Here is a 72089-nt window from a genome sequence, read left to right as displayed (position 1 = left end):
TGGCAGTACTATTTACAATAGCCAAACTATGAAATCAACCTACATGTCCTACAACTAATGGATACATAAAGAATATGTGACACATACATATATATACACACATACATACACACACGGTACATGAACATACATATACACATCATAGAGTATTATTCAGCTGTGAAGAATAGTCTCATTTGCAGGAAAATGAATGAAACTGGGAACTGTCATGTTAAGTGAAAGAAGCACAAGTAAAAAAGACAAATAATTGCATAAATGCACTCATATGCAGAATCCACATCTAAAATAAAAAGAGCAAAGAATGACATGAGTGTAAAACAGGGGACTCTTTGGAAGGGGAAACTATTGGGAAAGGAGAAGCACAATGTGGGGTAAATATGATCAAAGTACTTCATATACATGTATGAAAACAGAATAATGAAAGATGAGCATGCTGGCCCATGCCCATAATTCCAGCTCTTCAAGAGATAGAGACTGGAAGGATCACAGTTTTAGAATAGCCCAAGGGAAAAAGTTAGCAAGACTCTATCTCAATCAAAAAGCTGAGTGTGATGGTATGCCTCCATGGTCCCAAATGTGCAGGAAGTAAGTGTCAATAGGAAGATCAAAGTCCAACATGGTACTCAGCAAACACATAAGACAGTATTAATAAAGCCACTAAAACAAAATGTGCTGCAGATATCGCTCAAGTATTAGAATACCTGTCTAGCAAGTGCTATACCTTGAGTTGAACTTCAGTAGTGTTCAAAAAAATGAAACCCACAACAGTGGTTTCAAAAAGTAGGAAGTGAATAATAAAATAATAAAGGGTGTGAACTTTTTCACAGAGACCAAGACATAAAGCCTGGTCTCAATCCTACCACTTTCTAGCTAAATGATATTGGATAAGTTTCTTATCCTACCATGTTTAAACTAATGATTAATAAAATTAATTCAATATTTGAAAATTTTTTTAAATGTCTATGAAAACTTTAGCATATTATCTGGCACATAATATGTATTTAATAAAATTTATGTTCTAGTAGCTTTATCATTCTCTTAGCTATAAAATCCAAATCTACATTATGCTTTCAATCCTTTCTTTCATCTTCTTTCCAAATTCCTCCTCTGAAATGCTGCTACTCTTTCTCTAAACCACAGAAGTGTTTTCTAATTGCCTCTTCTATCTTTTGTCCAGTCTATTGTCTGCAATAGCTCTGGACATATTTTCTTTCCTCCCCTTGGTTCTTTTGGTTGTGGAACTTGAACTCAGAGCATGGGTGCTGTCCCTGAGCTCAAGGCTAGTGCTCTACCACTTTGAGCCACAGCTCCACTTCTATTCCTCCTTTAGAAAGACCCAGAATTAGCACTCATGAAAAAGACCTGAACTTAACCTACAGCCTGGAGACAAGGTATCTAAAGCTGTGTTCTTTCAGTTACCCAGCCAAGCGCAGTCTATATCAACTGAACCTCAGCTGCACTATATACCTATTAGCATGACAACGAATCCTTGCAACAAACATTTGCATTAAGTTGATTTTAATATATCATCGATATGCTGATATCCTATTAATACAGATTATCACCTTTTCCAGATTTACCCTGGTATGTTATAGCTCAACTAATTATATGATACATTGATCTTAGCTTTTCTACTGTGTTATCCTGGTCAGTCCTTCTCTTTGCCTTTCTATGAAGATGAATATTCTAGTAATTTTCAGCATTGAGCTAAGAGATTATAGGTCATTTCCCTGCAATCTTCTTGAATCTCATGGAAAACTGCCACACCACTTATGGCTTCTAGTTTGTTCATTTAGGGCTTTTTTTTTGTCAGCCATAGGCCTGGGCACGGTCCCTGTGCTCTTAAGCTCAAGGCGAGCACTCTACCACTTGAGCCACAGCACCACTTTCGTTTTTCTGGTGGTTTTTTGGAGATAATAGCCTCACAGACTTTCCTGCTCGGGCTGGCTTTGAACCGTGATCCTCAGATCTCCGCCTCCTGAGTAGCTAGGATACAGGTGTGAGCCACTGGCGCCCGGCAGCTTTCTTCTTTTAATGAGTATAATTTCATTCCATAACTAAAGAAGTTTTGCTTTATTTGTTTTTCCAGTACTGAGGTTTGAACTCAGGGTCTCATACTTTCTAGTCTTGCTTACTTGACTGCCGTAATACCGCTTGAGCTCCACACCACACATTTAGCCTTGCCTTTTGCTACTTATTTTAGAGAGAAAGAGAGGTGAAATTTCAAGGAGTTTTCCTGCTTCAGTGATTCTCTGGATCAGTCTCTTGACTAGCTCGGATTACAGGTGTCAGCAAGACTTTGCCTTTTGATAAGGGATTAGTATTTATTGAAGACCCCTATGCTTCATATTTCTTCTTCACATTTTTATAAGCAATGTCTTATCCATGAGATAGAAATAACTTTCCTCAACATACAGTGGATCTTTTAAAAATGTAAGTGGTAGGCTGAGACTGAGTTCCTCTTTTATTTCTCACTTCCATGCTTTTGATGTCCCATCAAAACTTCCGTAACTATAACTGCAACAAAATTTATAAGTGATTGTTATTTGATGTAATATAAGCAATAGTTGTGTTTTAATAATTAGCAATCTAAACTATAAAGTACTACATAGTAATGATTTTCTAAAACAAGTCTTTCAAAGTTTAGATGCTAAACCTTTAAAAGCTCATTCCTCCATCTCTGTGTGTATATGACCAGTGTTTGTTTCTTCTAGTTCTATAGAATTCTGAAAAAAAATCATAGCAAAAGCACCTTAGAATAACAGAGTCTGACCTGGGCCCATAAAAGCCAAAAGAAGCAGGATTGGAGTTCAAAGTTTGGTTTGACAATGTCTTCACTTCACACCCTTGCACCTCTAGTCTGTGTCTTTTTTTAACAGCAGAGTGCCAGCCTCGAATTTTTAAATCTTAACTCTGCATTTCTTGACTCCATGTGTTTAAGATAGACTTTGCATGTTACTATTTTGAAGCAGCTGTTTGCCTGATCCAGGGGGGAAAAAAATGGGGGAGGGCATCAAAGAAGATTAATGGGAGGTGCTTGTCTTAGAAGTGCAGCTGCTGAGCTACCAAATTAAGGAAAGTTCCTCTTGATTTTGTTAGTTGGTCATAGGGCTTGAACTCAGCAGTCCCTGAACTCTTCAGCTCAAGGTGAGCACTCTATCACGTGAGCCACAGTGCTACTTCCAAAGTTTCTCTTGATTTTGACAAGTTTTACTTTGTACCAGGGCTTCTTGGCCTCAGCACAACTAGCATGTAGTTAGTGAGTCTTTGTTAGGGGAGCTGTTCTGACACTGAATATTAGCAGTTTACTGGCTTCTACCCATTGAATGTTAGTAGTACTATTACATATATCACTACCTGTTTCCAAAACAAAAATAAAAACAAAAAAGGCAGGGACATGGCTCAAGTAGTAGACGCCTCACCAGCAAGTATGTGAACATGGGTTGAATCTTTAGTACAACAATAAAATCTCTTTCTCCTTCTCTTCCTCTCTATTCTCTCTCTCCCATCATTCTATTTATCTAGTATCTTACCTATCTATTCTACTATTCTGTTTATCTATTGTCTATCTATACATGCACTGAACATTTCATGTGTTTGTGTATATGCATGCACACAAATTACACACGCATGCCCCCTTTCATATATTCATCCATGTTGCTTGCTTAGATTGGTTCCATATCGATTATGAACTATGTTGCCATGAATATGGGAATGCAAGTATCTCTTTGGTATACTTCTTTCATTTCCTTTGGATGTATAACACAGTGGGAATTTCTGTATCCTGTAATGTAATGGGATTTCTGAATCCCATAGAACTGGGAGTTCTATTTTTAGGTTTGTGAGGAACTCTGTGCTTGTATCAAAAATTTACATTTTCACCAACACTAAGGGTTCCCTTTCTCTCCATCCTCTCTAACAATGTTTTGGTAACAACGTTGAACTTTTTTTTTCATAGAGCCGTTGACCATGTATATATCTTCTTTGTGAGAATTGTCTTCTCAGGTCCATTGTCCATTTTAAAAATTGAGTTAATAGCTGAGTACCAGTGGATAATACCTGTAATCTACTCAGGTGGCTGAGATCTGAGGATCAAGGTTCAAAGATATCTAGGGCAGGAAATTACATTAGGAACCCCCCACCCCACCCCAAAGACAGAAGTGGAATTGTGCCTCAGGTGGCAAAAATACTCAGAGACAGCACCGGGCTCTGAGTTCAAGCTCCAGGACCAGCAAGAAAACATAAAAATGGAGGGTTTTTTCTGGTTAGTTGTTTTCTTTAGTTGGGTTCTTTATATGTCTTAATTGGTAAACCTTTATCAGATGTATGGTTTGAAAATATTTCCTTCCATCCCATAGATTGTCCTTCATTCAGCTTTAAGTGTAAGCTTTTTAGTTTGATTCATTCTCACTGTCTAGGTTTACTTTGTAGTCTGAGCATTTGTGCAATATCCAAAATATCATTATTAATTTAAATATCAAGATTTTCTGTCTCTCCTGCTAGTTGATTTATAGGTCAGGGAATTTTGTTCAAGTATTTAATTCATTTTTGATAGAATTTTGTATGAATTTTGAGTCTGGTGTTAAACAAAGGTCCAACTTCATTCTTCAGTATGTGGATATCCAATTTCTCCAGCACAATTTTTTCACAACTCTCTCTCCCCATTGTATGCCCTTGGCACGTATGTCAAAGATCAGTTGACTATACATATACCTGTGTATTTCTGGACATTTTATACTATTCCACTGTTCTTTGTTTTTAAATGCCAGGATTGTGCTATTTTTATCAACATAGCTTTGATTACCAGAGCCTTCCATTCACCTAACTGTAGTATATTTTTAAATCAAGTTGTGTGATATGTCCAACTTCCTTCTTTTTGTTTAAGATTACTTTTGATTATTTAGAGCCTTTTATGTCATCACATAAATTTTCATGCTATTTTTCTGTTTCTGTTAAAAATGCCAGATTGTGTGTGTATCTGTGTGTATGGGTGTGTGTGTGTGAGAGAGAGAGAGAGAGAGAGACAGACAGACAGACAGACAGACAGAGAGACGAAAGGACAGACTGATAGACTCAGGGCCATATACTCTCCCTTGACTTTTCACCCAAAGTTGGTGCTCACCACTTTTGATCCATAATTCCACTTCCAAAATGTCAAGTATTTTTAATCTATAGATTGCTTTGGGAGACATTAATTTTACTTTATCAATATTAATTCCAATCTATGAGTACATTATATATTTCCATTTGTTTGAAACTTTAGTTTCATCAATATTTTATAATTTTATTGTACCATAGTTACTTTTGTTCTAGGTATGTTTTGTACTCATTTATCTGAAGCTATTATAAATGAAATGTTTTCTTTCTTTATTTTCCTAGTAGTCTGTTAATATCATTGATTTTTTATTTTTGTATGTTGATTTTATGATTTTATGCAAATGTTATCGAATTTTTTCTAAGAGTTTTTTAGTGGTACCTATAGGGTTGTGTGTGTATGTGTGTGTGTGTGTGTGTGTGTGTGTGTGTGTGTATGTGTGTGTGTGTTACTAGGATTGTAATTCAGGGCAAGCCCTCTACCACTTGAGCCATGACACCAGAGCTACCATTTTCTTATGTATACAATCATATTAGATACACACAGAAACAATTTTACTTCTCACTTTCTTATTTGCAAGGCATTTATTTCTTTATTTTAATGCCTAATTGGTCTACATGACATTTCTACTACTAAATTGAATACAGCGGGAGCATACAATCATCTTCCTGTCCTGATCAAAGAAGCTAAGGTTTCATATTTTTACAATTGAGTTGGATGTCAGCTATTTAATTATTATATACAGTCTTGGAGAATGATGGCTATAGCATAGAAGTTGATCACCAGATGGGCTGGGAAGGTGGCTCAGTGGTAGAGCGCTTGCCTTGCATGCATGAGGCCCTGGGTTCGATTCCTTAGCACCACATAAGCAAAAAAAGAAAAAAAGCTGGAAGTGGCGCTGTGGCTCAAGTGGTAGAGTGCTAGCCTTGAGCTGAAGAGCTGAGGGACAGCGCCCAGGCCCAGAGTTCAGGCCCCATGACCGGACCCCCCCTCCTCCAAAAATAATAATAAAGAGAGGTTAAGAGTGCATTAAAAAAAAAGAAAAAAAAAAAAAAGAAGTTGATCACCAGAAAGAATAGGCATTATTAGTGAAACATCCAATTCCATTCTGCTTTCTTTAAATTCTAGGTAAGGAATGTGGTTGGAGACTGAGTTAGTCATCAGCCAACAATGATTTACTCAACCATGCCTATGTATTAGAATCTCAATAGAACTCCCAAGTAATGGAATTTTGAAACTTCTAAAACTGTGGTACACTGAGGCATATATAGCGTGCCAAACTTAGAAAATCCAAGTTCTATGCTTCTTTCCTTCCCCTCATACCTTTTCCTACTTCATCTATTCCATTTGGCTATTGGTGAGTTGTGTTTTTTATAGTAAACCTTTATATCCTGCATTAAAATTTTCCTAAATGTTATAAAGCATTATAGCAAATTAATGAACCTGAGACGAGGAAGCCCTCAGTTTATTGCTGGTCAGGCAGAAGCATGCGACACATCCTAGATTTGTAAATTATTTATAAACTGGGGGAAATTGTGAAACTGAATTTTAACCCATAGGATCTGATGCTTTACATAAGAGCTTCAGAATTAAATTGACTCATTGAATACCCAGTTGCTTACTAGAGAGTTGGAAAAGTGCCTGTTAATATGGAAAAGCCCAGATGTTTGTTATCTTGGGTATCTTGTAGATGACTTTGAATTGTAGCAGTACCTCCAGATGGTATCCAGCTGGGAATATTTAGTTTAAAACAAGGAGAGAAAAGCTGCTATTATGAAAGGCAAATAGATACAGGCAATCAACAATAAGCAAACACAAATGTCATCATAAGGACAGTTCTCATACTGGGATGTAGTTCTAGGCACGTTGTTTCTTAATCTTCCCTTTGGAAAGACACTCCCTTCCTTTCCCCATCCAACCTCTATATCACTTTCAGGCACTATAATCCTTCAGGCACTGAGTCTCAGTTTGAAAGAAATTGTATATATGAGAAAGGTCACGATCTTAAATTGGATACCTAAGTCTGAGTGCTTTAGGACTTAGTTACTAGGCACAACGATGGAAAGAGATAGGTGTGAAGGAGTGACTGGGTGGATAGAAGATGGCTATACATTAAATAAAGTGAGAAAAGTGAAGACAGACAAGTGAATGTTAGAAATTAAGGGAGATTCAGAAAGCAATGATGAAGGCCCAGTATTCAATACTACGCTCTCGTAACTTCAGCCATTCTGACTTTGGGTGGTTTTTAAACAAAACCTGAATCATGCATAAATAAAAGACTGCTGAGATTTTCTTTGGGAAAGTACTCTCCTTACTATACTGATTTCATAAGCAAACAAGATGTGTTCAGTTGATCAAGCAAGTTAACCAATGTCCTTATTGTTTTGTTGCCAATGAGTTTTATACCTGGAATGGATATTAAAATTATTCAAGGATCTTGGTAACATTCTAATGCTTAAGAATTGATCTGGGTCTGAACCCATTATTTTTAAAACTACTCAATTAATTTAGGTAGATTCCCCTGAGTTGAGAATTGGGTGTGATGTGGGGTGTTTGTGTGTGTGTGTCTGTGTGTGTGTGTGTGTGTGTGTATCTGTCTGTCTGTCTGTCAATCAGTCTGTCTGTGTCTGTGTGTGTCTGTCTGTCTGTGTCTGTGTCTGTGTGTGCCCAGAACAAGAGTTTAAACTCAGGGCCTTGAGCTCTTGCTTGGCTTTTTCTGCTCTAGACTGAAGCTTTACCATGAGAGACACTCCTGCACTTCTGGCTTTTTCAATGTTAATTGGACATAAGAGTCTATTGGATTTGTCTTTACCAGCGTCTTCTAATCACAAACTTCAAATCTCAATGTCCTAAGTGTAAGATCTGCTCTTTGATGGCAAGCAAACTCTCGCTCTCTTCCAAGCAAAGTCTCCTCCCAGTACCTGCATTACTTAGGCAACTGACATACCTAGAAGTCTGACATGGATGCGATGTGGCCACACCTTTCCCTGCTCCTACCCTAGATAAGGCCTACCCCAGGGGTCTCTTTCCCAGGTCTTTTGGAGTGCCAACATGGCTAGATGCCAGCTGGAATGATGAATAAACCTACCCCTTACCTAAATATCACGTGTGTGGTGTGGTTCTTACGCAGCTACATCTTTTTAAAAACCTAACACCAAGCAGCTAGGATTACAGGCATGAGCCATAAACTCCTGTCATTTGATGTGATTTTGTGTATGTGTGTATGTGTGCATGTGTGCATGTGGGTGGTTTGAACTCAGGATTTGGGCTCTGTCCAGAGTTTTACTCAAGGCTAATGCTCTACCACTTGAGTCCCAATGCCACTTCCTTTTTTTTTTTCTGAGTAGTTTATTGGAGATGAGAGTCTTACAGACTTTCCTGCCCTGCCCAGCTTCAAACTGTGATTTCAGCCTTCCGAGTAGATAGAATTACAGGCTTGAGCCACCAGTGCCCAGCTTTCTTGATGCATTTTTTAAAAAGAGAGATTTGGTAAGTATCTTTTGACACCATCAGTGTGGAATACCACAACTTGGTAGAACTACCTTATCCAAAACAGAGCACATTAATTTTTAGTAGGCTCCCTAAGATGAAAATAGATAGATAAAAGTAGATAGGTATCTGTGTGGCTGGTCCTGGGCTTCCCAGCTTTAGTCACTACAGTTGTACTTGGTTGCTTCTAGTATCAAATCAATATTCAGCACAAGGCCCAAGCATGAGAAAAGCACATGGCCGCATGCTCTGCATTCATGGTGTTGGTCTGTCTTAATCTACCAAACTGACTGGGTAAAATAGCAAAGATTTAAGTTAGCTCTTTACATTCTGAATCTCCTGAGTCAGAGTCCACCCCACTGTCTGCTTCAACCTTTTTTAGGTGTTAAGTCAAGCTGCACTCCCCTCTAGTTCACAATTCTAAAGATTCCATCCTGCTTGAGGCTCAGTAGGAGCAATCTTCTTCCAACTCTTGCCTAAACATGATGCAGAGCTCTGAAGGACCTCAGCTCTCTCCAAACAAAACTCAAGTCAGTGTCTTATTTAAAATATTCCGTGGAAGGCTCCTTTAGTGGACTTGAACTAAGAGGTAGGTCTAGGTTCAGCACCTACTTTCCACATGGGCCTGACTAGGAGGGACACATGAAACTCAGGGCAGAAGTCTGTCCAGCGGTAAACACTTCTCCCAATTCTTCCTTTCTCCTCCCCTTTCTAGTCCTTTGGTCCTGTGCTTGAACCATTAGCCTGAGGGTTTCAAATGTCCTGGAATGGGTTTTACAACTTTCTTCCTAGTTAAATTTGCATGTGGAAATCTCTCCTACCTGTGCTGATAAATTCTATTGTGGGAAAGGGAGCAAATCTTCCCTAGATAAGGCTGAAGCTTACGGGAAGGGCAGACAGATAGTGCTCAGAGATAACCTGTAACCTGTTTAACCACAGCTACACTCTCTAGGGTTTCTGGCAGCTTTATGAATGAATATCTCTCAAGGATTTATTTCTAGTATGAACTGCCATTTTAATCTCTCAGTGGGCTCAGAGCGCATGCATTTGCCCAAATAAGTTCAAATAAGATATTTGCTTGCTTGTTGTATTGCATTCTTTCTCTCTTTCCTTCCCACCTTTCCTACCCTCTCTCCTTCCCTCCCTTCCTTCTTCCTTCCTTCCTTCCTTCCTTTTCTTCTTTCCTTCTTTCTTCCATTTTGAGCTGTAGTGCCACTTCAGGTTTTCTGGTGGTTAATTGGAAATAAGAGTCTCATGGACTTTCTTGCCTGAGCTGCCTTGGAACCACCATCCTCGGATCTCAGTCTCCTGAGTAGCTAGGATTACAGGCATGAGCCACCAGCACCTATCTATGTTTTATATTCTATATATTTCCTTCTCTCCCCCATCTCTAAACTCCTGATTTTGCTTCTATTCTTTGACTTTTTTCTAGCATTTCACATGCTATTTGCATGTATAATAATGAACGGCAGATCATAGGATGCAATTAAGCCATAAAAAGTTCTTTAATGCCTCAGTCAAAACAAGGCAAGAGTCCTTTCACATCATGTTTCAGGAGGCAATTGTTACAGTTGTTTCTGAATATCCACTTTTCTCTCTATATATTTTAAAAGGTCTGCTTTTTTCAGTGGTATATAACCTTGTGAAGAAAGACTTTCCTTGTACTATCTGAAGATTTGATAACAGATTAATGGACAATAGATTAACAAGAGAAATGGGACAGAGAATGCCTCGTTGGGTACTGGTGGCTCATGCCTGTAATCCTATTCAGGAGGCTGAGATCTGAGGATCTTGGTTCCAAGGCAGCCCAGGCAGGAAAGCTGGTGAGACTCCAATGAATCACAGGAAAAGCCGGAAGTGGCCCTGTGGCTCAAGTGTAGAACGCTCACCTTGAGCAAAATGGAGCTCAGGGACCGCGTGGAGCAAAATGGAGCTCAGGGACCATGCCCAGGCCCAGAGTTCAAGCCACACACACAGGCTCGGTCACCCCGCCCCCAAAAATGCCTAAGGAAAGTAGTGAAATTAAGATGATAATATACCTTCTTTATAGGACATTGAATAGGTGAGATGTCAGCAGCTTAGAGGAGAGTAAGTGATGTGGGTGAAAGGTGAAAAAGGATAGCCCTTAGAATAGGTGACAGCCAGTGACAAGGCCTGTCTGGGTGTGGTACTGACATCAAGTTTTCCTCTCAGTTAACCTTTTGAGGAGATGAAACTCCTGAAGAGAGAACCCATGAAGACTGATTCCTTTTGAAGTTTCTGTCTTTAGATGGGGAAAAGAGAATTTACAGAAAATCACTGAGTGCATTTGCTGTTTATCATCCTGTAGTCATCGTCATATGAAAGCAGCATATTTTAGGGTGTTATTTCCCGAACAACTTTCATTGCTCTGTAAGCATCATTTTTAAAAATCACAGGAAGGACTCTAACTCCCTTAGCCTTGGTTACATAGTTACCTCTGAATCAATTAACAAGTCTGGATGATAAGATGGTTAAGACCAGTAGAATCTATTAGAGCTCCATGGCTGACCAAAACTCAAGAGCAATTCTTCAAGAATTGCGCACACACACACACACACACACACACACACACAGAGCAACAGAAAGACATAGTGACAGAATCAGAGACAGAGACAGAGAGAGGCGGCCCAGGGCAAATAAAATAGTTTAAGTTTACATGAGGAGTTTTTAGGTAAATATTCTAGGTAGATACTTTCTAGTCAGATGGTATGGCTTTTCTGTTGTCATTGTGTAAGATAAAGTAGGCTAATTGCCAATTTGTATCTTTAGATGTAAAGAAGCCTCAGTGCTTTTTTTTGGTTTTGTGCTTTTATTTCTCACATAAGCTGCCCTGGTAAATATACTTATTATCACTTTCCCTATTTTGCCCTATATCATGCATGGTCTCTGATATGTTTTAGTTGAAAAGCTTACTCACGTATTCATGTCTTTTTCTTTGTAGTTATTATAGCAATTTTATTTTTACTGCTTCTCTATTTTTTGCTTTACTTCAAACTCATTATTCAATCATCAAGTCACAGTATAAATTTTGCAACTTGTTGGGAGTGAGGGAAGGAGGAGGTGTGGAGGTGGGAGGGAAGGGATGGTAGGGGAAAAACAAAGGAGGAGGTTACAATGCTCAGTAGGAAATGTACTCATTACCTCAGTCATGTAACTGTAACCCCTCTGTACACTGTTTTTACAACAAAAAATATTTCAAACAAACAAACAAAAAGTCAAAGTAAAAAATTAAGGCAAAAACCAAAAACCCAAACCCAAGCCAACAAACAAAAATAACCATATTCCAGGATAAGCAGACATAGCCAAAGAGTATGGGGGATGTGTTTTGGGGAGTGGTGATAAAGATCCTTTAAAGATCCTTTAAATGTGTCTTAAACTTTCACAATAAGTGTGAATTGCCCAAAATCAAAAATTCATATAGAATTGCAAGTACTCTTCTCTCCAATAAGCCACTAAAAAAAACGAAAAGTGTAGCTGAGGATAAAGCTAAGAGACAGCACCTAGGCCCTGAGTTCAAATCCCAGTACACACCATGGCTGAAAGGTTGGATAACTTCTCTAATAAATCTCCTTGTTGAACTCTGCATGAAAACCCTGATAAAGGTGAAAATAAAAGGAGTGATCATCCAGGGTTTGGGGTTGCTGTCTAGCTGAGTTGCATAGTTGTTTACTTCTTTCATGAGCTGAACAATCTTAAATTTCTAATTTATGCATATTTTTTCTCTCTCTTAGAATTTTTGCTTTACTTTGAGAGAAATTTCCTCAAAATTATCTTCCAGCACTTCTATTGAGATGTTAATTTCTGTGTGTGTGTGTGTGTGTGTGTGTGTGTGTGTGTGTGTGTGTGCTGTTTCTAGAGTTTGAACTCAGGGCCTGGATGCTGTCCTTGAGCTTTTTTGGTTAAGGCTAGTGCTTTAAACCTTTGAGGCACAGCTCTCCAAAGGCTTTTTTTTTTTTTTTTTGGTGATTAATTGGAGATAAGTGTTTCACAGACTTTCCTGTTAGAGATGGCTCAGAACTTTGCTCCTAGATCTCATCAGATCTTAGCCTCCTGAGTGGTTAGGATTATAGGTGTTAGCCGTTAGTGCCTGGCTCATTTCTAGTTTTTATTTTCCAAAGCTTTTTTTCTATCGTCTGCATGTTTGTTAGATGGCTTTTCTTTTCTTTTAATATTTTATTTTTCTTTTATTTTTAAAGTACATTTTACTATCTTTAGTTGTACAAAAGAGTTACCATTTAACAAATCAGCTTATGAATACAATGTAGGCCATTGACTCTTATACTCCTGTACACTCAGGTGGTGGTGCTCCCTGGCTGGGTTACTCCATCACAGCTAGCCTTGGTTTGCTAAATCAGTCAACATGTGTCCTCTGCTTTTCAGCCTCCCATTTTTGATACTTCATGAAAGGAGCTATACCTTCAACAAGAGAAGTTTGTGAGGAAAGAGTGAGGGAAAATAAGGAAAGAGATGCTGTTCCATTCTTCCTCTCCTGGTTGCTGTTTGGAGCAGAGGACCAGAGACTCTGTCTCTCCCTAAGTAAGTCATAAAAACCAGAATTCTTCTTCCCCAAGGCAAGCTATCGAAACTAGAACTTCTCTTCCTCAAAGCAAGCTATTAAACTTAGAACGGTAATCTTTCTCTTGTGCATTAAGAGCCCTCATTCCACAGGCACCCTAACCCACACCTGGAGGGAAGGAATGCTACAAAGATAAGCCAAGAGGAATCTGAACAGACAAGCTATGAGGAGTTTTCCTCTCAATTTAAAGCTATGAGATCATACCCTTTGTCCAATCTCATTTCAACATAGCTCTCCATTCTTCATTGAACCTATGTATAAAAGTAGACCACTTTCCCAGAGTCTTTAGGTCTTCATTCTCAAAGCTCTTAAGTCATATTAAAATTTGATTAAGCGACATGAGTTTCCTCTTGTTAACTTGTTCGTTGTAATAGTTTCACCATAATCTTTATGATGGATGAGGAAGGATCACATTTTTCTGTCACTTAAAACCCCCTCCCCCAGCACAAGGGTAAGCTTGTGCCCAAACTTTCTAGGCTTTACTAAAACGCAGCTTGAGCCCTATTTCTAGCCCTATCACTTCTGCTCATCTTCCTTCCCAACCCTAAGCAATGTGGCAAAGCAACCCTCCCATTCACATAGAAACTTTTCTCTAAAAAGAGTTTGAGGAAATAATATTCCCGCCATTACATTTCTTTTCCAGTGGTTTTAAGGCTATTTTTTGTTGTTTTGTTTTTGGTGGCATTACTAGGGCTTGAACTCAGGGCCTAAGAGTTGTCCCTTATGTCCCCAACCCCCTCAGAAGCTATTGGTTTACCACTTGAGACACAGCTCTACTTTCAGCTTTTTGTTGGTTAGTTGGAGATAAGAGTCTCACAGACTTTCCTGCTCAGATGGTTTCGAACTGTGATCCTCAGATCTCAGCCTCCTGAGTAGCTAGGATGACAGGCATGAGCCACTGGCTCCTGGCTTTAAGACCTTTTAAATGTCAGATCTCTCCCTCTTGGTCTCTGTCTCTGTCTCTCTCTCTCTTACCTCTGCTCCTTGGCACCTAACCTATCCCCAGCCTCCTTTGAAAGGGAGGTAATACTACCTCAGTGAGGATAAAGTGCAAAAAGGTAAACTGCAAAGCTAATGGCCAAACCTGCCATGGCAGCTTGGTCTTTGGCCTCTCTGAGACCTACCTACCGTAGAGACTGTTTGTCCCAGACACTTATGAGGGTTTGTAAATTTCTCTTCTAAGGCTTTAGTATTTGCAAAAATGAAAGTAACTTTAAACCTCCTGAGATCAAAACACAAGGTGAAAATAAGTAAGTAAGTAAATTCTCACCTTAATAACTCAAATAAGAGAGAAGATGCTAACCTCCCTAGACTTGCTCACAGGAAGGCAGCAGGCTAACAGCAACAATTCTCCATGCAAACCAGGGAAGGTGTGAGACACTGTGAAATTGGCTGTTGCCTTTAGATTCAAGGAATGTCTCCTTGATACCTCTTTTTCTGCCCCTCTGTACCCCATTTCCTTCTATTTTTGTAGTTTAGAGAGGAACAGCAAGAGGCCTATTATGTGTGTGTGTATGAGTGTATACACATGTTTATATATACATAATGTTTATGTATGTATAGATATACACATAAAATGTTTAAAGGACTAAGGATCTGTCAGTATTGTAGAAGTTGATGAGGCTATGAACTTGCCAAAGAAAATGACTAATCCAGAGCAGGATTTTAGTATCTCCAATTTGTAAAAGGGGGAACTGTCCCTCACCAGGCCTACTTCAAGCTGGTTTGAGGGAGGCTCCTAGTTCACACTGCATATGATATTCAAATACAAGGGTCAAAAAAGGACTCCAAGGTTCCTTATCTTAATCCCTGAAAGAGAAGTTTGCTGCAGAACTCTGATTTGAAAAGGTGGCCTTCTAGACCACCAGACGGCTGCTTGTGTTTCCCTGCAGGGGCCAGTAAAACCCATGGAGATGCACTCATTAGACAGACAGTAACAAATTTACTGAGACTGATGAGACCTACCAAGGCCATGTGGTTTGAAAATATGCACAATTAAAACAGAATACTACATGCAAACAGGAAACTGGAAAAAATATGCATGCAGCTACCAAATCAAATACGGTACTGGTTGTGTTTATTGTCTTATTTTTCTTGTTCTTTTCTAGCAACTACGTCCAACCTATTCTCTATTTCTTATTTTCCCATTTAGCTTCTTATTTTTTTCTTTTCTTCAGGAGGTTAATTTTTCTCCAAGTTTGCTATACTTAGAAAATAAAAACAAATAATTTAGATTTCAGATATACAATATTTTTGGATAAATATGCCCCATTTTTATAGCAATAAAATTATCTGAGATTCAATGGGGCAAATATACTAAATAATTTTTTGTTGCTTCTCTGAAATCTAGATTTAACTGGGAGTCTTCATTTTGTCCGATAATGATTAGCTCCTCCCCTCCTCCCCATGCCCCCATCCCTTCTTCTTAGATTTTTTGAACATTTCACAGAGAAAGGCTTTCTTTAAATCAAGGGTAGAAATAAAGGCTTACAGATGAGTTAGTTTTGACCTACTATGGTGGATTCATAGTTGGTGCAAGAAGCAGAGATGATACCTGTAGAATGAATATTGGTTTGTTTTAAAATGCACTTCTTTTCATAGAGAGTAGCAAATTGGAATAGATTTCATGAACACTTACAGCTTCCTATACAGATATGTTCTACTGGAAAGGTAGATACCTGAATCTACAGATCACATTTGTAGCATGTGAATTAGTGATAAGAAGGTTAATTTTTTTGAGGTTGTTCTTTTAAACTTGGAGAACTTCAATTCAGTGATGAGTATTTCATGCATAAATATGTATAGGGTAAAGCAGATGGTTCTAGAATCACAAAGCTTCAAGTATATGTACGGATGTGAACATGTAGAGAATTCACATGAAGAGACAAAAGTGTTTACAGTAATCTGGTTTTACATAGAACTGTAAATTTATCATTCTGTATTCTAGAGAAACATCATTCCCTATTTTTTTGTGACCTATTTTTTCTTTGGAAAAGTTTTTAAAACCTCAGACTTATTTAAGCAAAATCCATGTATCCTAACTGCTTCACAAGTGAGCCTATCTTAATCTTTTGCATTTTGCTTTATATGGATAGATTACACACATTTATTTTCACATCCTAATGCCTACAAATTAAGTGCATCTAAAAATTAATGGCATTTTGTGCTAACTTTCTTCCTGGGTGCGATATGAAATAATAATAGGTTTTTTAATTGATAAATTTGATAAAACTAAACAATGTTAACATTAATATAATATTTCAGATATAATTAAAGGGCTTTTCATCCCTTCTATCTCTCATTTCCACTTTTACTGGTCTCTCTTTATACCCAGGAGACAATGACTGTCATAAATTTGTTGTTCCTTTTTAAATATGATCACATATTTGTATGTATTTTTTCTGTAGACTATTGTTGCATATTATTATTGTTCTATGTAATTTTTCAGTTATCCTTTTTTAGTTGCAAATATATATAGGCAGTCATGGGTCTTGAACTCTGGGCCTGGGTGCTGTCCCTGAGATCTTTAGTTCAAGACTAGCACTCTACCACTTGAACCACAGCACCACTTCCAGTTTTCTTTTGGTAAATGGAGATGAGTCTCATGGTCTTTCCTGCCTAGGCTGCCTTTGAACTGTGATCCTCAGTTCTCAGCCTTCTGAGTAGCTAGGATTACAGGTGTGAGCCATCAGCATCTAGCTTGCAAGTATATTTTAAAAAATTATTCATAGTGACTCATCCCTACAATCCCTGTTACTTGGGATATAGAGATTGATAGGATTGGAGCTCGAGGCTAGGCTAGGGCACAGACAATGAAACTTTACTACGCCCAAAAAGGCTGACCACAAGCCAGGTGCTGGTGGCTCATGCCTATAATCCTAGCTACACAAAAGCCTGAAATTGAGAATCATGTTGAAAGCCAGCCTGGACAGGAAAGTCTGTGGGACTTTTATCTCCAATTAGTCACCAGGAAACTGGAAGTGGAGATAGTTTGAACACAAAAGCTCAAAGACAGTGCCCAAGTCTTGAGTTCAAGGCCCAGAACCAACAGAGAAAAAAAAAAATCAACAAAAACTGACCGTGGTAGCAAAAACTTCTAATTCCAGCTATGTAGAGGTATAAGTAGGAGGACTATGGTTTGAGATTGACCTTGGGCAAAACCATGAGATTTAAAAAAAAAAATTCATGTTGATTTACATAGAAATTTTTATTGGATCTCCTGTGTTATATTCTATGAATATACTATCATTTATCCATTCCTCTATTAATGGCCATTTAAGCTGTTTTCAATTTGGTTTTCCAATTTTATACTATTATTGTATTAGCAACAATTCCCTAGTATGTATATAGAAATAGAATTTCCAAAAATAAATGTGTATGTGTGTGTGTGTGTGTGTGTGTGTGTGTGTGTAGATACTTGTTATCCCAACATTTGGAAGGCTGAAGGAATAGGATTGTGAGTTTAAAGCCAGCCTGGGCTAATAAAACTCTGTAATAATAATAATAATAATAAAAAGGGGTATAAAATTCAGTTGTAAGATTAAGATTAAGACCCTTAATTAAGATTAAGATTAAAGCCCTTTATCTAGTTAAGCATTTAGTGGAGTGTTTAGCTTTATTGAAGGAAACCTGGATTTGTTATTGTGCATGCACAGTTTAGTTTTATGATCTTCAAAGAAAAGTCTTTTCTATTTTTCCTTTACCCACTTTTAAAAATCAGAAATCATAAGAGTACAGTAATAAAAATCTATAAATGTGGGGCTGGGAAGGTGGCTCAGTGGTAGAGCTTTTGCCTTGCATACATGAGGCCCTGGGTTCGATTTCTCAGCACCACATAAGCAAAAAGAAAAAAGCCGGAAGTGCCGCTATGGCTCAAGGTAGAGCACTAGCCTTGAGCTGAAGAGCAGAGGGACAGCGCCCAGGCCCAGAGTTCAGGCCCCACGACCGGACCCCTCCCCCCCAAAAAATCTATAATAAAATATAAACTCAGCAATAAAATCTATAAAATGATAAAATGTAAACAGTAATAAAATCTATAAAAGTAAACTCTGAAATTTCATTTGTGGGCTAATAATCGACCAAACCACCAAACTTCTTCTTACTTTTTTTTTTTTTGGTTGTTGTTGGTGGTGGTGGTTGGTTGTGGGGCTTGAACTCAGGATCTGGGCACTGGCCTTAGCTCTTTCACTCACACTTTGAGCTACAGTTCAACTTCTGGTTTGAGTGGTTATTTAGAGGCAAGGGTTACGGACTTTCCTGTCAGGGCTGGCTTTAAACCACAATCGTCAGATCTCCGCCTCCTGAATAGCTAGGATTATAGGTGTAAACCACCAAATCATCATTATGTTTTCAAAGACTGTACTTAAAAGGACATAAAAGTCACTCTCAGGCTCACCCATCAATTGCCTGGGGTGGAGAAATGAAATAACATTAATATGAACTTTAAAGAACTGCCATTAACTGGAAATTGTTGACTCATACCTATAATCCTAGCAATTCAGGAGGATTATGATTTGAAGTCAGCCTAGGCAGGAAAGTCCATGAAACGCTCATCTCCAATTAATAACCAAAAAGACTGGAAGTGGAGCTGTAGCTCAAGTGGTAGCAAAAAAACTTGAGCAAAAAACTCAGGGATAGTATTCAGGTCCTGAGTTCAAGCCCCAGGACTGCACTTGAGCCTTGAGTTCAAGTCCTAGGACTAGAACACACACACACACACACACACTTGCTATTAATGTGTGCCAGGGACTGAAAGTAGATATCCCCATTTGGTCCCTTTGATTGCAACGTGGTTACTTTTGAGAATAGGAGATTGGTAGGACGGTTAAGAAAATTTCAATTGGGAAATTAGTAAAACATAAGTTTGGATTTCTCTTGTAAAATTTGTTGTTCTTGCTCTCCAGATATTTTTTTTTTTAGCTTTTTATTTTTAATGTTTATTTTAATTGTGAAAATACTGTACAGAGGAATTACAGTTACATAAGCAAGATAATGAGTGCATTTCTTATCAAGCATTGTTGCCTCCTCCTTTGTTTTTCCCCTACCATCCCTTCCTTCCCACCTCCACAACTACACTCCCCTGCCCACTGCCTAAATCGTAAAGTTCGTTTTTCAACATAATGCCTTGTACATCTCATTGTTAAAATGGGTCAACCTGTATCCCTATTTAAGCATTTTGTTTTTTCCCTTCCACTCCCCCAATTATACCGACATCAAATACAGTGAAAACAGGGGTTTTACCATGGGAGAGGAATATACAAAGCAACAAAAAAAAAATCACATGGTACCTTATAAATATGTTAGAAGCCTATGCAAGGAAGAAATAAAAAACTTGTGTCCCTATCCTGGGGTTCATTTTGCTTAACTTCATCTTACCTGGCCATATGTACATGGCTTTTGACCTTTTCTGATTGTCCCAGACATATACTAGTTATTGCAAATAAGGGAAACCATGGGACCTATGTTTCTTTGGGCCTGGCTTATTTCACTTAATATATTTTTTTCCAAGTCTTTCCATTCCCTGACAAATGAGACAATGTCATTCTTTCTGATGGAGGCATAGAACTCATATATATATATCACATTTTCTTGACCCATTCATCTACTGAGGGGCATCTGGGTTGGTTCCATATCTTAGCTATGGTAAATAATGCTGCAATAAACATAGTTGTCCTGGTAGCTTTAGTATGGTCTTGATTGTGATCATTTGGGTAAATGCCCAAAAGTGGGATTGCTGGGTCATAGGGGAGTTCTACATGGAGTCTTTTGAGGAACCTTCATACTACTTTCCAAAGTGGTTGAACAAGTTTACATTCCCACCAACAATGCAGTAGGGTTCCCTTCTGGCCACATCCCCTCCAGCATCTGTTGTTATTAGAGTTCTTGATTCTAGCCATTCTAACTGGGGTGAGTTGGAATCTCAATGTTGTTTTGATTTGCATTTCTTTTATGGCTAGGGAGGTAGAGCATTTCTTCATGTGTCTATTGGCCATTCTTATTTCCTCTTCAGAGAAGTTTCTCTTTTTTTGTTTTTTTGTTTTTTGGGGTCTGGTCGTGGGGCCTGAACTTGGCCTGGGTGCTGTCCCTCAGCTCTTCAGCTCAAGGCTAGCGCTCTACCACTTGAGCCACAGCGCCACTTCTGGCCTTTTTTCTTTATTCTTATGTGGTGGTGAGGAATCAAACCCAGGGCCTCAGGCATGCAAGTCAAGCACTCTACCACTGAACCACCTTCCCAGCCCCAGAGAAGTTTCTCTTTAAGTCTTTAGCCCACTTCTTTATCCAGCAATTGTTTCTTTGAGGATTTGTTGTTGGGGGATTTAATTTTTTGAGTTCCAAGTATATTTTAGATATGAGACCCTTGTCCGTTGTATGGCTAGTGAAGATCTTCTCCCAATCCGTGGGCTGTCTATTGATCTTGCTAGCTATGTCCTTTGCCATGCAGAAGCTCTGCAGTTTCATGCAATCCCATTTGTGCAACCTTTCTTTGATTTGTTGTATTTCTGGGTCTCTATTAAGAAAATTTCAGCCTGTGCTAAGGAGACCTAGGGTTTCTCCTATTCCATCCTGTAATGTTTTCAGGGTGTATGCTTTGACTCCGAGGTCTTTGATCCACTTGGAGTTAATTCTGGTGCAGGGGGATATATAAGGATCTAGCTTTAGTTTTCTACAAATAGTAAACCAATTTTGCCAGCACCATTTACTGAAGAGGCTGTCTTTCTTCCATTCTATTTTTTTTTTTAAGCTCCCTTGTCAAAGATTAGGTGGCTATAGACCTGTGGGTTCATTTCTGGGTTTTCAATTCTATTCCACTGGTCCTCAGGTCTCTTATTTTATTTATTTATTTATTTATTTATTTATTTATTTATTTTTGTCAGGTGTGTGGCTTGAACTCATGACCTGTAGTGGGTGCTGTCTCCTGAGTCTCTGTGCTCCAGGCTAGCCCTCTACCAATTGAGCCATAGTGCCACTTCCCATTATTGAGTGGTTAATTAGAGATAAGAGACTCACAGGGACTTTTCTGCCTAGACTGGCTTTGAACTGTGATCCTCAGATCTCAGCTTCCTGAGTACCTAGGATTAGAGGTGTGAGCCGCAAGTCACCGGATATTTTAAAAGATGTGAGGCACAAAGTCCAGAAATGACTCATATTTTGTAACATAGAATTTAAGAGTTTTTGTTTATTTTTGTTCAGTTTTGGTTTGTTTTGGCAGTATTCAGAGCATGGTGCTTTCACGTATTCTAAGCATTGTCAGTTAAGTTACCTTTCCAACCTCTTTTGCTTTGTTATTTTTTTCAGATAGGATCTCACACTTTTTCCCTGAGTCTAGAATTTGTGGCAATGCTACCTATACCTCTGACACAGCTGGGACTACAGACCTATTCTACCATGCTTGGTTTGTTCTTTGAGAGACAGTGTGCTATAATTTTTGTCCAAGCTGGCCTCAAATCACAATATTGCTAATCACCACCTGCCAAGTAGCTAGAATTGCAAGGTTGGCCACAAATCTGGAACCAACTATCCACTTTTTCTTTTTTAAAAATTATCAGTATGTATTCCTTTAATATAGGGACAGAATTCAACCCAGTAAAGATCTGTAGGAAAATAATAACCTTCTTTGGTAAGGCTTTTAAGAAACATATTGAATGTATTCTATTTTCCTTTTTCGTTTTGTCCTGGTACTGAAGGCTTGCACTCAGGGACTAAGTATTATCCTTAACTTTTTTTGCTCAACTGGCACCATTCTACTTTAGCTACAACTACTGGCTTTTTGTTCAATGGCTTTGAACTGGAATCCTCAGTTCTCAGCTTCCTGAGTAGCTATGATGATAGGCGTCAGCCACTGGTGCCCTGCTGTTGGTTTTGTTTTATTTTGCTTTTTAAATTAGTTAGGAGGAGACAAAAATCTCCTGAATAATGTTCTGGAAAATATTCTGGGAATAATATCCCTTTCTTGAATTGTAATAAATGAGCCAATAAATATCATTGGTTAAGGAAAGAGCTCAGATCAGCTTCAAAGTGTGGAAGTTACCAAAAGAGAAAATGGTTGCCTATAGATAGGCTGTTTAGTGGTTGGACGTATTTATATTAAAATAAGTTGAAATTGGATTATAACAGCCTAACCTAAACTATTAAAAACTATCCACTCTGGGCTGGGAAGGTGGCTCAGTGGTAGAGCGCATGCCTTGCATGCCAGAGGCCCTGGGTTCGATTCTTCAGCACCACATAAGCAAAAAGAAAAAAGCCAGAAGTGGCGCTGTGGCTCAAGTGGTAGAGTGCTAGCCTTGAGCTGAAGAGCTGAGGGACAGTGCCCAGGCCCAGAGTTCAGGACCCAAGACTGGACCCAAAAAGAAAAAAAAAAAGTATCCACTCTATAGGTCAGATGTCAGTGGCTCAAGCCTGTTATCCTAGCTACTCAGGAAGCAGAGATTTGAGAATCATGGTTTTAGGCCAACCCAGGCAGAAAAGTCTCAAATAAGTAAAAAACAGGATTGTAAGTATGGCTCAAGTTACAGTCCTAGTCAAACAACTCTGAGGCTCTGAGCTCAAGCTCCAACAGCCAGTAAATAAATAAACAAAATAAAATACTAAAATAGCATCTGATATATTGGATATGGAAAATATAGCATATTCAGGAATTGATGGGAGCACTTAAAAGTAACATATTTATGGAATAATTATTGAAAAGGACTTTTATCTGCCCCCTCACCAAGGTTATTTGTGCAAGTATATGTCTCATAAAGACCATTTGTTTACTACCTTTTCATGATGTAAATGTAGAGAAATTGCAAGAGAAAATAGGGTTACAGGTCTTTCCCAAGTCTGAGTTACTGGTTCCTGGAGGGAGAAAAGGCAGGAAACTTTAACTGATGACCTTAAGGGTCAAGAAGATTTCTCCAAGATTTCTCCTCAACTAATAACTAAAGATGCTAGGTTTCCATTAGTGGCTTTGAAATTATGAGATTCGTCCATGCTCAGTCCATGCAACAGCTAAGGAAGGATGCTCAGGACTAGAAGCCAGTTGTTAGTCAAGTCAAAGCAGTTGTTGGTTGAAGCTGTTTGCCTTGTGTCTCTGTTGTACCCTCTGCATTCCCGACAGACAATAGCTCTGGAAGTGGTGTGAATTACACCCCACCCCCACAATTAACCTCAAAGAGGTGTTAATTTCACAGTCAAACTGAGGACCATTTAAATTCAAGCAGTGTCAGAAAACAAGCATTTATTTGGAACCAACAGAACAATTTGTCTCTTTTCTGTTGCATTGTCTGCCCATTAATTTTCCCAGAATAAAATATTGTCAAACAGACCTTCCCTGATCCTAGAAGGCCCCACATCCCAGGCCAAGCAAATAAGATGTTTAGACGGGAAAAGAGTACCTCCTTTTGGTGAAGAATGGACAAGTTGCCCTTAGAGAGGGCCATGGGGGTTTCGGGGGTGGAGAGCCAAGACAGAACACATTTGTTCTTCGGAGATAGTTTTAGGAGTGATAATGTCTTTCCAGGACATTAATTGGAATGTGGACACTTTTCCTCTCAAACTACTCATATGTTTGTGGTGTGGTATGACAACTTTACCTTCTATTCATCTTATGGTTTCTCAACTTCAAGCTCTATTGATCGTGTGATATTAAGCAACAGCCCTGGTTTTTTCCCTATAGATTCCAGATGCACACTCCTCCTTTCTGTCCTCCATTTCTGACAATCAAAAATAGCTCTAGAAATTGCTGGATGGCTTTTGTTGGAGTCTAACCCCAAAACTATATTCTTCTAGCCTTTAAAGACACCCAAAGCTCTTTCTCAGAATTGAGTCCAATACTCGTGGCTCTAACTTCCTGACTGAAAGGATCCTTCACGTCCATCCCAGGGGACCACCCAGAGGCTGGCAGGCACACGAGAAAGATTATTATAAGGTTCATTAGAGGGGCCATATTTCCCCAAAGAGGGAGCACATGGCATCCATTCCTATCCAGGTAGCAGGAGGCTCTCTGGGGGCAGGAAGTGAGGTGGGTGGGTGTTCAGGTGGGTCTGGGCAGAGAGAGGGAGTGGCCTACAGGGCAGGAATTCCAGGGCAGAGAGGAGCTCAGGTATGGGTAGAGATAAGGACCAAAGGTAGGCATAATGCTAGCACTGACCATCTACCACATTAAAATGCAAATAAAACCAGTATTGAATTACTTGAGAAATCATGAGGTTATGAATGAACATAATTCTGTAGACTGAGAGCATTGCACTCACTTGGCTGGAGCTCTTACCACTTGAGTGATGTCTCTAGCACTACTTTTTCCAGATTATTTTGTAGATGTCTTACCAACTTTTCTGCCCAGGCTAGCTTTAAACTATGATCATCTGGATCGCCTGAGTAGATAAGAGTGTGTGTAAACCACCAGTGCCCAGCTCACAAACTTAATTCTTCATTGCACTCCATCTAGATTACTCCCTTTAAATTTTATTAACACTAAACTATATTCTGTATACCAAAATACATTACCATTTTTGCTAAGTATCATGTATAATAGCAATACTATCATGAACTTAAACCCACTATATATCATGTTCAATATGAACATTATCATAACAACAACCCAGAAAAGGAAGTGTTTATTGTCTGTAAGATGTAAGCCCCCCAAACATCCACATATCTACTTCACCAATTGTCTCCCAAGGCTTTTCAGTGACTAACGCATAATTGTGCATAGCACAGTGACCATGAATAAATTTGAAATGAACCAACAATTACAGTAACTTATACTATAGAAGAACTTTGACTTTTTCCTTTATACTCCTGCTCCAAGCCTTTAGCAAGCCATGTTTTCCTCTACTTACCAAATATATACATTTCTCACTACTTATACTGCTGCTCTGGTCCAAATCACTGTGATCTTCACCTAAATAATTACAATTGTCTCCTAACCGGTCTCTGTGTTATTGTTTTGTGTTTGTCCTCCCCTCCCCCTTTCTATAGTCTGCTATCAGCAATTGGGATTCTTTTAAACATAAAACACATCAGATTGCCCTACACAACGTTTTCTAGTGGTATCCCGTCACACTCAAAGCAAAAGCCCACTTCCTGTCAGTAGTCTAGAAAGTTCTACTAGTGTGTCCCATATTGCCTCTGAATTAATTTCTTCTGCCCTTCATTGGCTCAATTCCCTCTACTCTGCATTGCCCTTTATGTTCCATGAACATGCCAAATACACTCTTACTTGAGAGCTTCCACACTAGCTGCTTCTTCTGGTGGGAATGTCCAGGTCTCTGCACAACCCTCTCTTTCATTCAAATCTTTATTCAAACATTTCTCCCTAAAGAAGCAACCTTCTTTCCTCCTTAGCTGTTTCATCTTCTATTGACACGTTCATTATTTTCAATAAAACAGAATGCAGACTTCACACAGGAAGAGATTTAGCTCTGTTTTGTTTTCTATAAAATCTCAAGCATCTACTATGAGTACATAGTAGTTGTTCAAATATGTATTCATACAAGTGTTCATGAATACATGAATAAGCTAGTGAATGATTGAAGATATAGAGATAGTGGGTAGCAGAACTAGAATTCAAATCCAATATGCTAGGACTGGGTGCTGGTGGCTCATACCTGTAATCCTAGTTATTCAAGAGCCTTAGATCTGATGATCACAGTTTGAAGCCAGCCTGGGCAGGAAAGTCCACAAGACTTTTATCTCCAATTAACCAACTGAAAACTGGAAGTAGAGCTGTGGCTCAAAGTGGTAGAGTACTATTTTTGGGCATAAAGGCTCAAGGATAGTGTCCAGACCCTGAGTTCAAGTCCCATAACTGACCAAAAACAACCCCAACAACCCTAGAATGCCAGCTCAAAATCAGTACTTTTAATAATCTCTAAAATTGACTATAAACTATGATCACTTGTGAGTATGTTTGTTAAACTGTATCTCTACCACATGTTTTTTGATCCATTTGTCCACAGAGTGGCATTTTCTATACCTTGGCTATGGTGAATAAAGCAAGCAATTAAAATATGTATCCTGCTTATTTGTAATTTTTTGGATAAATACTGGATGATAGAGTAGTTACAGTTTTGTTTAGTTTAGTTCTAGTTTAGTTTTTCTGAGAAATCTCTCAACTGCTTTCCAAAAGTTTACATTCCCACCAACAGTATATTGCATTTGTTTTTGTTTGTTTGATTTCTTTTTCTTTCTTTCTTTCTTTTTTCATGTGACTGTCCTGGGGCTTTCACTCAGGATCTGGACATAGTTCCTGAATTTTTTTTGCTCAAGGCCAGAACTCTACCACTTGAGCCACAGCTCCACCTCTGGCTTTTTATTGGTTAGTTGGAGATAAGATTTTTATGAGCTGGCTTTGAACCTTAATCCTCAGATCCCAGTCTCCTGAGTAGCTAGGATTATAGGCATGAGCACTTGTACTCAGCACTTGTTTTTACTCTTGATAATGGCCATTCTCACAAGTGTGAGTTAGAATCTCAGTATGCTTTGGATTTGCATTTCCTTGATGGCCAGAGATGTTGAGCATTTGTTCATGTATCAATCAACCGTTTTTACTTCTGAGATGTCTCTGTTTAGCTAATTTGCCCATTTTTGAATTTGATTGTTGATTTTGAGGGAGATTTAATTTTTAATCTCTCCATTTTTTGATGAATAGCTGGTAAAGATCTTTTCTCCATTCAGTAGGCTTTTTATTTCTTTATATTTTTATTGGATTTTTTCAGTTGTAGGCTTGAACTCAGGGCCTGGGCTCTATCTTTGTGCTCTTTTGCTTAAGGCTAGGGCTCTACCACTTTGAGCCACAGATTCATTTCTGGTTTTTGAATGGTTAATTAGAGATAAGATTTTCATGGACTTTTCTGCTCTGGCTTCAAACCACTATCCTCAGATCTCAGCCTCTTGAGTAGTTAGGGTTACAGGCATGAGTCACTGGTGTCTGGCTGTATTAGGCTGTCTTTTTAGCTTGTTAGCCTATGCCTCGCAGAAACTTCTTAATTTTGTGCAGTCCCATTTGTCCATGTTTATCTATCTATCTATCTACCTATCTATCTATCTATCTTTTGATTAGCTAAGCTACTGGAAATTTACTCAGAAAGATTTTGCCTGTGCCATAAGCTCTGGTGCTTCTACTCCTTCCTGTAGTAGTTTCATGGTGTCAGGTCTTAACACTGAAATCTTTGATCTATTTTGAATTCATATTAGTATGGAGAGACAGATAAGGATCTGGTTTCAGTTTTCTGCATGTGGATAGATATCCAGTTTTCCCAACACCATTTGTTGGAGAGGTCATCTTTTTCCATCTTATGTTTTTGGTTCTCTTATCAAATATTTTTGGTTCTCTTATCTCTATAGATCTGTGAGTTTGAAAAATTCAGAATTATACTAGAGAACCTAAAATGATGTATAAAACCTAGGAATCAGTATAAGCAGGAAGTAGAGGTTAAGGTAGAGTTGTAAATGACCAGGCAAAGCCAAGACAGTAGTGAAACACAGAAGTAGTCTACAAAGATAGTTCTTTAAACTCTCTAATAACTGCTTTTTCTTTTCCTTTTCTTCCTTATCCTCCTTGTTCTAGGCATTTAAGAAATTACTTTTTGTGAAACTACTAGCTGAGATCTTTATAAAACCATTATGCTAAAGGAACAGGAACTTTAAAGACTACTCATGATCAAGAATAAACAAAACTATAGCTTAAGAAATAAATCACTAAACAAACAACTGTAATCACAGGAGTAATACTCAAAAATTCCTGAGGAGGGGAGATTTCCAGTCATAATACTAAAAAATAACAGCTTCAAAAGTGTCAGCTTAAAAAAATTAAACATGAGGGGCTGGGAAGGTGGCTCAGTGGTAGAGCTCTTGCCTTGCATGCATGAGGCCTTGGGTTCGATTCCTCAGCACCACATAAGCAAAAAGAAAAAAGCTGGAAGTGGCGCTGTGGCTCAAGTGGTAGAGTGCTAGCCTTGAGCTGAAGAGCTGAGGGACAGCGCCCAGGCCCAGAGTTCAGGGCCCACGACCGGACCCCCCCCCCAAAAAAAATTAAACATGAAAAAAATAAGGAAGAATATCCCAGTTAAAAATGACGGAAATTGAACATAGACATCAGATTCAATAGTCAAGGGCTTTAGAATCAACTTATTTTAATGATGAAAGACCTAAAGGAAAACAATGGTAAATAAGTAAAGGAAAACAAAACCAGGAAGTCTCACCAAATGAAGATTATCAGGTCAAGTACAGTAATATACACTTGCAATTTAAGCTACCTGAGAGAGAGAGAGAGAGAGAAGATTGTGGATGGAGAACAACCCAACCAAAGTTAGCAAGACTCTATTTCAAGAGGAAGCCATCCATATGGTGTACAGCTATGGTTCCAGCTACTCAGGAAATAGAGGTAGGAGGATTGTGTGTTAATGCTAGCCTGGGAAAAGTTGATATGAAACTATCTGAACACAAACTGAAAGCACCAGGGCTGGTGATACATTTCAAATGGTAGAGCATAGGTCCTTAATACAATCCCTATTACTATGAACAAGAATAAAAAATAATAACAATGATAATATTAATATTAGTAAAGAAAAAGAAATTATAGGGGAAACAAATATAACTTTTTTGTGCTGGTCTTGGGACTTGAATTCAAGGCCTGCACACTGTCCCTGTGTATTTTTGTTCAAGGCTAGTATTCAAAATTTAAGCCACAGCTCCATTTCTTTCTTTTTGATAGTTAATAATTAGAAATAAGGGCCTCTCAGACTCATACATGTATAAAGATGTAATTTGTAACAAAATTGGCATAAAGGAGAAGAGTAGAGATTATAACAATAAAATTTTGTGTATAATTAACCCTAAATTTGTATTCTTTCACACTAGAATATTATAAATTTGTTACTTTTTTTTTTTGTAGGTCGTGGGGCTTAAACTCTGGGCCTGGGTGCTGTCCCTCAGCTCTTCAGCTCAAGGCTAGTGCTCTACCACTTGAGCCATAGCTCCACTTTCAGCTTTTTTCTGCTTATGTGGTGCTGAGGAATCGACTCCAGATACTCATACATGTGAGGCAAACACTTTACCACTGAGCCAACTTCCTAGCCCTTAAATTTGTTACTTTTAATCCTAATATAATCACCAAGAACTTAACAAAAAAAATATATGGTCAATGGTTTATACCTCTAACCCAGCTATTTAGGAGACTGAGATCCAGAGGATCATGGTTTGAAGCCAGCTTTGGCAGAAAAGTCTATGATAATTTATTTCCAAAATAACCACTAAAATAGTTATGCTGTGCTGAAGGTATGGCTCAAGTGATAGACCATAGACCAAGCCAAGCAGCCTCAAGGCCCTCCATTCAAACCTCAAAGCCAGAAAATTAATAAAATAAATGATTTCCTTCCATATGTATATTATACTATGTATATCATTATGTATACTATATATCACATATAGTTATATATCATATGTCTTTCATATAGTTATATATTATATATAATATACACATATATCATACAAATGGATACATATTTATTATGTACATATATATTATACACATATATTACATAAATGGAAAAGGAAATGATATATCAATACTAGAGAACTGCAATGTAAGTTAATTTAGAAATAGGTAAGAATGTTTTATTGTAATTGTTCAGGTAACATCCTCAATTTTAATAAAACTGCATATTGTTTATTAAAAAGAAAAGACTAATGAAAGACTCAAAGAGAATATTAGAAAGAATCAATTGAAGATGAAAGCAGGAAATAATGGAGGAACTGAGGAAGAAAAGGAAAAGCTGGGCAGGAAAAAAAATGGAAAAATTCAGAAGCTTTTCCTTATCTATAATTATTTTACATGTGAATACAATAAGCTTTGCAACAAAATACTAAAGATTTGCAGAATGGATTTGAAAGGCATGACACATTTACCTGCTCTCCATGAAATTTTTTCTTTAGACTTGAAGACAGAATTAGAAAATTAAAGGATAAAAAAAGATATTTCATACAAATAGGAAACAAAAGAGCCAGACGTGAGTGGCTCACATCTGTAATCCCAGCTACTGCTAGGATGCTGACAATAGGAGGATAGTGGTTTGTGTCTGGCCCAAGCAGAAATGTTATGAGACTCCCTTCAAACCCATCACTGCTCACAGTGGCATATACTATACTACCTGGGAGGTTGAAATCAGGAAGATCATGGTTTCAGGCCAGCCCAGGAAGAAACTCTATAAGACTCATAGGTAAACTGTGATCTGCACATGTACCTAGACTGGAAATGAGATTCTATCCCAAAATAACCAGCACAAAAATGTCTGGAGGCATGACTCAGTGGCAAAGCAACTTCCTAGCAAGTGATAAAGTAGGGGAGTAGATTTGATGGCTATATAGACATCAAACCAAATAGACTTTAATTCAAAGAGTCAAAGATGAGGCTTATATATTGATAAAGAATTCAAGATATCAGGAAATGTAACAATTATAAACATGTATATAACATTCAAGGAGTCTCAAAATATGACAAAAATTAATTGAAATGAATGGAAAAATAGACAATTGTATAAACAATAGTTGAAGAATTTGATACCCTGATTTCAATAAAAAAGAACAATTATATAAAAGATCAATAATGAAATAGAGGACCTGACAATACTACAATCCAATTCGATGTAACAAATTATAGAGCAATCCTCCCAACAACAATAGATTATATATTCTTCTCAACTGCATGTGGAACATTCTTCAGAATGCATAATAGCCTGGGAAAATGTAGAACAAGGCTCAATACACTTTAAAAAGAATGAAATCATGAAAGTTATTTCTATAACCACAATGACCTCATGCTAGAAATCAGTAATAAAGGGGAAATTGAGAAATCGCACTAATTTATAAAAATTAAACAATGCACTCTTAAATACTAAATGGCTTGAAGAAGAATTCATAGTAAAAGTAGAAACCTATTTAGACAACTGAGAGTAAAACCACAGCATGGCAATGTTTGTAGAATGTAACTAAAGGGTTGCTCAGGTGAGAATTCATAATTGAAATGCTAGCAATTAAAAGCAATATAAATCACAAACAAAAAACCTAGTCATATACCTCAAAGAAGTAGAAAGAGTAAATTAAACTCAGTGCAGCAATCATAAGGAAATATTAAGTGTAAGATTGGAATAAAAAATTCTATAATTGTTTAAAACAATGAAGATAACCAATGAACCCAAAGATGGAAATTGTTTTTTGTTTAAGAAGATTAGCAAAATTGACAAGTCTGTAGCTAAACTAAAATTAGAAATTAAAATGGATCCATTAACATCAATCTTACAAAAATAAAAAATACTTAAAACAAAAATATGAACACTAGATAATTTAGATAAAGTGGACAATCCTAGAAACACACAAATTGAAATAAAAATATTATGGTTTGAATATAAAATGTTCCCCCCCCCCAAAGTCTTACATGTGGAAAGCTTGTTCCCCAGCTAGTTGTGCTAGTAAAATGTGTGCACACACACACACACACACACACACACACACACAATGCAAAATAACCAAGTGACCATGGACTGAAAAATTGAGCCAAACTTTCTTTTCTTTCTCCTTTATGTAGTTTTCTTAATCTATTTTTGCCACAGAAATGAAAACTGACTAACCCAAAAAGGATTGAATTGATAACAAAAATTTTTCCAACAAAGAAATTCCAAGACAGATTCATTAGTAAATGCTGCCAAACATTTAAAGAAGACAACCATAAACCTTCTCAAATCCTTCCAAAAAGTAAAGAGAATACAACCTAATTCGTGTTATGAAATCAGAATTACCTTGATATAAAAATCAACATCATAATAGAATTATAAACTAGGATCTCTTCTACATATATATGAAGAAAAAAGAAAGCCTCAACAAAATGTAGGGGGCCAAGATCTGAGGACCATGGTTCAAAGCCGGCAGAGGCTGGAGAGTCTATGAGATGTTTGTCTTCAATGAATCCCCAAAAAGCTGGAAGTGAAAGCGGTTCAAGTGATTGAGCACTTGCCTTGAGTATAAAAGCTAAGGGACAGAAAAGAGGCCCTGAATTTAAACCCCAGTACTGGGTGGGGGGGAGAGGGAGAAGGAGATTTATGTTTTTTGTTCTTTCAATTTTATGGTCCACAAAGAGTCAAACAGGCAAAGAGAAGTGAGATCGATCAATCAATCAATCTAGCTAGCTAGCTATCTAAACCTTCACCTCATCCCCTATTATAGACCCTTACCTGTAAATACTTGGAGTATTTTGTTTATTTTTATTAAATTTTTTATGAAATGCAAGCAAATCCAAATATTTATACAATGTATATTTATCTTTTCCTCCCATAAAACTTAGCATGCTATGCCAACTAATCTTTACTTAATTTTTTTCAATTCACATTGCAGTGTAAAGATCTTCCTACTTCAACACAAAACATATTCTTCCTTGCTTTGAAATTGCAAGATTTTTATGTGGAAATATTCATTCTTCTGTAGATCCATTGAATGTCACTCAGCCTCTGAAAACAAATCCACATTTTAGAAAAGTTTATCACTCTTCTCTAATTTCCAGCCTTAATAACCAATTCTGCCTTTTGTTAAAAAAAAAAAGTGACCATTCTAAATGACCCCAAAAACATAACTTTGACTACTAGTGTCCAAATGCAAGATGTGCACTTTTCAGTACAGGAAACATTTGGTATTTGAAACTCACATCACAAGAGATTCTGCAGGGTCATTGAATATTGTCTCTATCTATATCTGAAGGTAAACAGAAAGAAAGGAGGGCGGGGTGGAAATCACATCACCTGCTTATGGGTTCCTCCAAACCAATCTCTGATTCCCAGGTACTTCACCAAATGGTGGGTCAATAGTCATGGAGCCCTAAGGTTTTCAAATAACTTACAGCTTGCAAGTATCAAAGGAAACCATTAATCTCTCAGCTGCTTTAGTCGTTTAAATGAGAAAAGAAAGTGGTTAGTACCTTGCTAAAATAAACCCAACAGGACTCCAGGTTTCAGCAACCATGAAAGAGGTTATTTTCTTCACACGTGTTTAACAGTGAATGAAGAGATGAAATGGAGATGAGTTTGCATCGGTATCATTATGATTGATTATGATTCAGCAAAAAAAATTCCTTAGCATAGAATCTTTCCACTTACAAGTTCTGGTAGATTGATAGTCAATGCTGCTTCCTTAACTGAAATGAATTTAAGTCTTACATTGGGATGAAACAGCTGTCCTCTAACTCTTGTTAGACCCTGAAAGGCAGAGATTTCATCAGCCCTTTCTGATTATGCTAGAGTCTCATAAAGACTGTTCCACATATTCAACTACATCCACAGTCTGACACGTGACAGACACTCAAAAGAGACATGCCTACAGCAGAAAGGAGATTATTACATACTCCTTTTCAATTCCCTATAGCCTCCTTTATTATCAGTTAAATGGAAGCATCAGTAGATATGAGTATTTGTGTGTATATGTGAATCTAAACATACACATAGGTACAATTTGAATTTCAAGCAACCCTATCAGAGAAATGTGATCAAAGTTTTTTGTTTACTTTGATATTTGTTTTAGGAAAATGGCTCATCTGATGTGTATGTAGGGGAGGTTGGCAGAATTAGACTCGAGAGTTAATTTTACAAAATGAAATACATAAAATCAAAAAGAACTCATCTTACAGTTTTTTAGGTACTAGTATTTAAATTCAGCGTCTTGTGCTTGCTAGGCTGGTGTTCTACCACTTGAACCATGATTTGTGCTTGTTATTTTGATGATGCAGTATGGGGAAATTTTCTTCCCAGGCTGAGATCTGAGTAGCTTGTTTCCCAGGTACGAGCCAAGTGAGCTTGATTTTGTAGTCTCAAGACAAAATTTCTTCTGTTCCAGGAAACCTCAGTTTAAATCGTCAACTGATTGAAGTCTTTCTGCATTATTAAGGATAAACTTCCTTTTCTTAAAGTCAACTGATTGCAAATATGAACCACTTTTACAAAAATACCTTCACATCAACACCTAGGTTAGCATTTGATTAAATACTTGTGTATTGTAGCCTAGCCAAGCTGACACATAAAATTAAGCATCACACTTTCTCATCTGATTTTATAAATACCTCAAAGACTGGAACACATTTGTTTTGAGGACTTAGTAAATGCTTCTGCTGCCGTTCACTTTCCTCAGTTATTTTTGGCCCAAGTCCCTATTGTTTCAGCAGAAGTTTGTTGTATTTTAAAGTTCCAGTCTGCTTTTACTCTTGGTTCAAGATTATTTTTCTGTCTGGTCCATCCAGCAATATGCTTTTCTTAGTTCCAGGTTTCATCTAGACTTGTATCTAGTCACTTGACTGATATAAGACTGTCTAGCACCTTTTGCATAATGGTCACTATGTATAGCTTTTCAAGTTGTGTAGTTCAGCATCCTGGATTGTTGGATTCACATTCTAGACTATGTGACTGGAGTTACATACTGTATATAACCGGGCAACACTAAACAGCCATTCAACTTACAAGCATTCATCTATTTATCCATTTCCCCATCAACATTTACCCTGGGTGAATTCATATTCAAAAGTTCATACCAGTGAGAATACCCAGGAGGGATGAAAGCATCTAAAGTTATACAGATATTCAAGATCAGGTTTAAAATACCTTTTGTTCTTTTTATTTTTTTTTGGGGGGGGGGGGTGTGCTACCCTTCCTGATGTCTTAACTTAGTGCCTGGACACTCTCCCTTAGCATTTTCACTCTAATGCTATAGCTGAACTTCTGGGTTTTCACTGATTAATTGGAGAAAAGAATTTCACGTACTCTTTTCTGGGCTGGCTTAGAATCTTGATCCTTAGATTGCAGCTATCTGAGTAGCTAGGATTATAGATCAGTAGAAAGATAGGTTGACCTCTAGGTACATCCAGGCACTTGACTAAACCCTGTTCCTATTCCCTTTGCCTCTTACAATGTACTCTTCTATCTCACACAACAAGCCATACTTCCTCAGTTCTATTATCTCTGAAACTCTAAAGTCTGTAAACCCACAAATAACAGCCCAATGGAGTTTGTTTAATGAATTGTTACTGCCACGTGTGACTGAAGCCAGCTTGATGAGTTACACCATTTCTCCATGTAGAAATTTATCTCCTATCCTGTTTCAAAATGATTTTAAGAGATTGTACAGCATTAAATGGTTTGCACTGAGATTACAGAAAGAAAGTAGGTTAAGAAGGCAAGAGAAGATAAAGTGTACAGGATGTTTTTGTGGGTCTAGTTGGCTGCTTTACTTGAGCCTATCTATAGAATATTGTTTCTTATTGATGTGCTATTTATATAATTTCACTATTTTAGTGTCTATATTTTCCTCACATTTTACATCTTTACATTGAATTTACATAAAGATGGCATCTTAAGCAATGGTGGCTCATGCCTACAATCCTAGCTACTCAGGAGACTGAGCTATGAGAACTACAGTTCAAAGATAATACAGGCAGAAAAGTCCATGAAGTTCTTATCTCCAATTAGCCAGCAAAAAACTGGAAGTGGAGCTGTGTTTGATTTCACATGTGTTCCAGTCATAGTCTCTGTTGCTTCTTATGTCCATTTCTAATTTTTCGAAGTGAAATTGAACAGCTTTCAGGCTTAGAGAGCGCCTGGCAAATGCCAGGTATACTTTACCCACACCATTTTATTTGAAATTACTGTAAATGCGCATTGTATAAACAAGGAAATTGAGGCTCAGGAAGATGAAATTAGTTGTTTAAGGTCCTATAGCTAACTTCATAGCTGAATCAGAATCTGTACCGTAAACCAAGTACGGGTAGCAGTAACTGGGCAAGGAGGTGAGAGTAGGAGTCTGCGTGGTTTTGACAAGGGTGGGCTAGAATTTGCCCTGGAAATCTTGACTAAAATGTTTTTGTAGGTCCAGGGCACAGTTAGGTTCACAGCTAGGAAACTCTTTGAGGGTAAAGCCACAGCTTGGTTAAATTGGGTGACTCACAAGTGTGAAGGTTTATATTTTAGCACCTGGCAATCAGAGGCAAAATTAAACCACTTAAAAATGAACACCAATGAAAACTCAGAAACTTTGCAAAGTCCTCAGGCTATAGCATACATTAGATTCTTAATTGCAGCTAAGGACTGAATTACTTTTTAACCCATCTTTAATTCATGTGGATGATAAATACAGTGACAATTTTAATTAGTCAAGAATTGAGTCTAGTCTTGGGGCGGTGGTCATGATTCCCACTTGACCAGATTTGATTTCAGGAGATTCCCCCTGAGAATTGAGGTCACCATGATATTTACTGACTAGGTTTTAGAGGAGGAAAATTATGTACTATTGAACACTGAAATATAAAATTTTATAAAGTCAAGCTCTTGGAAACATGCAGAGAGCAGAAAAGACTAACCTAGTTTGTACAAGCATATCAGAACTTTATCAACTCTTTGGTTTGACAATTGCTCTTTGAGACTTTTTCAGGAAAACTTACAATTGCAGGGAGATGAGAGGGAAAAGAAAGGGGAAGTATCCTACTATGTATGTGTTGGTATTAGGCTATCTGTCACTGAGCATTGAATAATGGTAGTTGATGACTTTAGCTTACTTCATCATATTTCTCTACCTGGGAGACTGTAGATTTCTCGGAACTTTTTTTTCCTCCTTTTTCCTTTTCTTTCTTTCTTCCTTTCTTTCTTTCTTTCTTTCTTTCTTTCTTTCTTTCTTTCTTTCTTTCTTTCTTTCTTTCTTTCTTTCTTTCTTTCTTTCTTTCTTTCTTTCTTTCTTTCTTTCCCCCTTCCTCTTCCTCCTCTTCCTCCTCTTCCTCCTCCTCCTCCTCCTCCTCCTCCTCCTCCTTCTTTTTCTTCTTTCTTTTGGCTGGTCCTGGGCTTGAACTCTTGGCCTGGGTGCTGTCCCTGAGTCTCTTTGGGCTCAAGGCAAGCACTCTACAACTTGAGCCACAGTGCCACTTCCAGCTTTTTCTGAGTAGTTTATAGGAGATAAGAGTCTCATGGACTTTTCTGCCCAGGCTGGCTTGGAATTGTGATCCTTAGATCTCAGCCGCCTGAGTAGCTAGGATGATAGTCATGAGATGTTGGCTCCTGTTAGTTTTGTTTATTTCTAAATACATTCTACTTTGGGATTTCAGAGGGCTAGCAATCTATAGACATGACTAGCTGAAAATGGGGTATTCTGCCACTAACTTTCAGGAAAAGACGTTGACAGTAGTTATGTACTTAAGATTAATTACTCTGTACCTTTGGTCAGCCATTTGGTCCTTTTGACCACTGCTGTGTATTTTATAGGCTAAAGTGAAAAGCTAGTTGGATTTCCTACATTTTATTCTGTCTGTGTTTTGAGCATTTTATAGTAAAAACAGGGTTGTACAATGTCTGGCTGCTAATTAGGAATACAAAACCCAGGCATCCACTTGGTTCAGAGCCTCCCAGCTAAAGAAGCCCTGGAGGAGGTCATTCAGGTAGAAGGCAATGGAGAATCTTGGTGCCTGGAATCAGAAAAGAATTGAATATAACTTAAAGTCAAGTGTTTTACTTCTTTTCCCATCAAGGGAGTGAAAGTGCTGAGAAGAAATCATGGCCTTTAAAAATATTTTTAGTATTATTAAATATTTGTACAAAGGAGCTACCATTCAACAAATCAGTTTATAAATGCAATGCAGCTTGCTTGATGTCACCCCTTTTATTATTCACCTCCTTTCCTCCCAACCCCAACCCTGCACTCAATCTTGTTGTTATTGGTGGTGGTGGTGGTTGTGGGGCTTGAACTCAGGGCCTGGGTGCTGTACTTGAGCTCTTTTGCTTAAGGCTAGTGCTCCACCATTTTGAGCCACAGCATCACTTCTGGTTTTCTGGTGGTTAATTAGAGATAATGGTCTCACAGTCTTTGCTGCCCAGGCTGGCTTTGAAATGTGATCTTTCGATCTCAGCCTCCTGGGTAACTAGGATTATAGGCATGAACCACTAACACCTGGCCACCCAATCATATTAATTTCTGAAAATGTGCATCAGATATTATGACTACATTTTCCCCACCTTCTTGTCCTGATTCATCTCCACACCTTCTTTTAACCCCCGCATATTCATTTTTTTGGACTCTGAGTTCATTTTTCTAAGGAGTTACAGTATTTGAGTTCTCCCCTGCAAATAGCATTTTTCATTTAATATATATGTATGTACACTTGCATACAACTCCATATGTGTTTATGAGTACATTTATAAATTCATTCTAGCTTCCACATAAGAGGAAAATCATGTGTTCTTTGTACCTCTGGGCCTGCCTTACTTTGCTTAGCATAATTTTTTTCCAGGTCCATCAATTGCAAATGATATAATATTATTCTTCCTAATAAATGAGTGAAATTCTGTTTCATATATATATATATATATATACACACACACATATATATATATCACATTTTCTTGATCGATTCATCCATTAAGGGACATCTGGGTGGTTTCTGTATCTTGGCTATGGTGAATAGAGAAGCAATGAACATATTTATGCAGATGGCTTTTCTAATTTGTAATCTTTTGTATAAATGCTTAAGAGTTGTATTAATGGATTATAGAATAGTTCTATGTCTAGTTTCTTAATAGTAGCTAGTATAACTTTCAGGGACTAGATATGGAATTCATGGGAGTCAGTTTTGAGGGATTCATTTCCAAGAGGGTGCCTGCTAGGAATGGGATCCTATAAGTTATAAATCTGATTGAGAGGGTTTCCATAGAAGGCAGACAAAAGAATGCTAGTCCCCATTAACCATACAGTCTCTCATTTGTACTATTCAACACAGGCATTTTTACACATCAATAACCATAAGCAATATATTAATAAATGAGTATGGTTCTGTTACAATAAAACATTAAAAAAAAACCAAGAATAGGTGAGATTTATCCTTTCTGCCAACCCTAGCTGTAACATAGTCTAGGAAATCAGAGAAAATAAGCAGGAGAACATGTAAATTTGTCCATGAAGGAATTTATTTTGAATGGCTAACATCAGTCAGGTAGATAATTTCTGACCTTTATTTTCCCCCAAAGCCAATTTCTGGAAAACTAAACCTAAGATTAGTAAATTGATGAAGAAGAAAAAAAGTCATGACCTTAGCTCAAATTTGTGCTTTTGATAAAGAGATTGAGTAATTTAAAAGCAAAGGGTACTGGCACGTTAAGCTCTTCCAAGCGTCAACCTTAACCAATAACTGACTGGGACAGACATGTAAATAGTACACTTCCTCATCACTAGTGAGAACAACCTTGCAATAGATGCTGTCCTTCATTTCTGCAGCCCCAGAAAAAGGTCTAACATCACGCTTGACATTACATCTTCTCTTTTATCAATGTGATTTTCATAGTATCCCTTAGGTTTTTCTGAGAACACAAATCCTTATATTAGGGAAATCTCACTAAAGGCAGATCATTTTATGTACTTGTTCAAATATTCCTGACATACATTTTTTTTCTGCATTGAACTCTAAAGCAGTTCAAACAAAGGTTACTTTATTTAACATTCTTTCACTTTAACATCCTAAGCTCCTATCAACCACACTGGGCCCAGTGGTGCACATAATGTTTGTTTTGTCCTGAGTTATATCTGTACACCTGGATGAAGAGACACCGTGAACCACACTGAGCATCAGAAAAGCTGGTAGAAATGGACAATTTTGAAAGAAAATAGGTCTTCTTCTTGATTAAGTAAAGCTCTATACCTTATTTTCTTTGGCCATTTAATCCATTGATGTGAATCTCAGCTGATTCTACAACTTAGGTAGTACGAATATTGTTGTGATAATCATGGGTATATGGGTACCTCCACAACAGGCTAACTTTTGATTTGTTTGGGTATATACTCAGAAGCAGTATAGCAGAATCACATGGAAGTTCTATTTTTAACTTGTTTTAGGTATTTTTATATTGATTTTCATAGTGCCCAGACTAATTTGCATTCCCACTGCCAAGCGTGTGAGGGTTATTCACTCCTCCCCTGCCTCCTTCTTGATAATAGCTATTCAGACGGGTATGATGGAATTTCAGTGACATTGGATTTGAATTTTTCTGATGGCTAAAAATGTTGAATTTTTAAAAATATATTTACTGGTCAATTGTATTTAATTTAAAAGAGTTGATTCTGCTCATTTATGCATGAATTGTTTGTTCTTTTTGCTTAATTTTTTTGACCTCCTTATATATTCTTGATCTTAATCACATGTAAAAGGCATTCCTGGCAAAGATTTTTTTTCTCATTCTGTACCTTTACTGTGTTGATTTCTTTTGCACAGCAAAGAATTTTCAATTTCATTTGGCAGTTCTTGCTTTTGTTTGTGGTGCTATTAAAGTCTGTTCATAGTCACAGTTTAATTTTAAAGTTGATCTGGAAGTCTTTCATAGCCATATAAGAATCAAACTTCCAGAGGGTGCAGTGGTTGATGTCTTTATTCCAAGTTACTAAACAGGTAGAGATGGGGAGAATCAAGGTTAAGGACAGCCTGGTTGCAAAGTTATTGGGACCGCATCTCATTTAATAAAATAAAGTGTTGTGGTTCAAACTGACCGTCCCAGCTACACAGGTGGCCATACATAAGAGGATCATGGGTTTGAGTCCATTTCTGGGCCCAAACCTCAAGATCCTACTTGAAAAATATCTAACAGCCAAAAGAGTTTAGAGACTGGCTCAAGTGACTGCCGGCCCCAGTTGTGGAGGATCTCTGGTGCACTAAGGCTCCTAATAAATAATGGAGAATAAGTAGTCAAAAGCAAGAACTGTGGGAAATGTGATATCTCAGTTCTCAGGTACCATGGAACAACTCAGCAGCCTTGAATAGGAACAAATTAAGTGTGAGAAATCACTCATCCCTAACATGTAGTTGTTTCATAGACTGCCATTGTGAGAAGCATTCAGCCTAATAAGTCACAGACAACAAAATGTGCATTTTTTTTCACCCCAGAGGATTTAGCCAGTTGATTAACTCCAAGGAGAAGCAGTTTAGTGGGTAAAAGACTAAACTTTCACTTCAGGGAATTCTGATTGAGCCCTCCAAGAAAGAGTTCATGTCTCAGCTTTGGGACTCACATGGATAACGACTCACATCAGAAAACCACAGTAAAGGATTTGGCAAGCAGGGGTCAGGTGGCTAAGGAATTATGGGAAGTATCTCCTTCCACCCTCATGGGTAAGAGAACTCTTAAAGATAGGGCGGAATAAGATCATATTGAAACCCAGCACTAAGTCTGATATAAAATCACCCTTTATATCTTGGGAATCAAAGAATAGATGGCACTCTCCAGAGAAGATGATGGTCATGTAAATATTCTTGCTTCTTACCTCCCTTTACTTTATTTCTTACATTTAAGGGATCCTGCAGGTCAATAGGATAGAAAGATTTGAAATACACAGATATTCACAAACAGAAGTCTGAATCACTTGGTGCACACATTGAATTAGACGTAACCATAAGAAATCATTAACACTTAACCATTTTAACCTTTAAAACAACAGTTGCCTATGGTTTAACTATTTTGATATCGGCAAAAGAGGGCTCTCTCAAGACAAATAAATTTTTAAAAATTAATTTGAACATTTGTTGAAGCAATATCATCAAACAGAATATTGAGTGTTTTCATTTTCTGGCAGTGCCTTTATTTTGAGTTACATATATTAAAGGTAGAGTCAAGTCAGAATAAAATTTCTAGCACTAACTACATTTCAGCCTTGCTGTATTAGTAACAAGCTTTCTATAAAAACTTAAATTTTAATTAAAAAACATTACAAACACTAAATAAATCGTCCTGACTCTCCAACCTAAATGAACGCACACCATTATGTGACCTTAAATTACTCAGGTGTGAGACAAGGACGATGTACCCCAGTGGTAGAGTGCTTGTCTGCTACACATGGAATTCTGGGTCTGAGCCCCAGTGGCATACATACACAGAAAAAATTAGATTACACCAATGTAGGCCCCAAATCCTAATAGTCTTGTTTGTTGTGAACTAAGACAATAAAGTTATATGACTTATAGAAAGACCATTTTAAGGACTGACTGAGATAATGCATGTAAAGTGCCTTCTTCATACTAGACACTGAATAAATAAATATTAGCCAGTATAACAAAAGTTACTGTTGTTACTATTGCATCTACTAGTAGGGCAGCTCTGAACAACACAGAAATAGATGGAGCTTTGTTTCCATTTTTAGTCAAACTCTCAAGATCACCTTTCTGATCAGCATCTCCTTTGGCAACAAGGGAATCAATTGAGCTTGGAGCTCATGATCTGAGTTCTAGTTTCTGTATTGTCCAAGTGTATAACCTCAAACAGCTTATGTAGCATTCTCTAGCTTCAGTTTCCTCATCTATGAGGATGAAACATATTCATCTGATGGATTTGTGGTAAAGATGAATTATTAAATTTAAGCCACTGTGCCCCATACACAATAACTCCTCTTCTCCCTTTCCTTTCCCAAATCCCAGTTTGTAATTTTTTGGTTCCTTGTTGACCTTGACCTTAAAACAGGGCCTGACATCCCTTCCCTGTCCTTTGCTCAACACATGGAGAAGTGCCAGCTTTTTACTTCCCCAGATCCTTCCCTACTCTCTTTCAATTATGTATAGTATATTGGTCAAGGTATTAAGGAAAATTATCCTCTCAATAAAACTTTGATTAACGAGTAGGTGCCAGCTACTTCCTGGGTTAAGAACTGTGAGAATTTAACTCTGCTAGGATTTGTGTTGGTTATAGGAGTAGAGAAATAGTCTAGAATTCAAAAAGTATATGGAAGTAAAATAAGAATGAGTACTACTCAATTTCACTGGAACATCATCCTACCCCCTGGAACATCATCCTACCTTAGAGTCTGAAGACCTCTTTTCCTATCAGTGAGTGACTGACTTATTTTAGAAAGTTTTCTTCAAGGAAGAAAAGAGATGTCTAGTGATACCTTATCACCACCATTATAAGTTAAATATAAAATTATTTTAGAAATTATTATAGGATCAATTACATAACACCTCAGTTCATATTTAAATTCTTAACTTCAAGTACCTCAAAATGTGACAATAGTTGGACATAGAGATTTAGAGAGGAAAGTTAGTTGATTGAGATCATTAGTAAGGCCCAAATCCTATGTAATGTGTAACTTTAGAAGAGAGTTTTAGGACATGCCAGGAATAAGGAAGTTCATGTGAAGACATAGGGAAGAGATACCTAACCATAGCTAGGATGAAACGAATATGCTGATAGCTTGATCTGAGACTTCCAGTATCCAGAACTGTACGACAAAATTCTGATTAAAGCCACCAAATTTGTGTTGTTACTACAATACAATAAATTAGGACAGCAAACACCACCCATAGGCTTTCTGCAGCTATTGATGACTTTTTAAAGAACTGGTAGTTTTATTAATTGATATTTGTTTCTTTTGTAAACACACAACTTCATATGTAGTGGTCATTCAATAACTATAGAGATGAATCTTGCAACTTTTACTCCAAAGTAAAACACCATTTGGCTATGAACAGTTTGATGGTCAGCCATTCAAAATACATTTTCCCTGTGAGCTATTTCTTAACCCTCTTTTGCAATCTTGTATTCTGCTCTCACTTTAGCTCTCTTTGGTGTTTCTGAATACATGTTTTACCCTTCCACAATTGTTTGAAGATTCTGTTAGTGCAAGGAGTAGAGACATTTGATAATAGGCATCTTGGCATGGGGCTGAGGGAAGATGCCATATATCTAGTTTTTCCATTAGCTCTTATCTTTGCTGTGCATCATGGGTAGCTGCTCCTGAGTTCTTCAGGACAAAGGATCCCACTTCTTATCATCCTTATGGGTATGTGCTCTAGTTCCTTGCCACATCAGCAACCATACTACTATCTCTTTATAGCTTCCAAAAAAGGTAATTAACTTTCTTCTTTTCTTCCTGGATTATATCCCTGTTATTCTATTAGTGCCATTTTATTGATCTTATGCCTCTAAGTCTATAATTTTAGCTGTCTACACAACCAAATGTTTGTTTACTACAAATAATAATAAGTCAAATGATTATGAATTATAATAAAGTTCGAGTTAATAAATTAATTTTAATAATTTGGAGTTAATAATAGAAATAATAAAAATAAACTCCTGAACACCATTTTTAAAAGATGCTTAAATTAGGTCACCCAAGTAAGTTTGCTGCATGTTATATCTTTGTACTTTAACTTTATCACCTGTCAAAAAAATTTAATAGGATTAACTGATTCCTCAATTCAGAGGATGATTGGTATCTGCTTGGTGCTTGTTTTGAATACAGATTCTTGGGTCACAAGCTAGAGATTCGGGTTCCATAGGTCTAGCATAGAAGGCACTTGGATGTCTGTGAAGTCTGAGAATACCATTTTTATTGTGTGATTGTTTGGCTAGGAATCTTTTTTTTTCTATGTTAGTACCGAAGCTTGAAATCCAGCCCTTGAATTTTCACTTGGTTTTTCCACCTGAGCCACACTTCTACTTCTACCTTTTTGCTAGTTAATTGGAGATTAAGAGCTCTACCACTGGTGCCCAGCTTAGCTGGAAACTTTTTTTTTTTGTCGGTCGTGGTGCTTGAACTCTGGGCCTGGGTGCTGTCCCTCAGCTCTTCAGCTCAAGGCCAGCGCTCTACCACTTGAGCTACAGCGCCACTTCCTAGCTGGAAACTTTTATGGTTGACAAATATGCTAAATATGGTGACCTATAAACCTTCTTAAAGCCCTAAATTGAACTTCAATATTGTATAAGAACACATTACAGATTAACAAGTGGAAATGTATAGCTGATTTAGTAGCCAAGATGAGGTATGAGAAAAAGATAACATGAAGCTTTATATGATACAGATATAGTGCAGTCCTGGGGCTTGAACTCAGAGCTTGGGGGCTGTCCCTTAAGATTTTTGCTCAACACTGGTATATTACCACTTGAGCCACAGCTCTACTTCTTGTTTTTTTGTGGTCAGTTAGAGATAAGCTCATGGATTTTTCTGGGCTGGTTTTGAACTGTGACCCTCAGTCTCCTGAATAGCTAGGATTACTAGCATGAGCCATTGGTGCCATGGGAAAAATATTTTTTATATCTGGAAAATAAAGCTCTCTTTTGTGTATGACATTTTCTAAAATACATTGTTAATGTGCAATATACTTTTAATCTCATATGTCACAAAGAAAACAGAATTTATTTTTTGTACACACAAAGCTCACTAGTTAGTATGAGAGCTGGAGGTAGAGGAAATGGTATCATAAGATTTTCAAGTTTATACAAAGGACTCCTTAGTTTCAGGATTGTAAAGCACAGCAGTAACGGAAGAATTTCTGAACAGAAGTGAGAAAAGAAAACCCTTAAGTCCAACTATCACTTTTTCAGGAAGGTATTAAAACCTCTTGGGAAAGAATTTTATATAGTTTTTTTTTTTTTTTGTCGGTCGTGGGGCTTGAACTCTGGGCCTGGGCGTTGTCCCTCAGCTCTTCAACTCAAGGCGAGCGCTCTACCACTTGAGCTACAGCGCCACTGAGAAAGAATTTTAATGGAGTTTATTGTCATAAGTAACTTGGTGGTTTTGAGGTTTGCCTATGAACCATCTTTTAGCTATAACAGGCTTACTAGAGGTATGATTAATTGCCAAATTTTAAAAATTTCAAAAATGTGAGGTTCCTTATTATATTGGGATAACTTATAAAAAAAGTTTTCAGTTCATTTGGTATAGTGGATTGTATGCAGCATTATAGGTTACCGACAGTAAACCCTGCAGAATAAGGTTTATATTTGACTTTCACATTAATGTTATGTATAAACTGGAACATATTATATATTTAGTATTTTGTCTTTTAAGTAAAAAACCCTGTATCAAGGTGATTTGGCTTAAAATCTGTAACCAATGGACTGAAAGTTTGTGTTACTAATTTGAGGACTTTGGTGTTTTCTTTCTCCTTCTTTCTTTGGAACAAGGATAAATAAGGACATACGACCCTAAGTGTCATTATTTACTAATGCTAAATAATAATAATAGTCATACTCTGGAACAATCCTAATATGAAAGGTAATCTTTATTACAGAGAGTTGAACATTAATATTGAAAGTAATGAGTCCAGAAATAAGAAAGCTAATTTTGAGTCTAGGTTGTCCCAGAACTGTGGACTTGGTCAAAATAGCTAGATAACTGATATAATTGTTTTGAAAAGGAAGGGATATACTATTTTCAAACACTAAGCACTATGCTAAGCATTTTATCCTAAAGGTAATTGTAACACTAGAATTTCAAGCCAAAGAACTATTATTTATGTTTTAGAAAGCATGACATAAGATGAGTTTGGAACTACATTAAGTTGAAAGGAATTTCAAGCAAATAAGCAGGTTAAGCCAGGTGCTGGTGGCTCATGCCTAGAATCCTAACTACTCAGGAGACTGAGATCTGAGGATCACAGTTCAGAGCCAGCCCAGGTAGGAAAGTCCGTGAGACTCTTATCTCCAATAAACCACCACAAAACTGAAAGTGGCACTGTGGCTCAAGTGGTAGAGCGCTCACTTTGAGCTGAAGATCTGAAAGACAGCACCCAGGCCCAGAGTTCAAGCCCCATGACCAAAAATAAAAACAAAAAAACCCAAAACAATACAGACAAAAAACTCATGATCTGAAATGAAGGAAAAGGAATTAAGACAATAAAACCTAGTTGAGTATTAAGACAGTAATTTTCTACAGAATGAGAACTTTTACTTTTATGTACCTAGCACTTCACATACTCTCTTTAGAGCAATCGATGCTAAGGGGATATTTCTTATTTGATCACAGAATTGACTCAATTTGATTGAATGTCACCAAATAAATAATAAGGTAAAAAGTTTTAAGTTCTGAAATTTTCTTTTAATCATGACTTATATTACTTTCAATTTCTGCTTCTTCTTTTAAACAGCCATCAGGGGGCTAGGCTTTTGCTTTCATTTCCTTGACAAGGAGATTGCATGGGAGAGTCTCTTCATCATGAAAAGAATTTTTTTTTTTTTTTGGTGGTCTGGTCCTAGAGCCTGAACTTTGGGCCTGGGCGCTGTCCCTCAGCTCTTCAGCTCAAGAAGAGTGCTCTACCACTTGAGCCATAGTGCCACTTCTGGCCTTTTTTTTTTCTGCTTATGTGGTGCTGAGGAATCGAACCCAGGGCCTCATGTATGCAAGGCAAGAGCTCTACCACTGAGCAACCTTCCCAGCCCATCACAAAAAGATTTTATGTCTTCAAAGAACCTAGACTTGTTTATAAGAATAGGTGGTGAGGGCTGGGAAGGTGGCTCAGTGGTAGAGCACTTGCCTTGCATGCATGAGGCCCTGGGTTCTATTCCCCAGCACCACATAAGCAAAAAAGAAAAAAGCCGGCGCTGTGGCTCAAGTGGTAGAGCGCTAGCCTTGAGCTGAAGAGCTGAGGGACAGCGCCCAGGCCCAGAGTTCAGGGCCTGGTGGTGAATCAAGAGATTAACAGAGATAAACAAAAACAAACTTGAAAGACAGAAATACAGAGTGAACAAAACAGTGTATCCTGAGGCAGTATAGATTGGCTGAGAATTGAGGAAATTAGGTTAGTTCAGAAGTAGGGGAGAAGAAAGCCCTGTGCTCTGCCCTGAATGGTGTCTGAGGATGCAAATGCAATAGGCTAACTCAAGAGTCCCCACACAGACCTTGTGACATGGTGTGCCAATTTGCTCAGAGCAATACCAGCAAATAGAATTTGTCTAGCCTTACATATGTATGAGAGGCCTTGATAATGGAGACCACTGGATTCAAAAGGTGCAGTGTAGATACCCTTCGTGCTCTCTCCTGCTTGTCCTGGAAATCTTGCCACTTTCAGTTCTGTGAACGAGACCCCAGAATTCTGATGCAATTCCTGGTGACGCTGAATTTGAATTACTGCATGAATAAATTCTACCTTGTACTGAGCTAGATACACATAAAATCTGAGAATCTAATTTCCAATAGGCATTGGCAAATTTGAAGATGATAAGGATGGGAAGAGAAGAGCAATGGTACAATAGTAAAAGGTGTACAAGGAGCTGGGTGCTGGTGGTTCACTCCTGTAATCCTAGCTACTCAGGAGGTTGAAATCTGAAGATGGCAGTTGAAGTCAGTCCAGGGAGGAAACTTTGGAGACCCTTATCTCCAGTTAACTACCAGAAAACCAGAAGTGGCGCTGTGGCTTAAAGTTGTAGATCCTTAGCCTTGAGCCAAAAAGCTCAAGGATAGCACCCAGGCCCGGAGTTCAAGCCCCACAACCAAAATAATAAATAAATAAAAATTTTAAAAAATGTACAGTGATGTGGGTTCCTGAACAGGAGATTGAAAATCAATGGTTCAATCCCTGCCAATGTTTGTTCAGGCACTTATTAACTTTTAGGCCCTGTTCAAACACTTAATCACTTTAGACTTTCAATTTCTGTAAGAACACAGTGCATGTATGTCACTATTATTGCCATTTTTAGGACAAAATGGAGGCCTAGCGAGGACAAATAAGTTTTCCAAAATCATAGAGCTGAAAACTAGCAGTCAGGAGTCAGACCTCCATTTTGATCCAAGGTTCATGACTTCACTTTGAATTAGTGTAGGAAAGAAGTCCTCCAAATAGAACCAGTGATTGTACTGGAGTCAGCTGACTGGGTATCATGGATGATATAAGAAGTTTCAGATACTGATGGAAGCAAACATTATATGAAGTCACTATCATCTCTGATTCTGAACATCTAAGAGATTGTCATTTCCTTGGCATTTCATTTGTTATTATTATTATTATTGTTATTATGAGTCAGTCACAAGGCTTGAACTCAGGGCCTGGGCACTGTCCCTGACCTTTTTGCTCAATGTTTGTACTCTACCATTTTGAGCCACTACTCCACTTCCAGTTTTCTGGTGGTTAATTGGAGATAAGAGTCTTACAGATTGTCCTGCCCAGGCTGGCTTTGAACCTTGATCCTCAGATTTCAGCTTCCTGAGTAGCTATAATTACAAGCGTGAGCCACCAGAGCTTGGCTTCTCATTTGCCAAATTTTAACACCCTTTTAAATTGTCATACTCAGGTTTTTGGCATGTAAAACTTAAAAAAAAAACTGCAATAAAATTCTAACTCAGATAATGTAGTATTTATCCTCATTAGAAATACTCAATTGAGAGCTTTTTATTATCGAAAATAATTGGTTCATGTTACTATGCATCTAATAGTGGATAATTTTGTTGAAGTTTTATTCAGATTATTCTATTCTTTTATATCCCAAGGCTTTTGGCAAGTATGATAATTGAGTCTGTTGGGTGAATTTCTTGGGATTAGTTTTCCCTGTGGCTTTTTGAGTTTGGGAGCTCATCTTGGTTGACCTGTCTCCCTTGTATCGGTGTGTACTCACACCACTCTGTGTGATATACTCGAAATAATATGGTGGGATGAGTCTGCCCCATTACGGTATGGAGAATGTCACAATTGGTTGCTCATAGAGATCAATTGCTTAGAAATGTCAAGAATTTATAGTATTTCTAGAGTGTATTAAAGAGAGGATGAGTAAAACTAAATAAGCACAGACTCCAACTTGTTAAACGAGTTGTGCAGTCTTTTCAAGTATACAACTATAAAGCAATCAAGGAAATACCATGCTGTGTTTAAGACTGGACTCTAATTTTCTTTCCTTTTTTTTTTTTTTTTTTAACCATCTTGGCATATCATAGTAATCACAATCACACTATTTAGGTTTTGGGGTTTATTTATTTATTTAGTGTGTGTGTGAAAATCCTGTACAGAAGGGTTGCAATTACACGGGCAAGGTAATGAGTACATTTCTTATCAAGCATTGTTGCCTCCTCCTTTGTTTCCCCTTCCTATCCCTTCCCATCTCCTCCTCCTCACCCCCACACTCCCCCCAGGCAAAGTTGTAAAGTTTGTTTTTCGACATAACGCCATTTAGGTTTTTGAGTCAACAACTCTACAACTACATTTAAACTTAGACCTAGACTTGTAAATATCTAATAAATTCAGTAAGTTTTTAGTTGCAGCACTGCCAAGTACTTACTAAAATTAATTTAAAATTATTTTATTTATTATATCAAACTTACAGTATTATATTTTAAATATTGTCTAGGGAGATTAATTTATTATAAATTTTAGTTAAAGTAGGGGCATTACAAAATAGTTATTCTAAATTAAAAGCTTAGAGATGTATCTTTCTCATTTTGTTTTGCTTTTCTATAACTTTCCAAGACACAAAATGAAGCCAAGCCAAAAATCTCCCAATTATAAAAAAGAAAAATTGATTTAAATCTTGATTTAAGCTTATCAAAAACATCATAGAAGGCAGATTTTGTGTGGAGGGCAGTGTAAAGCAAATGTCAGATTTAAAATAAACCATTAGTATGAAAAATATTTACTTTCTCAAAATATTTTCAGAAAATATCTAGTCACAGTACATGGTCATGTTCTTTCCCTCCTTTCTCCTTTCTTTCTCTCTCTCTCCCTTTCTTTCATTTTCTTTCTTCCTCTCTTTCTTTCCTTCTTTTTTTCCTTCCTTCCTTCTTTCATTTCTTTTCCTCTCTTCTGTCCTTCCTTCCTTACATCTATCTTTCCTTCCTTCCTTCATTTCTTCTTTCCTTCCTCCTCTTTCTGTCTGTCTCTTCCTCTATTTTGACTTGCTGTCTTTCTCTCGCTCAGTGTGTCCCTTTCTGCTCATTGTCTCTTTGTCTTTGCGTCTCTTTTTGTGTGTCTGTCTATGTCTTTCTCTGTGTGTGTGTCTCCCCTCCCCCTCCCTGAGTGCAGTCTGGCCTTGAGTGTGTGATGATCTTGCACCGTAGTCTCCCAAGTGCTGGGATTAAGGGATCATGGCATATGCCTAGCTTTACATAGGCATGTTCTGAAAGGCAGCAACATGCTGTGGTAAACCTATTACATTGGAAGATTTCCATTAGGATAAATATGTATTCTCTCTAATTTTCTTATAAAGAGAATCTGATCTTGGAGGACAAATCTAGCTTCAAGATAAGAGAGCTTAGAAAGAAAGATGACCTTTTCCAAAAATCAGTATTTGCCTTTATTCTAAAAGCCATCTCTTCAAGGACAGTCCTTTTTACCTTTTTGACATTCTTGCTCTCTTAAATATTTTTTTTCACTGTTTAAGGAATTTTATTAAAGCAAGAATTTTATAATCCAAATTATGTTTCCTCGCATAGTTATCAATTGTTACTTAGAACTGACATCCTGAGCTATTCCACAGTAAAGAATTACAAAATTAAAGAAAGAAATGCTTTACATTTTTGTACTTTGCTGAAAATTCTTTTTCCCAGGGTCTATAAAACATTAATTTGTTTTTATATTTTACTATTTTTTGTAGTTTTTTTGTTGTTTTTAAATCAAGTAATCTAGGACTAGCACTGTTTGCTAGACCTGGCATTTGCTCAGTACATAAGGTTCAAAGTTCCCTTTCCTTTTTTTAATTTATTTTATATTTTGCAATGTTTTTTTCATAATATTTAAGTTTTTCGATGTTTAGATATTTTTCTTCGGTGAAGCATGAGTTTCTTTTTTTTTTTTTTTTTCTCAAAACATGCTTTATTAGTATATTGAGTCATACATTGTGTTTTTGACGAGTTTCTTTTCATGGTCCCTGATCAATTTTTAAACAGTTGGAACACCAGTGGCACTGTTAACTGCTTTCTGGGCAGCCTCTTTAGCTTGGTGGGCTTGTAGTACAGCTACAGCTTCATCAACCTTAGAACGCAGAGACTCTGGAGACTCAAGCATATGAAGTAGCTCTGAATTATCTATCTCCAATAACATGCCAGTGATTTTACCAGCAAGAGTAGGGTGCATGGCTTGGATAAGAGGAAACAGCTTTTCACCCAACATTTGCTTTTGCTCTTGAGGGGGGGGCAGATGCCAACATGGAAGCAGTCAAAGGTTCGTGACTTTGTACATGAACAGCAGGCTGTTGCATGGTAACTTGTGGCAAAAATATGGAACGCTTCACGAATTTGCGTGTCATCCTTGCGCAGGGGCCATGCTAATCTACTCTGTATCGTTCCAATTTTAGTATATGTGCTGCCGAAGCGAAAACTCTCTTAAATATTTTTCTCTATCCCAATACTTTCAAATCTTGTGTTACACATCTGAATAAAAAGAACAAAAATATTTTATAGAAAAGGAAACCAACCAACACATAATGAGTAAGGATACCTCTTGTCAGAAAATCAAATGTAGGGTTTTTCTTTTTTTGCTTGTTTGTTTTGTTTTCCTATTTTTCCCCTTTTGTTACTGATTTTGATTTCTGTACCTTTTGTCTTGTAGGTAAGTATATTTGATTTGGAGAGGGGAAGGGGCAGCACAGAACTGGTGGGACAAAGGGAGAGCTAACTCAGCAGTGATGCTCACTAGACACTACGTTGGAAATGAACTATACAATATGTGGGGAACCAGGTCAGCAGGGAAAACCTGGGAGAGAATGATGGAGGGGTGACATTGTCCAAAAAGAAATGCACTCAATAGCTGACTTAAGTAACTGTAACTCCTCCGTGCATCACCTTTACAATAAAAACAAACAATAACAAAAACCAAACCCAATAAGGACCCTGCAAGTGTCAGGTTTGGAGATGAGGTGCAGGTGATCGTAAAAAAAACCCAAAACAAAACATGAAGGGAACCATTGGGAATGATGGTAATGCTCTATATCCTATTAATAGTGGCTTGTGTTACACAGCTGTGTGCATTTATCAAAATTCTTACTATAGTACATTTAATATTTATGCATTGCATTGTACAAGGTTCACCTTAAAGAAAAAAATAGCATAGAAAAATATTCAACTGAAGTTAGGGAAATGATGTCCCCAACTTATTTTGAAATGTTTCCAGAAATAATGTGTTGATGAGTAAATAGATGAATAGAGATAGTTATCTATTTGGATAAGCCATTATGTGGTAATTATGGAGTCTAAATATCAGTCCAATGGTGTTATTTGGTGTAAAGTTCTTTCAACTTTTCTGTAAGTTTGAAAAAAGATTGATTAATTTTTTTTAAAAGAGAAAATCACTTACATTGCATAGAGGTATATTTTTATTGAATTCTAGGCTTAAAAGACAGATTAACTTATATATTTATTTTGACATTCTCTAAGAAATCAAGCAAAGTGTCTTTCATATCACATAACATAGATATTATTTTACTTTTATTCATGAAGAAAGGAACAAGTTTTGAAAACAAAAGACCGGATGGACCACTAAGTATTAGTTTATTTTAGAAACTATTTTCCATTCATGAGATCTTTAGAGAATACCTTAATATAGAAAGAAAAATCCTCTATTGGCAAACTTTAGGTTTCATTTTGTATATCAAAGCATTGCCATTTTGTTTGTATTATTAAAATGATGTTGAGTTTCCTTCTCAAGTCCAATATTTTCTATAATATTTTCACATAATGTTTCCTCTTGGTTAAAATAGGAACAAAGTTAAGTGCATCACAAATAGTAAGTATTAAAATTAAAATCTATTTTGAAAGAATATATACATTTTGATGCCACTGAAAATAAATGATGAGAAAATGTTAATAGACTATTTGTAAATATACTCAACAATTTAGTTTTTAGTACTGTAATTTTTTTGTGCCAGGAGCTGGGCACTGTCCTTATGCTTTTTATCTCAAGCTACTACTCTACTACATGAGCCACACCTTTGGCTTTTTTTTTTTCTTTTTTTAATTAATTGGAAATAAGAGTCTAATGAACTCTTTTGCCCTTGCTGGCTTTGAACTTCAATCTTCAGATCTTGGCCTTCTGAATAGCAAGGATTATAGGCATGACTAACTTGTGCCCAGCAGTAACATAACTTTTAAAATGGAAAAGTACCCTTTTAATGAGAAGACAAATGTATTTGTGATATTCAATTATTAGATTATATGTAATCTGTGAAACTTTTCAAAGCAGCAGTATTCCTGGGCATTATAATTTATAAGGAAAAATATTCCAAATATGTTTTTATTACAGAAATTAATTTAAATAGTGTCAGAAACTCTGCATGTTTAAATTTTTTTGTGTGAAGGACTTTTCTTGTGATTAATAATACAAATACTTACGAGGTCAGACTTCTAAAAAATATGGACCTTAGAAAGGATAGCGGGAGAATAACAAGGGAAGGGGTAACAATGCTCGACAAGAAATGTACTCATTGCCTTACTCATGTAACTGTAACCCCCTTGTACAGCATCTTTACAATAAAATACAATTTAAAAAAAGTATGAGTCTTCAGAGTATGTTGATGGCCAAAAAATGCTAATAATGAATGAGCTCTACATATTCCAACAAATCTACCTAGTTCAGATCATCACTTGGCTTTAAAATATTAAGATTTAGAACAAAAAATTTATTTTAACCAAGTTCTTAAAAAAAGTAGCATATATAAACATGGATGTTAATACAAATTAAAGTGACATAATCCAACCCAATTCGTGTGTCACTTTTTGAGAGCCCATGCAACTGGAAATACTTTTTCTATCATGGTAGACATTAAAAAGAGAACAATTTTGAACCAAGGAACTCAAGACTCTAACCCTAGCTACTTAGGAAGCTGAGACTTAAGGGTTGCATTTTGAAGCCATGCAGGGCAAGAAAGTCTATATGAGACTCATCTTCAATTAATTACCAAAAATGCCAGAAATGGCTCTGTGGCTCAAGTAGTAGAGCACTAAGTTTGAGCAAATAGACTAGGGACAGCATCCAGGTCCTGCATTAAGCCCCAGAACTGGCACACACACACACACACACACACACACACACACACACACACACACACATACACACACACACACACACACACACACACAAATCGCCATTTTGTAAGGGTGCTCTTGAACCACCAAGAAGAGTTTTAATATAGCAGACACCACAGTTCTCATTGTGCTTCATAGACTTTGGAAAGACAACTAAACACCAGAGTTTTAATTGACATCATAACCATAGGTTGTATCTGCTCAGCTTGTGTGCTCAGTTCTCAGATCACTTGATTAGAGTCTTGTTTTTACTGCTTCTTTGCTGCTGTTGGTAATTAGTAGTTTATACATGTTAGCTTTTATAAAGAACATTTGACAAGCTGTTTATTGTAATTGAATTTGATGCTGAATATTCTTCAAAGGATTTTAGTTAGAGCACAACGTTTTAAAGGAAATTCCACATTAACTTGTTATAGCAAGTTGTTACTTTTTCCAGCTTTTTCTATAAGTGATCTAGCTCCAGGTAACTTTCAGATCAATCTAAGGACTGGTGATCATCTAATAACACCAATGAGCACAGGAAAGAAGCCCTGAACAAATGAAAGAATCCCGAAATTGCAAAGATTATGCCTATCAAGGACACACCAATAAGGACTATAAACCTGCCACCCAGGGAAAAAGCCCATGGCTTTCGTTTTATATTTTTGAAAAAAGAATGTGAACATTCTTTCTATATCTTTCAACAAAAGCTACACCAGTCATAAATAAAACATTTGCAATATCAAGTAGTGCTTGTCAAAACAGAGAATCTTTCCAAAGAACAGGAAAAATGCTCCAAACACTGTTATTCACATTCCAGTTTTCCGAGTGTCCATTAAGGAGCTCATAACTGTTGCAGTAGGACAGCAATGGCAGCAAATCAAGAGTTCAAACTGAGAAACAGACTCAGGTAAAAGAAAACTAGGAAGCAGCTAGGAGAGAGCTGCTTCCTCAGCAACCTAACTGTGTTCAAAGACTAATGTACAACATGTAGTCCCACTAAACTTCGGTTTTTAAGAACTCATCGTAAAATGTTATAATGACACATGTGAATAAATAGCAATATACATTACTTAGAAGGTAAATACAAAGTCAAATAATTGTATATAGGTGATAGGATGAAGGACAATGTCTAAAAGATTAATAATGTTAATTATTTAAACAGCTTTGATACAACCAGTGATATACTGATGAAGTGTCTCTTAGAAATGAACAGGAGATGTGGGGTAAAGTGAAAGATTAGAAGGTTGCTATATTTGATTCTGGGATTGAAAGATCAAGATGAAAAAAGAGAAGCTATTTACTGAAGGCAGAACAGGATAAGAAGACCCTTGAGAATCATGAAAGTGTAACAAGAGCTAAAAAGCACAGCTGAAAAGCAGCAAAGAAAAGTAGGAGACATTCTACAGGTTCAACGTAGCACCCCACTGGGGAGGAAAAGCCAGAACCACGGCCACAAAGTAAGTCAGGCAGGTCTGGCAACAGACTGGCAAAACCAGCTGTGGGGGAAGTCCACACTACCAGCAACCTTAAACCCAGGTGGACACTTCATGTGACCTTGACTACTCCTGGGTGACAGGAGAGCATTGAATAAGAAAGACATCAAAATGAATTCCAAGAAATGGAAACAAGTGGTTTTTAAATTTTTGTGTGTTTCTTTGTTCTCGTTTTGTTTTCCCTCTTTTGTTGCTGTTTTTGATTTCTATACTTTTTGTATTGTATGTAAGTTTTGAAGAGAGTAAGGAGAAGCACAGAAATAGTGGGAGAAAGAGTGAACTAATTCTGCAGGGATACTTACTAGACAGTATGTTGAACATGAACTATATAACTTGGTGGGGGTTGGGGGGTGACTGGGAGGGAAACAACTGGGGGAAAACAAAGAAAGATGTGACACTGTTCAAAGAGAAATGTACCCATTACCTGACATATGTAACTGTAACCCCTCTATACATCACCTTTAAAGTAAAAAATATTTTTTAAAAGACATTCTGTAAGTTCCCATATCTCAGAGTGCTATAGCTGGGCATAATCTTGAAAGTAGAACAATAGTCTAAGTCTGAGATAATCTGACACTTGAAAATAATGAATAGTCTTGCATTAGGATAGTAGGGACATCCAACCACAGGGTCTGGATTGGATGGGAGACAGCCATCAGAGGGGCTGTGAATGGAGAGGGAATGTCTGATATTCACTTACTAAATAACGTAAGCAGGGATCTTGAGCAATGACAAGCATAGTGATGAGAAGAACCATCCTCTCTTGTGAGGAGAGAGCTCCATCACCCAAGATCATTGTGGAAAAGAACTTGAAACCAAAGTTTGGGGCTGTTCCTGGTCTCCACTTCCTGCTACCAGATGGGACTGAGGGCTCTGAGCCCACATCCTGGGGCTACAGTTTCCCCTTCCATAGGGGGTTAACTTTTAGGCAGGGTATGAAAACACCGAAGGAGATAACCAACTCTTGACTAGCTTTACCTCATATCACATACAGTATAGTAGGAACAAGTGTGACTAATTTTCTTCTCCTCTTAGTAGTACTGGGAACTAGGCCTTGTTCTCTGAACACATAGGAAGATGATTGGCTATACCCCACGTCCAGTGGTGAGAAGTTGCATATCAACGCCCTCTTGCTTAAAGAGTAAGAATATGTCAAATGAAAGACAGTAGGCGGTTAAAAACCCCAGACTAATAAATTAACCTCCAGTGCACAAATCTCCGTGTAAAAATACAAGAAACATTTTTAATGCAACACGATTCCTCCAAAAGTCAAGGGTCAAAAAATAATAGAATGCAATTGCCATTAAAATTCCAATTGAATTTCTCACAGAAATAGAAACATCAGTATTAAAATTACTATGGAAGTACAAAAGAACAAACTAGCCAAATCAATACTGAAGGAAAAAAAGGTGCTGGAGGAACCAAAATATCTGAAATTACACTACTGAGTCACAGTAACAAAAATAGCCACCACCTCCCAACTCCTCTGCTGCAACATTTGATGAAGATGCTGTCTTTTTCTCTAGAGTGTTTTGTTGATATTAAGTGAAGCAAGTCAGGCCCAGAAAGACAAAGTATGCATGTTTTCCCTTATGTGTGGAAGATATTTAGCTTATGAACTTCTAAGTAAATATATTGGGTGGTGTGAAAGTGTATACAACGGATTAACTAAAATATGGCAGATTAAAGGGAGAACTCAAATAGTAAAGTAATGTAATTCCTTAGAAAGGTGAAGTCAATAAAGGTGAAGTTCAGCAAAATAAAGCACCAAAAAGGGGTGGGGTGAAAAGGAAAGAGGTGGACAAATGAAGAGGACAAGAGGAGAAGAATTCAGTCAGAATCCAATGAATATCCTACAAAATTAAGAAGAGGAAAAGGGGGCGTAGAGGAAGGATGGGTAAGAATGTTGAAAGGGGTGTTATTGATCAAGATATATTGTATTCATAAACTGCTTTGTTAAATGGCAACATTTGTAGAACTTGTACAACTACTTAAAACACAAATCATTTTCTGAATGGAAGAAAGTGGAGTTTTGAAGTCTCTTATTATTGTTGTTATGGGGTCTATCAATGCTTTTGTGTTGGGAAGGTTTGTTTGATAGACTTGGAACTTTATTTTTCACTCTATATGAATGCCAAAGAATCATAGATTAAATGTAAATTCTGAAACTACTAGAGAAAGTCATAAGGAAAACTCCAAACTATATAAGCTTATGTAATTATTTTCTGAACAGGACTTCCAATTAATTTCCAGGCATGTAAGAGTAAGAATGGACAAATGGGATATTATCAAATTAAAGTCTCTTCACAACAAAAGACACTCCAAGACAACTCTTAGAATTGGAGAACATATCAGCAGCTATTCAAAAGATAAACAATTAATATATAGAATGTACAAAAATTAAACAAAACAATAAATGGGCAAATGAACTAAAGAGTGGTTCTCAGAAACACAAATGTCTAATAGAAGGAAGAAATATTCAACATCTTTAGCAATAAAGAAAACAAATCAAAGGTCCCATTTTACTCTAACTCAGAATGGCTATTATCAAGCCAACAGTAGATGTTCCTCAAGGATACAGGGGAAAAGAATGGGAGATTTTTTTTTTTGCCAATTAATCATCAAATAAAGATTATCATCAAGAATATGTAAATAGCTTAAATTTAAATTCCAAAAAATACAAGCAATCCAATTATTGAATGAGAAAATGAATTGAGCAGATAGTTCTCCAAAGAAGTATAAATGGGCATTTAATAAATATGTGAAGAAATTTTCAACAACATTGGTCATAAAGAATATACAAGTAAAAAACCGTTTAGATTCTATTTCATTACAGTCATATTGGTAACTGTCACGAATTCCCACAATAGCTTGGCACCAGTTGTTCATGTTTATAATTGTAACTACTCAGAATTGTGAGATCTGGAGGCAGCTTAGACAGAAAAGTCTGTGAGATTCCATCTTTAAAATAACTAGCACAAATCTGGACCAATGGTATGGATCAAGTGGTAGAGCAACAGATGTGATCAAGAAAACCAAGTGAGATGTCAATGGTTCACATCATTAGTCTCAGTTATTGAGGTGACTGAAATCCAGTAGATCATGGTTCCAAGACAGCCTGGGCAGAAAAGTTCTCTAGATCCCCTTCTCCAAAATAACCAGCAAAATGCAAGACTGGGGATGTGGCTCCAGTGGTAGAGCACTAGCCTGTCAGGCAAGGCCAGAAAGCATGGAATGACGGAAGGAAGGAAGGAAGGAAGGAAGGAAGGAAGGAAGGAAGGAAGGAAGGAAGGAAGGAAGGGAGGGAGGGAGGGAAGAAAGGAAGGGAGGAAAGGAAGGGAGAAAAGGAAGGGAGGAAGGAAAGAAGGAAGGGAGGAAGGAAGGGAGGGAGGGAGGAAAGGAAGGGAGGAAGGAAAAAAGGAAGGGAGGAAGGAAAGAAGGAAGGAAGGAAAGAAGGAAGGAAGGAAAGGAAGGAAGGAAGAAAGGAAGGAAGGAAGAATGAGAGGGAGGGAGGAAGGAAGGAATAAAGGAAGGAAAGAACAAAGAAAGGAAGGAAGGCAGACAACACAAATAAGGATTTGGGTATGAAGGAGGGAATAAATTCTTATATACTCTCTATATAATGTAAATTATGCAGCTACTATGAAAATCAGTATGGAGTTTCCTCACAAAACTAATAGAACTACCATGTGATTCACCAACACCATTCCTAAGTATGAGCATGCACCTGAAGGGATGTAAGTCATCACGCAATAAACGATAACTGTACACTCATATTTATAGCATCACTATTTGCAATACCCAAACTATAGAACCAGCCTCTGTATGCCCATTAGCTGAATGAATCAATAAAGAAAATGTGATACACATACTTATATAACTATCAGGAAGAATGAAATGGTTTGTTGGCAAGATCATGGAAGGAACTGGAGATCATTATGTTACTACCGGTGACTAGTCAAACTGAGAAAGACAAGTGTCACAGGTTCTCTCTCATATGCAGAACTTAGACCTTAAAAATGAATGTCAAGGTAAAATGGAAAGTATTTTGGGGAGGAGTAGTTAGCAGGAGAAGACAAAAGGAAAAGATGTTGACAGTAAATATGATCAAAATGTAGTTGGTATGACAAGCATAAACCACCACACCTACCTATGAGTTAAAAAAAGGTCTTGCTAACTAACTTTTTGCCTAGATGGCCTTGAATAATCTTCCCAGTGTCTTCTTAGTAGTTGAATGACAGATGTGATATACATTGTCAGGTGAGATGTTTCTGTTTTTATGGAAAATTCTATTTATTCAGAGAGCTGTAATGAAAGAAAGATTTATGTGGTGGACATCTATAGTGAAAGTTACATTTAAATAATGAAAAAAACACATTTTTTTTAAAGGGTTAGGGGAGCCTTTTATTTTTTCCTTTGAACTAAAGAACTGATGCTTAATGTCACTCATTCGACTGACTCAACTTCCAGTACCCACCTTAGCTCTTACAGTTTTGTTGTTGTCAGCAATGGGTTATTGACCTACTTATTCTCATGTGGTGATAGTCACTAGTTATGGTAATAATTACCTTAAAAAGATTCATGTTTGAAAAAGAGCTGGGCACTAGTGGCTCATGCCTGTTATCCTCCTGAGTACCTAGTCAGGAGGCTGAGATCTGATGATTACAGTTTGAGGCTGCCTGGGCAGGAAATTCTGAGACTGTTATCTCCAATTAACCACCTAAAAACAGGAAGTGGCACTATGGCTCAAAGTGGTAGAGCACTAGCCTTGAATAAAAAAGCTCAGGGACAACAACCAGGCCCATGACTACCACCACCAACCAACTAGATAGATAGATAGATAGATAGATAGATAGATAGATAGATAGATAGATAGATAGATAGATAGATAGATAGATAGATAGATAGAGAGAGAGAGATAGATAGATAGATAGATAGATAGATAGATAGATAGATAGATATAGATAGATAGATAGATAGATAGATAGATATACACACACACACACGTATATTATATGCAGACACATCATACCAGACCAAGGATCTAGGAAGCTCCTACCAATTTTCCCATTCATTTATTCTGTCAGTATTTGTTAATGTTGGTAAAGGGCATCACTGGGATGAGTCTGGAAATCAGGGAGATGTGGAGCAGCAGAAATATCTCACAATAACCAACAGCTTGTATGGATGTGTCATGGGTAAGTAGAGCATGTTTTCCAACATCCATAAAAGAATTGCTATGTAACAAGGGAAAAAGGAAGATCCAGAGGTGTCACTGAAATTTCAGTGGTGTACTTTGTGGTACATAAATCTGTAGACCTCTGAGATACACTTGACTTATGGTCAGTAGGAACATTTATTTTTGTCAGTTCTACACTAAACATGTTGGCTAATAATGTTAATGAAAGTTGATATTCTGAGAATCTGAGAACATCTGAACTGCCAGTGAATGCCAGGTACTCACAATCTTAATGATGGTCTGTAGAGAATGATCCCAGTGGCTTTTGGGTTAAGCTCCTGTGTGTTTTAGAAGCAATAGATCTTTTCCAACCAATGATGATCTCAAGGACATTTACAGCTGAGTCTTTAGAGTAGTTTGTCTGCTTCTCAATATTTGCTCTTTCCAGCATTAAAGCAACCACAAATTGATGGGCATTGGTGGCTCATGCCTGTAATCCTAGCTCTTAGGAGGCTGAGATCTGAAGATCGCAGTTCAAAACCCGCCTTGGCAGGAAAGTCTAGGATGAGACTTTTTTTTTCTATGTTGTTATTGTAAAAATACCGTACAGAGGGGTTGCAGTTTACATGAGTGAGGTAATGAATACGTTTCCTATGGAGCATTGTTAGCTCCTCTTTTGTTTTTCCCCTACCATCCCTTCCCTCCCCACCTCCCCAACTCCTCTCCCCCTCCCAAGTTGTAAAGTTCGTTTTCAACATAGTGTCTTATACATCTCATTGTTACAATGGGTCAACCTGTATCCTTTTTTTGTTTTTCTTGGATGTTCTTCCCCCATCCCTGTTCTTACTGCATTTGATGTCACTGCCCTGTATCTTGTGTATACATTTTTCTAATTTGGGAGAGGGGAAGGGAAATAGCAAAATGCTGAAATAAAGAAGAATGGGGTGAGACTTATCTCCAATTGACCACCAGAAAACTAGAAGTGGAGTTGTGGCTCAAAATGGTAGACCACTATCTTTGAGCAAGAGCTCAGGGACAGAGACCAGGCTCTGAGTTCAAGTCCCACAACTGAAAAAAAAAATCCCACAAATTAGTCAGGAATAGAATTAATAGACAAGGTGTTTGAAATCACTAGACAATTTCTAGAGAACCATCAAACAGGGTTGAACGTGGGGTGGGAAATGACAATATAAACACATAGGAATGTTGACAGCGGATCCTCAGGTGACTTCCTAAAGGTTGCTATGTAGACTTCTAAGATTTCTCTTTTATTTTCTGTCAAGATTTGAAGAAAACCAAATTTTCAACTGCCACTTAGCATTCCCACAACTTGAATGTGCCAGGCTTTATGTTTTTGTAACTCTCTAAGAATCTCATCCAGTATAAAATGCAATGGAAAACAAAGGAGGAGGCAATAATGTTTGATAAGAAATGTACTCATTACCTTGCTCATGTAATTGTAACCCCTCTGTATGGTATTTTCACAGTAAAAAACTTACTAATAAAAAAAGTAGAAAAGAAAAAATATGCAATGGGACTAATGTTCAATCACAGGTTTTTTACCCAGTTGAGAAATACCAGTTTTCATGTGCTTGAAAAGTTCAAAGTGAAGAAGGAACAAAACCTTCCACTTGATATTACAAACTCATGAAAATGAGACTCCTTCTGGTCTAGCCAGCAGTCAGATACATCAGCATAGTGTTAACCTTAGACTCAAATTAAAACCATCAGCTTAACTTGACTGTGATGTGGCCATAACATTTCACTACATTAAATGTGTGATAACTGAATGCAGGCAGGTAATATGATCTGACAGTGTCAGGGTCACCATGGAGCTGTCATGTCTGCTATTATTTGTTCTATCCCAGAAAGTCAGTGTCCATCCTGAGTCTTAATCTCAGTCTAAATCTACCATGATATTAATAACATCCATAGTGATTGGCAAAATCACAACGGGGGAAGCAACTTAATATTGATTGGAGACTCATTGTGTCTGCAGCATATAGAATCTAAGGTTTCCTCAGTGGTTTCCAACTGCTTTGCCTGAATACTTGGACAGAGGACTTGCTTCTAACCAATTCAGTAAGTCAAGACTGACAGGATGTTGCTTCCTCAGTTGGTGTGGCAACAGCGAGAGTTTCATATAAGACTCCTCTTGCTTATTTGATAGAAAGCCATGCTGAGAAAAGTCCTACAGCATCAAAAGCTAGTGAAGGAATGCTCTGTATCACCTTCCAGAGGTTCGCAGAAGGAATCAAGGCCCAAGTTCATAAGATAATACCTTGCCCTAAGACAGTGCTCTTCTTCCTTTTGTCATTTCCAACTCTCATCAGTGCTTCTTCAAATTTTCTCCTAAGTGTCTTTCCTCAGGATCTGTTTCTCAGTGAACTCATCCAAGGAGATAGGTGCACTTCAAACTGTATAAAAATTTATCCCAAATTTTATCAAAATGACAGAAACAAGAACAGAGATTATTTTGAGGGGGAAAGTATTCAAGGGCTAAGCACTTGTAACCCCAGCTACTCAGGAAATGAAGACGGTGAGAATTATAGTTCAAGACCAATGTGGGCTAAAAGTTAACAAGAGTCCATCTCAACAAAGAAGATAGATGTGGTGCACATGCCTGTGATCCCAGCTACATATACAAAGATTGTGAAAACTGAAAGATCTTATTTGCAAAATACCTAAAGAAAGTGGTAGAGTGCCTGCCTAACAGGATCAAGGTTCTGAGTTCAGCCTCAGTGACACCAAAAGAAAAAAAATGTGAGTTAAAGTACATAAAAAGGAGAAATAAACTGACCCACAGCTACTGATGTTATCTGACAAGCTTAATTTTATTAGCTAAGCTTAAATAATATTTTGTTCAATTACTGTTATAGTGGGAAGTCAGTGGCTATCTCCCATGTTGTAAGATTTCATGTTAGTACTCAGATTTATAAATTAATTTGCTTAATGTGCAGCAGTTCCAAAAGTCCTGTTAATCCTGGTAAGATTTTCTGTGATTCTAGGATCAGTCTTTGGAACTTTCCCACCAGAAGGCTTTGCTTGAGCAGTTAGGTAGATTCATTTTATATCTCTTTCATTTGTCCAACAATTATTATGCAACAAACACTATACAATATTCCTCCAGAATATGTAAGCATCTCCTGGCATTAAGTTCTAAAAGAAATTCATTGTTTATAAATAACAGCACAAGCTGGGTACAAGTGATTCAGCCTGTAAATCTAGCTATTCAAGAGGACTGCAATTTGAAGTCAGTCTGAAGAAAAGCCTGAAAGACTCCATCCTTAAATAACCATCAAAAAGCCAGGCTGGGCGCATGGTTCAAGAGGTAGCGTGCCAATCATGAGCAAAACAGACAAGTGAGAGCATGAGGAGGAGTTTAAAGCCCAATACCAGTAAAATTAAAATAAACTAATGAAACAAGTGGCATTGGATAATGTAATGATCAGTTTTCAAACTTCCATAAAATCTGATTTTCCTTCTGGATTTGAACAGCAATCCTCAGATCTCAGCCTCCCAAGTAGCTAGGGTTACAAGTGTGAGCCACTGGCACCCAGCTGGAGCAGTGATTTTTAACCAGGTCCAGAGAAATCACTGAGCACCTAAGGGTTTTACTACGAGTCTTCTCATCACATGTAATGTTGCAGGCTGAAAGCAAAGACTGAACACAGATTTGTATGGCTGCTTTCACAGGGGTGAGTAGCTTATTACAGTACTTTTGAATTTACAGTAATAATGGTTTTGATTATTGTATATTTTTCAATTATTATTTACTAAATAAAATTGATGTTATTTAGGAGGGAGTTCTTATTAAATGTTAGGTTGAAGATCCTCATATTATTAAGAGATTAACAAGTTAAGAAACACGGCTCAGGTGGTAGGCACCTGTGAATGGGCTAAAGAAGTTAGATAGCAAATTCAAATCCCACACTCAGACAAATAAAAAAAGAAAGAAAAAGATTAAGAATTCCCATATTATTAAAAGTTTAAGAGCTGGGCAAGGTGGATCACCCCTGTAATCCTAGCTACTCAGGAGGCTAAAATCTGAGGATTGCCATTCAAAGCCAGCCTGGGGACGAAAGTCTGAGACTTTTATTATCAAGTAACCACCCAAAATCTGGAAGCAGAACTGTGGAAGTGTGGCTAAAATGGTAAGGGACAGCACCCTAGGTCCAAAATTCAAGCCCTAGTACCAGCAAAGAAGAAGAGGGAGGAGGGGGGGGGAGCAGAAGGATGAGGGGGGGAGCAGAAGGAAGAGAAGGATGAGAGGAGAAGGAGGAGGGAGAGGAGGGGGAGGGAAGGAGGGGGAGGGGGAGGGAGAGGGGGGAGGGGGGAAGGAGGAGGAGGAGGAGGAGGAGGGAGAGGAGGGAGAGGGAAGGAGGGGGAGGGGGAGGGAGAGGGGGGAGGGGGGAAGGAGGAGGAGGAGGAGGAAGAGGAGATGATGATGATCCATGGTTTAAGCTAGGGCTTATCTGTAATACTCCTTCTCAGGAGGCTGAGATCTTATGACTGAGATTTAAAGCAGACAAAGAAGCATTTATCTCAAATTGACCAACAAAAAAGCCAGAAGTGTATGCTTGGATCAAGTGGTAGAATGTCAGTCCTAAGCAAAAGATAGGCAAGAGCTCTACACCTTGCATTCAGGCCCCAGTGTCCAGTATCGTACAACAATGAAAAGAACTGTGACTTAAGCAATTGTGTGGCCATCATGTATGCTTGAAAATCTTTCCTAAAACTCCATTTTAAAATGGGTTTTTGAAAGGCAGGGTTGAGAGTCAGTCTCACCTTCTCTGACAACTCTTGAATTTAGAAGTTCCGAGGTTTGTCCTAAAGTAGATTTGTGCTACGGGGAAAGTTAACTTTCTATTATAAAAACTTGTGGTGCTGATTGGCATTCTTCCCTTTGTAGAGCCTGTCTTATGCATGACCTGTGTAAGCAGGGCTGGAACATGGATGGAAGTAGACTATTTGATTCTAGTAGTGTGGTTTAGTTCTCCTCAGATCTGTCTGGGGCAAAAATGTGAGTTAGTTGGGGAAAACCAATTTCTCTAACTCTACAGATGAAATCACAAATTAGACTCACTGAGCTTTTCAGAATAACATGCATGACAACTCTAAGTTTGTTTTCTGTTGGTCCTTTCTGCAACCCTGTGCATGACAATATCCCCTTTCAGAAAGAAATAGTATGTCACATACATAGACTGTCTTTTTCAGGATTATTGATGTAACATGTGACAGCACCATCGTGCAAGCCTTTCTGAGACCAAGCAAGAAGACATCTTCAAGTAAAAAAGTAAACTAGTGTCATTTTCTCTTGAGAATTGCAGAACCTTTCCCTAAATCACAATATATGCTTACATTATATTTCAGATATCTTTCAAATGTACACATGCCACATAACATGAAGTCTTCAACAAAACTCTGAAAATTCAAACTGAAAAAGTAATAGTTAATATTAAGGAAAGTAGTGTTTACTATTTAATATCATTTTGAATCTATTGCTATGTACAAGATATGTTGCATAGATATTCCATTTCATCATTGCCACTTTCTTTTTTCTCTCTCTTTGTTTTTTTTTTTGGTTGTGGGTCTTGAACACTAGGCCTAGGTGCTGTCCCTGAACTTTTCAGCTCAAGGCTAGTGCTCTACCACTTGAGCCATTGTGCCACTTCCAGATTTCTGGTGGTTAATTGGAGATAAAGGTCTCATGGGCTTTCCTGCCCAGGCTGGCTTTGAACTATGATTCTCAGATCTCAGTCTCCTGAGTAGCTAGGATGACAGGTGTGAGCCACCAGTACCTGGCTTATTATCTCATTTTTAAGATGGGAAAATAGGCTCATAGGGTTCAAATTACTTGTTTAGGATCATATACCTAGAATGCTAGTGGGGTAGGATTTGAAATTTGCCACAGTCATATTCTTTTATCCTACAGGCCCTGCCTGATGTATAAATATTTACCTCAAGATAATGTATGTGTTTTATGCATCTTTATTTATCTTCTGCCTCCTGTTACCCAGCACATAGCATTAGGATCTTAGATTGCCAGCTTTTAAGCCACCTCACCATGTACTCCTGAACTGCACTACAGTCTGAGCTGACTTACTAGACCATCTCTGTAACCCCCTGGATATCTCCTTACCACTGACCAGCTGGGTGTCATCACGCCACACTTTATTCTGAGAGCAGAGCAGCGCCCCTCAGGTCCACAGATAATCAAGAAACGATGTTATGAGAGTTGACATCTTATGAATAATCATTTTAAAAATCTGTTTGTTTCTATGCCTTTAGCTCCACATGGGTGAGTTGCTTCTACCACATTGCTCAAACTGTGATGAGACTGTCACTTATACAAGGGGCCAGCTGCCGGTTTTAAAAAAGGAACTTTATTTGTGACTAATGACGCTATGTAAAACAGATAGTTATTAGATTATTCCGGGAATTCCTCTTAGAGTTGTTGGGCCCCAGTTCTTTCCCTGTTTCATCCTAGAGTCTATTGCTGTAGAAGTTTGATAGTAAGTGGTACAAAGTTAATAGTCACAAGAAATTGAACTTTTTCTTTTAATGTGTTAGTACTGGGACTTGAACTCAGACCCTGGCCCTGGGTACTTCCTTTGGTTTGTGTGTGTGTGTGTGTGTGTGTGTGTGTGTGTGTGTTTTGTTTTATTTTGCTCAAAGTTGGTACTCTACACTTGAGTCACAGTTCCACTTCCAGCTTTTTTTGCTGGTTAATTGGAGATAAGTCTTAGAGATTTCTTGTTTGGGCTGGCTTTGAACCTCAATCCTCAGACCTAGGGTTAGCAGCACTCAGCATGAACATAAAATTTTAAGTTCATTACAACTTTAAGTTCATTGCAAACTAGCTAACCTTGGGGACAGAAAAGTTCAAGGGTGGGCTGGCTAAAGACTTACTTACTTTTTCAAATAATAATTCTTCCAAACTGTAGGATTTGTGCCAGCCTCACCATTGAGGGAGAGCAGGGAGTATGCATGCTGTTCTTTCTCTGTGAGGCTGACATAGGCTCTTGTTCTGGGTGTTTTCTCTATACCTTTATGCATGTCTAGTCTTCCCAAAGCTGCTTCACAGAGTTGCTGGTCAGATGATAAGAAATACTTTGATCTGGATATTAAAAAAAAACCCTCTATTCAATTTATGACATGACATATAAGGGGGAACATGTCAACAGCACCACATAAAATGTATACCTACTGGTTGTAATATTCATCCTTGTAATGGAAATGGGAAATGGGAGAAAATCATAGTAAAGTTTTTTTTTTTTTTTTTACTACATTACTTCTCATTAAATGCCTTAAAAACTAGAGGCGTATCTCTGGTCCCAACTGCATGTCATTGTAGTAGAAAAGTATTGGAATTTTTCTTTCAAGAATCTGTTCAGGGATCAAGCATGGTGGCTCACACTTGTAATCTCAACTACTTGGGAGGTAGAGAGGAGCAGAATTGTGGTTCAAGGCAAACCTTGAGAAAAATGTTAGCAAGACACCCTTCTTAGCAAATGAGCCAGGCATAGTGGTTCACAACTATAATCCAAGCTGCACGAGAGGTAAAAGCAGAAGTCTCATGCTGAAGGCTGTCCCCCAGTGGGGGTGGGTGGACCCTATTCAGGTACAATCTACACCCACTTCCAAGACCTGGAAATTGGGGTAAATTACAATGTGTAAAGTTTTCTAGAGTTCAAAATAGACATCAAAGAAATAAACATGAAAAAAGGATCTGAATGATCCCAGTGTTGTCATTTATCCCTTTGAGCCTAGGTTTCCTCCTCTGTCATATGAATCACCCTCATGATAATGGGGCAGTGAAGGGACTAGGAACTAGAAGACAACGTGGGAAGAGTTACGTGATCCATCCTTAAGCCACAGTTAGGAAATGGCAGATGATAGTGCTGTTTCTTCTGCACAGTCACTGAACTGATCATTTCAGTGACTAAGGAGGTCAAGAAGAGAACCTTACAGATCTAGAGTGATCAATTATTCTGGTTTCTTTCCACTGTGGGTGCAGAAAAGTTACCTGAACACCTTAAAAATGTGCCTTCTTCAGCCCATCCCACAATGGATTCAGCATTACTGCTAGTGTCTATATATTCTTTAAATGTTGTTTCTGTATAGAAATGACCTTCCTTCACCAGACCACACAATAACTATAAACTTACATGATCATCTAGAATAACTATGAGGAAATGGCTTTAAAAAGTCATCTTAAAGAAAGTTGCTTTCTTCAAGCATGTAACAGCTTGAGTAAGCCCTCAACCAAGCAATTATAGTACTGAGGGGAGCTCCATGGATCACAGTGTCAGCACAGCCCCAGGATTTGCTTGGGGAGACAGATGCTACTTCCAGAAAGGCATCTTTCAAATGTGGCATCTAGTTCCCCTAGCTCATCTCAGGGAGGGTCAGAGCATGGTCAATATCATATAATAAAAAACAAATCTCTGCAGTAGAAATTTCTCCTATCCAGTGAATAAAAATAAGTGCATTCTTTAGAGGCTTAACTTTATTTTTTTTTAAAGAATTGAAGATTTTTAGAAAATTTCGATACTTATAAGAAAATAAAAATCATTTCTGAATCTTCACATAAAAGATTTTGATACTCCTTGCTTTTTTGATCTGGTGGCAGTCAGTATTATTGAGAACAGATCATAGTTGAGAATTGATTTACGGATTTAAAAACTTCACAACAGAGTTAACCAGTTCCTACTCAATGATATGATTTGTCCACAGCCATTTACTTTGGGCAAAATTGCCGCTCAGAGTTTCTCTCAATCTACATAGTGTTACATTTTTGCCACTGAGAATAGTATGTGTGTATGCATGTGTATATATACATATATATGCTGAAAAATAGTAGCATTGAATCCTGTTGAGGAAGAAAGTAAACTGCTATCCCACAATGATCTTTGTTCTGTGTTTCCATGTTCATATTATTTTCAAATGATAGTATCAATAAGAAGACAATAAGACAGTAGAATTTAGTAATTATTGAGCCTCTTTAACAAAATATAAAATTTTAATCTCTTGAACATAATCTATGTGTTTGTGCCTGTGTATGTGTTAGACATAGTTAACACAAGCTTAAAATCTTGCCTAACCTTCTGTATTTCAAATATTGAAAAGTACAATCCAGGCTCCTTGGTATGTAGGCTGAAAGATTCAAATTATACTCACCCATTGATGCATTCCTGTGTGGAGTTAGAGGATGAGAGGGATGATGCTATTGGCTATCAATTTTGTTTGAAGTTACGATTGTGGAGATGTGAGTTCTGAAGTAGTGCAGCCATGTCTAATTTGCATTTTTATGGTTGTAAGGAGACATTTGTGCTACAGTGGAGGTGTCTGTTTCATTCTTGTGTTTCAGCTGCAGTGGCATTTTTTTTCCTGACGATGGCAGATGTAGAAGTAACTCTTTAGCATCAGTTTTGGGAGCTATTTATTTATTTATTATCTTTAAGTAATCAAACAAAGCAATTGCCATTTAACAAAGCCATTTATGAATACAATATATCTTGATCAGTGTCATTCCTTTCAACATCTTCCCATTCCTTCCCTACCAATCTCTTCCCTCACTCTTCTTAATTTTGTAGGATATACGTAGAATTTTTGTGTACATATTTCCCCTCTTCTTTTCTTCATTTATTTATCCCTTTCCTCTTGGTCCCTCCCACCCCGCTCAATACCTGTTTCTTTGTGTTTTATTTTGTTGAACTTTGATTTTGCCTTCCTAAGGAAGTATACTATTTGAGATTTCCTGGAATTTATGGTATTTCAGTTAATATATTTGTATACATTTATTACATTTATACACACTTTCATACCACCCAACATATTTACTTATGAGCTTGTAACTAAATCTTGCTTCCACATATAAGAGAAAACATGCATGCTTTGTCTCATTGGGGCTGAGAAAGGATCATTTCTGTAATCTGCTGGGTATCATCCAGCCTACAACCTGTTCCTACAGACTTTCCAGTGATTTTAGAAGTATTTAATTTTGTGTTAAATCGCTCTAGTTTACATACCTACATTATCATGTTAACTGAAATAAGCCAGTGCCCCAAATACATTTATTACATGTTCTTATTTGTGGAAGAGGGAGCAAAATAAAACAACCAATGTCATAAAAGCAAATAGGGGGCTACAAGGCAGGTAGAAGGGGAAGGAGTAAGATAAAGGAGAGGGGATAAGAAAGAGTAACAGGGGAAAGTTGAGTATGATCAAAGTACAACATCTGCATGTATGAAAAAGTTATGATGAAACTGTACTATGTACAGTTTAATGTGTCTAAATAACAATGAAGAGAGGAAGGGAGAAGGCAGTTATAAAACTTAATTAGTAGTCTACAAACTTAAGAAAATTGAAGGAAGAAGAGTTGGGAGGGATGGGCAAGAATGATCAAAGAGGTGACGTTGATTCATTGCATTCGCATATTTCTTCGTTGAATCTCAACTCCTTCGTACAACTACTTAAAGACAAAAAGGAGAAAAGAAAAAAAGAATGATTTCC

General features: G+C 37.5%; 1 non-coding gene and 1 pseudogene across 1 annotated transcript; both read right to left on the bottom strand.

Moving 5' to 3' along the window:
* Window positions 1–52109: 52109 nt before the first annotated feature.
* Window positions 52110–52216, bottom strand: LOC122097630. Its single transcript, XR_006145551.1, has one exon. It is a non-coding gene; the product is annotated as a U6 spliceosomal RNA (small nuclear RNA).
* Window positions 52217–55327: 3111 nt separating this feature from the next.
* Window positions 55328–55744, bottom strand: LOC122097344 (annotated as a pseudogene).
* Window positions 55745–72089: the final 16345 nt, after the last annotated feature.

Source organism: Dipodomys spectabilis, unplaced genomic scaffold, assembly GCF_019054845.1.
Source record: "Dipodomys spectabilis isolate Male_0828 unplaced genomic scaffold, ASM1905484v1 ptg000422l, whole genome shotgun sequence".
In the NCBI taxonomy this organism is placed as follows: Eukaryota; Metazoa; Chordata; class Mammalia; order Rodentia; family Heteromyidae; genus Dipodomys; species Dipodomys spectabilis.
This window is presented reverse-complemented; position numbering and strand designations above follow the sequence as displayed.